We start from the raw sequence: 72,089 nt of genomic DNA on the forward strand, positions 1-72,089 counted from the left end.
ACCTAGACAACTCATCACCATAGCCATAACCATAGCCAAAACCATAATGATACATGTAAAATATAGATTGAAGCAATTCTCGTCAGTTGGCTGTATCCTGAGTGTGATTTATATAATGGATTTTGAGTAACATTTGCATCTACCTGTAGTTGAAGAATAGATACAGTGTATAACATCAATTAAGTTGGAGTTCAATTGGAAGGAAGTAACGAGGAATATTAAAGCAAGGGAGACTGGGAGATGAGGAATGCAGGAAGTTAGAAATTGAGAGATTACTCGCGAGATAGCCTTGCATTAATGAATCCTTTATATAATGTTGTCTTGAGAGAAAGTAGACGATTTTTTTAATATTGGAGATTAGTGCAAGTATTAGATATATTGGAAATAGAATTAATGAGAAAGTTATTTTTTATCAAGATCAATACATGGGGGGGGGGGGCACCATCAAAATAGGGCACTTTCTGGAATAAGATGCACCTACAAAGGGAAACATCAAAATGTAAATCTACCATATTAAGACATTGATAGACGTACGCGTAACGCATGTCACACACAGAAAAATGAGAAGAAAAGAAAGAATAATGTTTTTAAAAAAGAAGATAGAGGAAAAGGAGAGAGACAGAGAGAGGGAGAGAAAGAAAGAAAGAAAGAAAAAAGGAAGAACATGAAACTTTACTTTACACTTAGGCCTACATATTACATTTCCGACTGAGTTGGATCGACATGTGCTTAAGTAGTCTGCGGACAAAAGTACAACAATACGAAAACAGAAGTTATATGAAATTGTCTTTAAGAGAGAAAGAGAGGTTAAATTCTAAAATGAAATGAAAGGGGTTATGTGACTCTCAAGGAGGAAATTACAATTTCTATCGCTCATGACGACTATTTGGAATTTCCTAATTTTTTTAAAGTTCAAGAACTTCCTGGGGCTCCGCCCCATGCAAGACTCCCGGCAACAGCAAATTATTTACACAATTTCTTGCTGTCTGCTGCCTCGAGATCACTGGATCAAAGAAAGGTAACATATAGCAAGAATCCCTATTCAGTGAAGGATTTATCCCTTTTATTATTAAAGACTCCCGACAAAGACTCTCCCCCTGCAATATTGGAGAGAGTTTTATGTAGTTTAAGCTTCTAACAACCACGCCCGTGGACCTTTTATTATTTACACAAAGGTAAAAGTGTATAGCAAGAATCCCTATTCAGTGAAGGATTCACCTTTTTTATGCAGATGCTTCTTCTACCATTCTTGACCAAAAGTGCGTTTCAAACTCAATGATATGGGCATCATCCCATTGAATGTTGTGTCCAGTGTTACGGGTTTGTTTTGCTACTTGCTGCCTAATCTGAGGGCTCTGTTGTGCTCTTTAAAAAGAGGACACAATAGGGGCAGCGCAATTTAAATATCAAGGAATGTATTAGAATTTATTTCTAAAATGAAATGAAAGGGATATTTGACTTTCAAGAGCAATAAAAACTCTAATCCATCCCTTGAAATTTAAATTGCACTGCCCCCTTTCAGTGTGCTATTTTCAAAGAGCACAAAAAGGCTTCAAATTGAAGATTCCATCGTATAAAATTGTCTATAAGAGAGAAAGAGAGCCTTATTTCTGAAATGAAAGGGCTATTTGACTTTCAAGAGCGATAAAAACTCTAATCCATCCCTTGGAATTTAAATTGCACTGCCCCATTCAGTGTGCCATTTTCAAAGAGCACAAAAAGGCTTCAGATTGAAGATTCCATTTCATAAAATTGTCTATAAGAGAGAAAAAGAGTTTATTTCGAGAGAAAAAATGAAATGAAAGGGCTATTTGACAAGAGCCCTTTCATTTCATTTTAGAAATAACCTCTCTTCCTCTCTTATAGACAATTTTCTCTCTTGAAAGTCAATAACCCTTTCATTTCATTTTAGAAATAACCTCTTTTTTCTCCTAAAGACAATTTCTCTCTTGAAAAGGCTCTGCCAGGCCCCTCAAGCTCTGCCATGTTGTATGGATCCATTAGAAAGCAAAATAAGCCCACTCAATAATTAATATATATTAAAACGCCATAGCGATTCATCCAAATAAGAAATCCACGTAAGAGGCATTTTGAAAGTTTTAAGAAAATTCCTTCAAATTCCAGGATATTGGATGTTATTTTTCAGGAAACTCTATTAAAACGAGTGGAAGCACTGGCGGTTCTGTTTTTTTTTAAACTGTAACAATTCTCCTTGGATCAGATATAGACCCAAAACAAGCCTCATTATCTTCAGTATACAAGTGTCATTTCGGACCTTACAGCTTTCATAGAAATCGCTTCTGGACCGTCAAAGAAAAAGTTTGAGAACCCCTGGTCTACGCATTATACACATCAGGACCAACTTGACAACTTGACAAAAATTTGAGGGGGGTTCGACCCCCCCCCCCCCCCCTGCGTACGCGCCTGCATGTGCATCCCTTCCTCCTTATTCCCTTATCCATCGTTACCGTCACTACCATTTTAGTAGGGCCGGCCCCTCCTTTTAACGACTCCCAAGCCATCAAGAATGACCCCATAATAATCCATTATTTATGGATTACCATTCTGCCGTTCTTTGGAGGGGCCGGGCGCGGCCTTTTCAGAAGTGTTTCTACACTAACCTTTTCATGCACTCCGGCTTAACATAAACAAGCACTGGGCTAAGATTTTTTTGAAAAGAAGCATAATTTAGACTCAGTTTCGCATAACCTAAAAATAAGAATACGGCCAGTCACCCCTCCCCCCTTCCCTCAATGCATCCGCCTTTACGCACCCCCCTTCCCCTTGTCTTTCCCTTATTCGTCGTTACTGTCACTAATTTTTAGTGCCGTTTCGTTGTCTTTCTTTCTCCCCGGCTCCTCTCTTCTTTTTCTTTCCTCTTTTTTGAACTCTCTCTCTTTTCTTTACTTTTTTGTTCTCTTTCTTTTATCTTCTTCTTTCCCCCCCCCCATTTTTTCCCCCTCTTTTTCCTTCTCAATTTTTTTGCGCCGCCAATAGGGGGGGGGGGGGCCGCGGCCGTTTCGGCCCACCCCTGGATCCGCCACTGTGTAAACGTTGTTTATCCCTTTACTCTTCTCCAGCTGACTGAGCTTTTTATTGTCAATTATATTGTGACGGGCTCAGGGTGTGCCCATTTATCAAGCCACTTTGGCTTTTACAAATGCACCTTTTTCCATCCTATACTTTTAGTAGATTTAATCATGTCTTCTTTTTCTTTTCTTTTTTCAAATGTTATATATATATATATATATATATATATATATATATATATATATATATATATATATATTTCAATGTATTTTTCTTTGGCTATGTTTTACAACATATATATTTCAATGTATTTTTCTTTGCCTATGTTTTACAACATATATATTTCAATGTATTTTTCTTTGCCTATGTTTTACAACAATGTATAATGTCATTTTTACTGTGATTGGAATCAATAAAGTTCAATTCAATAAATGGAAATAGTCCAAGCCAAATAAATCGGTTTACTAATATATTCAAATTTAAGGAAGTTTCTTTCCCGGGAACCCATAGTGACGATTTACTCCATTACCCTATCATTAATGATTGAACTACAACACTTGGAATCCAGTCTGCATAAAATGTGTATTGCTATGTCGGGCAAGCCTCGGGTGAGCTTTAATGTTTTCAAGAACAAACTTTGTTTAAAAAGTCGGCAAAGCATTTGAATTATGTTAGTAAAACTGTTAATTTTGCCCCATAAATTATCGACCAGAATATCTAGAATTTAGCCAATCTGGGTCCTGTCTTAGAAACGGTTGCGATTAACCGCAACTTATGTACGATTGTTATCAATCGCAACTACGTACTTAAGAGATGGAAGACTGTAAACTTGCGACAGATTGAGGGACTCGAGATTGTTTCGGATCAATCGCAACTTTTGATGAGACGGGGCCCAGATCATTACATTAAATTAATTATAACTCAAAAAGAGATCAGCTAGACCTGGGGGTGTTTCACAAAGATCCTAAGTAGAACTTAACACTAAGTTGGACTTTAAAATTATGGACAGCCATTGGAGCCTTAAAATGAAATACATTCAAAAGCAGAAATTCAAGTATTTTAGACTTTTTATAAATTCCACATCCAGAACATGAAATCTCCTTAATGATAGAAAATATGAATGATTTGAATCAACATTTTATGCCTTTCAAAATAACTTTTACAAAATATTTTCAAAGATGCTAATGGCTTTCCATAATTTTTAAGTCCAACTTAGAGATAAGTTCAACTTAGGATCTTTGTGAAACACCCCCCAGAACAAGTATGAAGTGAAATAACACGGTTGACGTAAACTTATCTAATTAACTCCACCATACTTGATAAAGATTGGGAAAGCACAGTAACAAATATCCCTGGACATGCCAAACACATGCACTTGCTCTTTTGTATAGGACTAACACCAAGTATAAGATTTAGAGAAGCATATAATTACATCATGTTTTATTCTTCACTTGCTGTGAAAATTGATTATAATACTTTCAATTAATGTTCTGCTCGATCGCAATTTAGTTTCGCGAAGCCCAATATCAAGTATAGGTCATAAGCAAAACTTCGAAAAAATGAAGAAAAAATTAAATAAGATTTCAGTGTCCTTTTAGTATGCTACAAATACGCAAATTGAGTTTATATTTAGCATGCATCAATAAAAAATGTCCAATATAGTGTAATCCAAGAGAAATTAGGCTCAAATGTCAACGTTGAGCTTATTGAATATCGCTGTAACTATACGCTACATTACTAAACAAAATACTTATCATATTGAAGAAAAAGGTAAATCATAAATTTACGTCCAGGTCTGTAAAGGATATAACCAGGCGCGGATCCACGGGCCGATTCTACCGGCCCGGGCCCCCCCCCCCCCTAGCCTCCCAAACCGGTAAAAATTAGGATAGTAACGTAAATTTTACCTTTAAAAAAAACAAAGAAAAACGCCCCCCCCCCCCCCGACCTGCCAGTGACACAAATGCGGCATCAAAATATTTGTGCTTCTCTGACCGTAATTAAATGCCTAAAACCCCTGAGCTTCCTGGGGCTCCGCCCCCTGAACCCCCACACCAATTTACGCTCGTTACCCTCTACCTGATCGTAAATACTTTAGCCCCCCCCCCCCCCCACTTTGATAAATGTTCCGCGGGACCTGTGTATATAATATATACGCATACAACACTGATCTTTATGATGTCTTTAACGTGTTCTTCTCCCCTTGCAAACGAGAAAGAAACAAGGTCATTAAAAGGGATTAAGCGACAAATAATGATTGTGATTCTGATGCGAATATTTGGTTGAATAAGCACTGCTATTCACCAGAATCTTCTTTGTAAAAACAACTTTTACAAATCTCAGCCATGCTTACTGAGTTGAGACGTTCCATTCAATTTAAAATACTCATTAAAGAATACACTTCTCCTAATCTGAAAGTGATCTTACAACACAGTGGCAGAATTGCATGGCTGAGATTTGTAAAATTCGTTTTTACAAAGAAGATTCTGGTGAAAAGCATTGCTTATACCATGGACCTATTACGTAATAGGTCCATGCTTATACAAAAAAATCCTTGCATCAATTTGAATCACAATGATCATTTTGTCGCATGATCCTTTTATTAAATAACCTTGTTTTCTTTTTTATTTGCAGGGGGAGAAGAAGCTATGTCACGTTAAGAAATCATAAAGATCAGTTGTATTATGCGTATATACATAATTATGATAACAGAACAAAATGTTGATTATCAGAATGTCATTTGGGAATACCTCTATACAAATACCCGATCTAAATGTGCCGATACCACATTGTCTTTAGCCCGTATCAGTATTAGTACGAGCCAATATAAAGTTATTGTTCTTTATTCAGTTTAGTATAATGCTTTTCCTCAAAAATAGTTTCGCTATTTTTTAGGGTTCAGACGCTAAGAAATGGTTTCAAAGTTACATTACACAAACCCTGAACCATTGCATAATGATGGTGGTTCTCTCTCTCTCTCTCTCTCTCTCGCTATTTATTTTAATCATGCATTATCAACTACATATAAAGCAGCAACAAAAAACTTTGGGTTATCTGGGATAGGTGAAAGTGAGAGTTAAAAAGAAAGTCATGCTAAAACGGCGCTTCACCTCCCCACCCCCCCCCCTCGAAAAAAAGGAGAAGAAATTAGTGGTTTTCTTCTCCAGCACCCCCCCCCCCTCCCCCGCTTTAATATTCACCGGCAGGCTGAGTCGGCGCAAACATGTTCCCAAAAAACTGGACCCCTAAACAAATATATGAACTCTTATCCACCCCCCCCCCCACCCCCCGCTCATTCACCGTTCGCCGGCTGGCTGATTCGCCGCTAATATTTTCTCAAGATTTGGGCCCCCCCCCCCTCTTGCCGCCGGCTGGATCCGCCCCTGGATATAACCATATGTCTAGACCACATAACGTCAGAAATATGTATTCGACTTGGCTCCTGTGTCAAACTCTCCGATTTCAAGACGTAGTGCTGAATAAGAGTTTTCATACACAAATAATTATAACTATATATTCTTTGATAAATATAATGTGTGTTGATCAGAAGTAGAAAGAACATTGATATTTTTAGAAATCGAGAGCAATTCATGGACAGAAAATCACAAACCACAAAATATACACAATCCATTGTAATCAAGTCATTGCTGTGACCTGTGATTTATTTCATTTTTGCGTTCATTTTGTCAATAATTTATAAGAAGCGACTTTTTCCATATATCTAACGTAGTTCATACCCTTTTGTCAATGCCTAGACACAAAATAACAGCTCAAATACAAAAAGCATACGGTAAAATAAATATCACTTTCTTGAAGTGACATACTATTATCATTAATATATATTTGTTATACTGTTTGTATTAGCAATGCGATTTTGATTTCCTAATGATAATTGTACGAAATATGGCATATTTCAATTTCAATTTTCAATTTCATTTATTTCCACAGATTCATAAAAGACAATATAATTTACGATCAAATATAAAAGCATTAAAACAACAGATTAGCCTGCAGAGGCGGTGATAAAAAAAACACAGAGGTTTATCGGGGATCATCCCCTACTTAAAATTAAAATATTAGAATACAATTATTTAAAAAAAATCAAACAATAAACACATACAAAAACATATATAAATATCATTAGCAATTCTATGTGTGAGGTGAGTAGTATCATTTCATTATTTGGAGCAAAAGCCTTCATTTTTCGAATGAAAGATATATCAATAACGAGTTATACAACAACTTTGTTAAAGCACCTATCTAAAATGCAGTGAGATCTGAAAATAAAATAAAATTTAAAACTAACTAAACTGCTCCATGATAAAATCAAATTCATGATATTTTGTTGACTTAAGTATGGGAAATATATTCATAAACCTTTTAAGAGACTCGATCAATGCCAATATGAACGTAGCATTTCAAATTTCCTTGTCATGCTGACTTGGACAAAACAACTGTCTCAGCTCATAAATATGTCAGACGTGTCTGTTGTATTGTTTGAGAAGCATTACCGCCAGTGGCGTTAGTTGGGTGGTATGTCGGGAGTGTGACCCTTCTCCTCATACAGTCTTTGGCAAACAAAGGGCAAATAGAGAGAGAGAGGTGAAAGAGAGAGAGAGAGAGAGAGAGGGGGAGGGGTGAGATGGAGGGAGAAAGGGCAGAGAGCAAAAGAGAGAGAAAGGGGGCTAGCAAAAAAAAATGATGATATTGTTTATTACATCCAAGATTCTTCATGCCCCAAACCATCAAATTAAATTGATCTACAGAGGCCTATAGAGTGCCAGTGCCCCCTCCACATGCGGGGATGGGATGCTACCATTTTACATGTACGTATGTTGCATATTAGAAGAGAGGATATTACAGTCAAATGTACTTATTGTGTCATTGTTTAAACATCTTAACAAAACAGTCTAGTCAGTGTGTTCCTAACTTATACATGTTATTAAATATGGCTTCCAAATTACAACCTTAATGACCTTACCTATCATAATTACATACAGATCAGAAATACGTATTCGTTTCATCATGCACTATCAATTATAATTTGATCCTTGTCTCTGCCATTTCTTTATAGTAGTCTACTGTGGCATCTATTGCTTTGATTGTATCAGGTGTCATCTCTGATCGAGGAATCTTGGGTTTGGATGCTCGGAATGCGGAACTCTCCAAGGCATTCTTGTGGGTGACACCTACAATATCATCGGCTTTGGTCCCAGACATAGGGAATAGACACCGCCATTTCTTAACGATGTCTGGAGCACCTTCCCACTGGAGATACTTGGCGTCCCAAGGCATTCCGCATGCTTCAAAGTACTTGGGAAGCATCTCTGCAGGATTGGACAAGAGTTCGTCCACATCTATGACCACAGGGTTAGGATCCAAGTTCTCCTTGACGTGTTTCCAGAGGTCATACTGGCACTTGTAGGTGTAGCCAGGCATCATGAAGGGGACATCGGTGGTCATGTCAAAGGTATCAGGATCGATAGGCTTCTGTCCAGGGGTTGGCATCTGAGCCATCTGAGCCATGAGCAGGTTCCTCCATGATGGGAACATCCGTTCAGGATCGCGGAGCAGGAACGTGTGTTTGAAACCGGTCTCCTTCTTAGGTAGGAGATCCAGGTAACCCGTGATGCCATACGCCATGTCCTTGATGAAGATGGGTTTTTCAGATGGATCATCAAGCTGTCGCGTTACGCCATCGCGTCTACAAATTAAGAGAAAACATTACGAGAAATCTTCAGGAAATGTTAACATTACTATTACATGCATTCATATCCAGGTATTGCCTTAATTATAGAAGTTGTATGATGTTTGCCTGTTAAAAAGATCCAAAGAAAAGCAGAAGAAGAAGAAGAAGAAGAAGAAGAAGAAGAAGACGAAGAAGAAGAAGAAGAAGAAGACGAGAAGAAGAAGAAGAAGAAGAAGAAGAAGAAGAAGAAGAAGAAGGAGGAGAAGAAGAAGAAGAAGAAGAGTGGATTTTTAATTTCCATTTTTCTGTACCTAGCTGCTAGGAAAGCAATTCTATGCTTGGAGATATTTCATTCAGGGGACCCAAATGCTCTTACGTCATATCTGAGGGACTCGGTGATCGGATCAATGGGGCAGCAGGAAATAGACACTAGCGCATTGGTAGCTCCGTTGACATTCCAGGTCATGTGCCACTGTTCACCTTCAGGTAGAGTTGTTTGTTACAGGCTTATACATTTGACTGATAGTTTCATTCCGGGTAAAGGTGAGCGGTTGTTAATGGAGAAATAAATAAACATCAATTCCATTGTGGATGTTAAAGATACTATGTCCCTTTTGCAGCCAACATCAAATTCTGTAGAACTTTGCAGGAATTATGAATACGTCCTTTATGCCCTATCTGTGAAATTAAATTTAAACGTTAGCAGTGTCCTAATATTCAAATTATGCAAGGAAACCCGTTTACTTGCTTGACTTCACTGTCAGACAGTACAGACACTATTGAGTGACTAACTGGCCTTTTTTCTTTTTTAGTAATAACATACATAAAATGAGCTGTAAAGGGTACATGAGCATTTGTCTACATCAATAACCCACTTCTTGTGATGGCCAAGATTAAACTGATTGAATATTTGCGCAGCATAAAACGTACGACCATTCGGTTCAATGGTGTGAAAATCAAGACTATTACTTACTGGCTCTATAGCTCTTAAGTCGATTCAACAACTAATAGTCGTTATTTTCCCACTTAATTTAAGGGAAGTTCTAAATTAGTGCCGTTGAAATTTAACCTTTTCATTTTTGGGGGCCTGCAAATGGAACATCGTACCTTTAAAGGAGGTGCAAACTGACGAATACAGGGAGCGTCTCCTTTTGGACAAATGCACGTAAACGAGTGGACTTGATTAACGGTAGTCAGCGACTTAATCTCTACATGGTCATCGTTTCGAGAGACAGACCGAATAACTTCTCCTGACGATGGACGCTTCGGTTTTGAGTATGTTGCACGCCCGTGATCGCAGCTGCGATCACGTCCGTATTATACCCGATTGATCCCAGGCCATGGGAAAGACACATAGTTTCGTCAGTTTACACCCCTTTAAGATATTTTGATATCCAGAGTCTTCTTGTAAAATTACGTTTTAGCCAATGACCAGACCACCCTAATTGAATACAAAATGATGAATGAATTATATTTTTGTGATAGTAATACATGTATGTACAGCGCCATGAGCGTCAGAGCCTGGCGGATACCGGCGCTATATAAATATCCATATTATTATTATTATTAAATGAGTAAATGTACAGTTATCGACTTACATAAAAAGTGACCCATCAATCTTTTCTGGCGTGAAGAGATGTTCCATGGGAGTACCTTTCAACATGGCACCCATTTGAGTGAAGAATGCTTCTAGTTTGAAGTCATCATAACTCCTTGGAAGAGGTACACCCATATTTTTCAGCATAAAGTCTTGAAAGAAGGCTAGACAGTAAGGCTCGAACCATACCTGTAATCAAAGAATTGTTATGTTTAATTATTAGTTTGACTTGTTTGAATTTCAGTGGCGTAGCCAGCCACGAGAAGCAGGGTGTGCACTCCCCTCCTATGCATGGAATGACGAGAGGAAAAAAGGAGAGAAAGAGAAAAAAAGGAAGCCGGAAACGTAACATACCAAAAAGATTATACCACCCTCTTCCACGATATTCAGTTTCTCACATGGACCTTTCATTTTCGGCACGCCAGCTCAATGGTGAAATTCCAAAAGTAGAATTGTTGAAGGGTTGCTTATGATTAATGAGCAATACATCCTAGTACAACATTTAGACAACACTGTATCCACCTCATTACGATGGGATTGATTCCATCACCCTTTCTTTAAAATAACTGGAGTTATTGTCGTCCTCTAGAGTATGAATACCACAATATACTGACCTCTGTATTATCGACAAAACTGAAACACTTGGCGATTGCAGTCGATATCGAACGTGGTACGCACCACATGATGACCCGAAGGGTTTTGTATCCGACATCCTGTGATCAGAAAAGAAGAGAGAAAGAATAATGGTAAGATAGGGGATGTACCAGTGGTGGATCCAGGATTTTCCAACAGGGGGGGGGGGGGTGGCTGAAATTAAAATCACGCCGACCGATATTTCGCTCAGTGGGGTTTTAAAAAAAAAATATTTAAAAAAAACTCAACACCACCCGTTGAGCAAAAGGAAAAAGGTAAATTTGTGGTTATCATCTTTTAAACAAACTTTTATTGGGGCCAATAAATAATTTAATAATATTTTTAGGCCATGGGGTGCCTGCCCCCCCCCCCCCCCCCCCCCCCGTGGATCCGCGCCTGGGTTGTACAACACATATATCTCATCTGGCGGCAGTTGCTCCGCCGACAATCTCCTTGAATATCCGAATTTCTAACTGCACATCGGCCGTGGCCTAATCTTACCCTAAACCTTATCCTATTATCTTTGACGAAATAAAGTCCAGAAAGGGCGTAGCCAGGATTTTTAAGGGGAATTGTTTTTTGGCCCAATTCGTGAGAAAATATTTAGCGGCGAATCAGCCAGCGGTTGAATAAGCGGGGAGGGGGAGGGGGAGGGGGGGGGGGGGGGGGGGGGGGTAAGGGGCGTTATTTTTAATATTTTTTTTTGCCCAATTCGTGAGAAAATATTTAGTGGCGAATCAGCAAGCCGACGAATAAGCTGGGGGGGGGGGGGTAAGCACTAAATTGTTTCTTTTTTTCAACCCAAACACCCCCCCCCCCCACACACACACACACACACACACACCCACTCACAGTGGCGTAGACAGGTTCGTACACCTGGGGGGGATGACTCAGGGGCGGATCTAGCTTTTTGCTAAGGGGGGGGGGTTGACCAATAATGACGATGCGGAGCATCGTCCACGGGCCGCGAAGCGGCGAGCCGATTTTTTTTTTGGGGTGTTTATTTGAATCCCGTAAGTGATGTTTTCCTGGCATCTATTAACACAATGGAGACCATAAAAAGCAGTGCATGATAACGTCTTTTTAAATCAAGTAACAGTTAAATACACAGTTATATCCAGAGTTATCATGTGTTTGGTTAAGTTACCAGATGAGTTGAATATCTTCTCACAATATTTGCACTTGAAAGGGTTTCTCTCCAGCGTGCGTTCTTTTTTCTTTCTTTTTTTCTTTCTTTTTCTTCTTTTTTTCCCCTTTTTTTTTGGTTAGTTTTTTGGGCCGCCCAAGGGGGGGGGGGGGGGTTTAAACCCCCTAAACCCCCCCCCGTAGATCCGCGCCTGTTTAATCTTGTGGTTATCTTGTGGTTTTCAAACCCAAGATAACCTCAAAATACTTGTAAGATTTTCTTTTTTTTACCGTCTGAATTGGCTTTCACCGTGTGAATGCGGCTAATAACAATAGACACAATTACAATAATGATGAGGATTATTATTATCATCATCATAATTATTATTATTATTAATATTATAATTGTTATCATTATTATTATTACTATTATTATCATCATTATGACTTATTAAGTAAGCAAATATCATTCCCCAAAACCTGGGGGGGATGATTGTACATGCCATCCCCCCCCCCACCTTGTGAGGTGGGGGGGATGCATCCCCCTCATCCCCCCCGTTGTCTACGCCCCTGCCCACTCACTACGCCAATGGTCCGGAGCATTATGTTAGAGCACCTACGTGACACAAGATGATGGGCTCGAACGTGTATAATATGCCATGACAGAGGCAATATCTAGGACCTAATGGGACCTAATAAAAGAGTTGAGATTGATTAATTACAAGTCCTCCAAATAATCGCAAACTGAGAGTTCAGTTGAGAACGCTTTGGAAAGTTTGAATCAATCGTAACTATTTGTACAACGGGGTCCTGATATCAAAATGTGAAAAAGTTCATGTGCTTGGTAATGCAAACGATAAAATCCTCAGGGCAAACCGACCCCATTATCAAAACTTATCAAAACACCATGTTTAAGGACCTCTTTAAACTAATGTAACAATGACTTGCCAAAAGGTTATCTGTTTATCATTATCAGAATATAATTGCATTAAATGTTAATAATTATGATGCGGTTACGCGAACTTTTGCCAACTACATGCAAGTAAATGGTACAAAGTACAAACAAAGTGTTAACTAAACATTGACGTTATGAACAGGCATACTAGCGTATTATGTATTTAAAGGAGGGGGTAGGGAAAGAGGGGCGGGCGGGGGGGGGGGCGGCAATTCACTCACCCTGACACACTTGCGACCATGAACATCTTATTTAAATATAGCCATATTTTACGTGTTTATATAATCATTTTAAGTACAACATATTCTTCTCAAAAAGCTCAGAAGTTTTACCCCTTCTGATGTAAAGGGCTGGATAAACCACTGAACATGTATGTATAAGAAAGCATGTCTGTATGGTTAAGGAAAGGAGACAAATAAAACTCATTGGCCCGTATTCTGAAGTCGTGTCTAACTCCTGTTTAACTAAACAGTTGTAAGCCTGTCTAAGTCCCGTCTAGTCTGTTAGGACGGGGCAAACAAGCGATCGATAAGTGATACCCCATGGTTGTTGGCAGTTGGTTATACTGTAGCTTCATTTTGATGGAGCATATACTGAGACGTGCGCGACTGGCCCTTTCGGTTCTACAACACATATATCAGCTGGAGCAAAGAACATCAATTACGAACATAATGAGGGGCATTCGAGTTATATCAGTCGGGTACGAAACATATATGAATTTCCTTTTCATGGTTGATGTTAATTTGCCAATCTGAAAATGTTGTCGTTGTGTTTGATGACCTTATAAACATCAAGAACGAAAACCATTTAAATTTAGTACGCTGAATAGCAACATGGTATTGTCTAATAGAGACAATATCTAAGTTGCATATTGTGCAAATTCAACTGCTTTTCACCTCTTAGATTTGTTTAAACTTTTAGTATGTTGTTTAGGATTATTCCTAAGTTGTTTTTTGCAACTTGTTTTGGGTAAATTGCTTATTTGATTCGACTAACCACTCAATGCTGAGCTTAGCTAAAGCTGTATAATAGCTAGCTAGTACGTGTAATGCGATGCAATTAATTACTGTAAAAAAAAGTTGGGCAGACGTTACTGAGCAAATCAAAGTTGGCCAAATTTTGTCCAATAATTGGGTGATTTTCTCCCAACCATTTATTGCATGAAGTTACCTCATGAAGGGTAAAATATAGGTTGGGTAGGTGTTACTTAGCAGTTAGATCGATGTTGGGCAAACGTCGCCAAGCAATTGTGTTATTCCCGCCCCCCTCCCTGGATCCGCCACTGCCATGTAGTAACCGATGAAATAATTTTGTGATTTTATTGGGCAATTCAAAGTTGGGCCATTTTGGACCAAACTTTGGGTTATTTTCTCCCAACCATTTACTACATGACTGTTTTTACCCAATTAAATATTAAAAATAAGTTGGGCAGATATTACTGGGCAAACGTAGGTCGGGCAACAATTATACAACAATAGGGTTATATTCTTGTCGAGTGGATATGTCACAGGATTGTGGATCACAACTTTCGCGGTTCTAATCCCCGCCGTGGCACTAATGTCCTTTTATATATAATATATATAATATTTTATCCAACTTATTTGCCCAACTAGTGTCTAATATCCTTCACCTTATGGTGAGAATTGGGTGAATTTTTGTTGGTTAAAAATTGGGCATTTTCACTTCATTCAATACTGGGTAAATCATGCAAAATCTTAATTTTCCCAATAGTTGTTTGGACATCACTGCCCTCATGTTAGGTACAAATTTGGGAATTTTTTGCCCAACATTTTTTAGAGTATACATTGTCGGGTGACAATCAATCCTTGTAATAAACTCATTGGTATGAAAACAGATAAATAGAATGATAAAAGTTGAAATAAATCGGATTAATGATGAGAGAGTTGAATAAAGAGACGATTGGTACTACAAAATAGCACAGAAAACAGACATGCTAAAGCTTCTCGACTTACACTTATCGTAGTAAATCGCATGAGTGAACAGAAAGCCGAAATCAGTGAATTCACGGTCGGAGGAACTTGATTAGAAATGTTGCGATACACAATTTTACCATTTAGCTTGACCATATAGCTTGACCATAATATTTAGATAATAATAATTATAATAATAGGTATTTCTATAGCGCCGTCTATCTAGATAATTCTATTCCGAGGCGAATTTATTATTACCCCGGCTTTAGCCTAGCTGACGTTTATACAGCGCTCCAGCATTTCAAGGAATTAATTCCTGCCAGGTACCCATTTTGTTGCAACGGTTGGATTGTCCTGTAATTCAGCTTAATTTCAAACATCACTATTCTAGAACTCTGCATGTGTATGGAGTTCGATAGTCAAATAAACCGGAACTTCATGACCCGAAAGCGAAGTAACGGTCTGTGGAAAAAGACTATTTTATATTCAGGGTTTCCTGGTTGCCTTGGTTACATCCGGGAGTCCAGAGTCCAAAATTATGGAAGCTATAGGCGCAGTGATTATAAAAAAAAGTGCTGTGATCGAGTTGCTAAAGTACGGAGCCCCTAAGGGGACATAAAACGATGTGAGAAATTATTTTTTATCTCGTGGCCACGACTTAGTATCTCGAGGCCACGACTTAGTATCTCGAGGCCACGACTTAGTATCTCGAGGCCACGACTTAGTATCTCGAGGCCACGACTTAGTATCTCGTGGCCACGACTTAGTATCTCGTGGCCACGACTTAGTATCTCGTGGCCACGACTTAGTATCTCGAGGCCACGACTTAGTATCTCGTGGCCACGACTTAGTATCTCGAGGCCACGACTTAGTATCTCGTGGCCACGACTTATCACGAGGGTTCGGAGGCCCTGTACATTGAGTGAGTATGACAAACTGTCTTCATACGTTACATAGCCGAGAATGGATGAACCACAACGAGAACGAAATACTGTGATTAAACTATGTTTCGAAATGGGACTCTTGTATAAAGATATAGTTAAGATTCTTGCCACAGAGTGCGGACTTTTGATTTCTATCCGTCATTTGAAACGGGTGCTTTGAAACTACCTAGCTGCCAGGGCTCAAATTAATTGTTTGTCTACGGGGGCTCTCCCCCTCCCCCCATTTAATTCAGTATAATGCTTTTCCTCAAAAATAGTTTTGCTATTTTTTTAGGGTTGAGACGCTAAGAAATGGTTTCAAATGTACATAACACGAACCCTGAACCATTGCAAAATGATGGTGGTTCTCTCTCTCTCTCTCTCTCTCTCTCTCTATTTTAATCATGCATTATCAACTACATATAAAGCAGCAACCAAAAACTTAGGGTTATCTGAGATAGGTGAAGAGTTAAAAAGAAAGTCATGCTAAAACGGCGCTTCGCCCCCTGAAAAAAATAAAATAGATTAGTAGTCCTCCTCTCCAGCATCCCCCTCCCCCCGCTTTAATTTAATATCACATTTTCACTTGGCAGCCCAAGGGGGCTGGGGGGGGGGGGGGGTGGGAGGAGGGGGTTAAACCCCCTAACCCCCCGTAGATCTGCCCATGTTACCATATCATTCCACGACATTTTGGTCTTCCTCTTCTCCTCAAAAGGGACTTTTAGATTTGCGTGGACGTGGACGTGTTACGTCCTTTTAAGGCACTGGCAGTCACAGTCATGTGACGTCCTTTTAAGCACTGGCAGTGCCTTAAAAGGAGGTCACACGTTGCAGTCCACGTTCTCATCGTGCAAATCTAAAAGTCCCTAATATTGATTTACTGGTCGAGGTTCATTATTTGCTGACAACGAAAAACTTCTCCAGGCCATGACCATGTTTCTGCCCTTGCGCGATCGCCTCCAGCTCCAGCAGACATGGCGCAGTCACAACGGTACATAAATCAGAAGACTGTTGATTAATAATAACAAATTGTTTACGATTATTCAAATAATTTTCAAACCAATTCAAGGAAATACCTCTAATACCATAAAATGAAAGTTTTTGTAACAAATATGAATGATTGACACTATCGAAAGCCTTAGAAAGATCAAGAAAGATACCAATTGAAACCAGTTTGCTTTCTATGGCACGGGATACATAATTCATGAATTCTATTAAAGCCATTGAGGTTGAATATTTCTGCCTGAATCCAAATTGTTTTGAGAAAAAAATATTATTTTTATCAATATAGTCAACGAGTCTTCTGTAGACAAGTTTTTCTAAAATTTTGGAAAATACTGGCAAGATAAATATTGGTCGATAGTTGTCTTAACACTCTTTACCCTTACTTTTATTTATAGGAACTACTTTGGCAATCTTTACTTGATCCGGTATTGTTCCAGAGATAAATGATTCGTTAAAAAGACAGCACAAATGCTTTGTATACAAAAATATGGTCTTTTTAACAAATGTTGGATCTATATTATCGTATCCCGCACTTTTACCCACTTTCAATTCTTTAGCACAATTAATTATTTCTGATTCAGTTACAGGTTTAAGAAATAAAGAATTAACATAATTGCCTGTGAGATAATGTTTAAAATTTGTGCTCAGCAAAGGTATCGACTGATTCCCAATAGAACTGCCGATTGTACTGAAATATTCATTAAATTCCTTTGACATTTCAAGTTTATTAGGTTATCTTTAATTCTTTATGTTATCTTTAATAATATAGTCAGGACTATTGTTTTGCTTTTTTTGCTTTATGATTTCATTCAAGTATTTCCAAGTCTTTTTATATCATTTTTTATAGTATGGAATTTCTTATAAAAATATTCTTGCTTTGCATGCCTAATGTCGTTGTTCAAAGAATTTCTAAAGTGTTTATGATTGCTCTCACGGTAAGGAGATGGATTCAGAATGAATTTCTTATATAACCTGTTTTCTTTTTACACCTCTTTCTCAAATCATTAGTTAACCAAGGTCTAATGCAACTACTCCTTTTTACATAGACTTTCTTCAGAGGAAAGCATTCATTATACAGTTTCATGAAGGATTGTAGAAACATATCGTATTTTACATTAATATTAGGTTCATCATAAAAGTCATTAAAATCTATTGCATGAAAATTTGCACTGAACATTTTTATACCAAGTTCAGATATCTTCCTACGGTAAAAAGATTCCCGTGACTCGTGTACAGGTTCATTCCAAAAAATCGTGACAAAGATTGGCAGGTGGTCGGTTATATCAGTCAAAAGGATTTTCTTATGTCTGTAACCTATGAAGCTTGTTATGTAAGATGTAGTCTAAGAGGACTAAAGTTTAATAGAGAGATGTCAGCTGGTCCTGTGGTCGCCTCATTTGTCTTCCTATAGTATACTCCGAGATCGAAACCCATTTAGTCGCTCTAGTTTTGGATAGCGACGCTTTGGCTTCGATAGCCCCTCCCATATACCCACACATACACACACAATATAAATTATAACTTGTAATTAGAAGGTATTCAGGGGTGGGTGGGAATGGGGGAGAGGGATATTTCCCTGCGAACATCGCAGGGAAATATCCCTCTCCCCCATTCCCACCCACCCCTGAATACCTCGCAGGGAAATATCCCTCTCCCCCATTCCCACCCACCCCTGAATACCTTCTAATTACATAATATGTATACAAACATCGCAGGGAAATATCCCTCTCCCCCATTCCCACCCACCCCTGAATACCTTCTAATTACAAGTTATAATTTATGCGGAACTGGTTTCTGAAAGAAGTACGAAATACATGTGCGCTCTACAATACAGGCACTAGACTAGTGTAGTACATGGGGCCACGCCCACTCTCCCTGCCTACCATATACATGTACCAATATACTCCAATTATTTTCCTCCTCTCAAATCGTAGATGATTATTTTATTGTCACTGAATGATTCTATGGTCTTACCTTGATTATAGTTATCTCGTCGACTATTCCCGAAAATAGAAGCACCCTCACCTTGTCGTAGTTTTTCCACCGTTTCTCCCCGCGTTTCTCACACAGGTTCGCAAGCATAGAGGATTACGACTGGAACGTTTTGGTACAGCCAGAGAGGTCAGTTGTTATAGCTGCCTACCGAAGTTGCACCATCCATATAACCAGAAGGTCCACGGTAGCACGCATGTCTGCGCAAACGGAGTGTAAATATGACCTTTTGACACTTATTCAGCAAAGCCTCGCCTTTACCAAACTATTAGAGAAATATCGTGCGAAGAGCGTATAGACTAGAAAACGACATCGTACAATTATCTTCGTCGTATAAAAAACGTGTCAATGTTGATGAAGGAAAGGCTCGTGGCCTGCAATAGAGTTTGAGGGAAGTCCTTTATTGATTATTGAGTCGCAATTCTTGCAAACAGAAATAGAGAGAGAGAGAGAGAGAGAGAGAGAGAGAGAAAGAGACAGAGAGAGAGAAAGAGAGAACACGACCTAGTAGGTCCATGGTGAGAGAAAAGGAAAATGGGGAGGGAGAAGCCTATCGAGACTAAAGCCCTCACGACGGGGTTGGAAGAAACAGGCCTGAATATAGAGACTAACCACCTTCAGCTTCATACATGGATATCTAATCGGGGTGGACAGATGGGCGGTCACCGCAAAAGCCATCAGAAAGAAGCAAAAATTCATTTCTTTTAAAATGAATTATTTGATATATTTTGCTATTGCAAAAATAATAAAGGAATTAAATACTAACTAGGCAAACTAAGACATAACATATAAGAATATAAAAGAATAAGGCAATAACTTTGTGAAACCTTCGTATACAGTATAGTATTTTATTATTTTTTAATGATCCAGTACATGTATATGATATTCCAAACACCGTCATAAAAACATTTGATATAATAACATTAATAAACATTGATTGCATTTATTCGCATAGTGCACAATTCTCATATCCTTGACAGATATTGATATTAATTCAACATGAAAGGTTGCATCGTTCATTGTAAATAGCACGAGTATTTAGTGACGCGAAGTATTTTTCGGACTCTAATGATTTCGACAAAGATATAGGGCTACTGAATTAGGGTTGCAATTGGTTTTAATAATAATAATAGCTAGTACTTATATAACGCTTTTAAGGACTACAGGCCCTCTCAAAGCGCTTTACAGATATATATCATTATCCCGGTCATCAGATTCAGGCTTACCCGCACACAATATATGCACATTCTCCACTCCCTGGGGAGCATTCCAACCAGGCGCCATTTTTACAAGCGCACACTTGCTAATCTAAGCATTACACTATGAACATGACTGACAAAGAAAGCGGACAAAATATACAGTTCCTCAGGTAGACAAAAGAACATCCCTTCACTGCTATTATGTAAAAAGGTGAATATGCATGTGACACCTGTTCTGCACATTTCTACATAATAGCAGTGAAGGGATGTTCCTTTGTCTACCTGAGGAACTGTATATTTTGTCCGCTTTCTTTGTCAGTCATGTTCATATTGTTAGCTTTCACATCCTACCTACCGGGTAACCATTCAACACCTCCAGATTATTTCGAGATTTTCTCAGGACTATTAGATTCGCCTATAATGAAAGCGTCTATAATATTCAATAGAATTGTCTATACCTTGGTGGTGGTTCTGTTCTGTCATCAAAAACGATTTTCTACATGAAGAATGTAGACGGTACTATATCTTTATATTATTTATTTGTAACAAAAATTAGACAGGCACTTAATGTCGGCAAGAAAACTTAAACAAACACACATTTTGATTACGTTCGTGGGTTAAAAAAATCAAGATTACAAAGACTTTGTAAGACTTCAACTGAAAGGCAATTTCAGTTACACAAACGCTATAGAAATCATGTTCGCTTACGCAATAATTTTAGTCACATTTTCGAAATGTCAATAGACGGCACACAAGGCTATCAACACTACTTGATGGTGATTTAAAACAAATTACCAAGGGAAACAATAATTATACATCGGGTATCGCATGGATAAGCAAATCTTCATAAAACTAACAGGGAAATCCAACTTTAGCATACAACTGCTCAAAAAGAAAGCAGGAAAAATCATAAAAGCAAATTGGTGAAAGTTTGAATCGAATCAGAGAAAAGGTAAGAAAGTAATGACATCATGTTTTGAAAGTTGTAATCACTATATATGGGCACTTCGAGCCAAGTTGACTGAATCGGCAATGTCACTATGACGAAATGCCGGACTACTTTCTTAATCGTTTCAAAACAAAAAATGATTAAAGTGTAATTTTTTTCAAAATGTATGATTCAGGAAGGTCTTTTCTTTTTAGAGGACCTATACTATTATGCTATTGCTGCCCATAATATAGTTTGATTCGTGCCCCAAGTGAGAAGGAACTGAGGAGACAAGAGAAAATAATGATAATTGTGTATGCCGGCCGGACAAACGGGAGAAATATCCCGTTACTACGTCTCAATCCATTGACCAAATTACCAATTTGATATTCGCATGGATTTAGTGATCTTATATATTTCAAAACATTCATACTTCCCTTATTATTGACCTGATTTATTTCAAACTCTCGTCATTCTATATCTCTTATTTTTTGCTACCATACCAATGACGTCAATACAAGGGTTGAATTACCCTTCAAACCAGCGTAGGATTAAAATAAATATTGGGGTGTACACGTAATTCAGATAAAGGTAGGTAGACCAAAGTCTAAGTTTCCCCTTTATAACCATGGTGAGGCAACTAATTCAGTAGACTCCAGGCCCATTGTGTGTAATGATACATCTTGATAACTAACACAAACAACTATGAATCGGCTTGCATGGTGATGTAGGTATACAGTAGGCTTACCTGTACATTCTAATCAATTACACCGGAAGGAGAGACCCGAGGGTCACCGATATTTGATTTTCAATTTAGTAAAACTCGAGTTACACATTATTTTATTTCATTTCTTTTCATTATAATAATATTTGCATGTATAGTTCAAATGTTCAAAGTGTAGATGACGTCAAATACAGTCAGTGCATGATATTATGCTATGTATTATTTTGTTAGAAAATAAAATTTCTTTGACACTGTACATAATGTTATTAACAAAATATCTCAAGAAACAACACAAGTTTCTTCCCAAATAACCAAAAATATGTCAAGAGGATTTCATATCGTTTTTCAAATTCTGTACACTCAGTATAAAACCGCTATCACAGTCGATCATGATTATATATCACAATCTATATATATATATATATACCACACGATTCTAGGCTTCTAGGTCAAAAATGGCAGGCATGAAATTCACTACTGACTGCTGGGCAGCATAGCTAAAACTATTGACCGGGCGCGTATTTTTTTTATTTAAACGCTAGTGAGGGGGAATTTCTCGATTAATTCCAATGAAACCGCTCGCGGAGAGCATAGACTGTATTTTAAACCTTTATGTACGTACTGTACTGATATTAGAGACTTTTAGATTCGCACAAAGACAATGGGGATTGCTACGATCGGCGTCCTTTTTAATGCACTGCCTTGAATGGACGTCACACGTATCAGCCCACGCAAATATAAAAGCCCCTAATGATAATGGGGTGATGCCCACATTGGCCCGAATTCACAAAGCCTTTACAAACCTGGTTTGTAAAAACGCGTCGAAACGCGTCATAATTATGACGCACGAAAACCAAGGTTTGTCGACAAACCTCCTTTGTAAATTCGGGCCATTGAGTTTGAAACGCACTTCTGGTCAAGAATGGTAGAAGAATGCATCTGCATAAAAAGGATAAAATCCTTCGCTGAATAGGGATTCTTGCTATACATTAATTGTTACCTTTCTTCGCTCCAGTGATCTCGAGGCAGCAGACAGCAAGACGTGTGAATAATAAAAGTCCAAGGGAGTGGTTGTTAGAAGCTTAAACTACAAAAAACGCACACTCTCTCCAATTTTATACAACAAAAGGTTGTCTTGGGAACCACTTCTATCTTTACGGATAGGGTGCAGGGGGGAGAGCCTTTGCCGGGAGTCTTTAATAATAAAAAGGATAAATCCTTCACGGAATAGGAATTCTTGCTATACATTGATACCTTTCTTCGCTCCAGTGATCTCGAGGCAGCAGACAGCAAGAAATAAATAATTTGACTTTGCCGGGAGTCTTGGGGAGAAGCCCCAGGAAGTTCTTGAATAAAAAAAAAATCGGAAATTCAAAATAGTCGTTACGAGCGATATAAATTATAATTTCCCCCTTGAAAGTCACATAGCCCCTTTCATTTCATTCTAGAAATAACTTCTCTTTCTCTCCTAAAGAAAATTTTATATAACTTCTGTTTTCGTATTGTTGTACTTTCGTCCGCAGACTTCTTAGGCACATATTATGTCAAGCCAACTCAGTCGGAAATGTAATATGTAGGCCTAAGTGTAAATTTAAGTTTCATGTTCTTCCCCGGTTCTTCCTTTTTTTTTCTTTCTTTCTTTCTCTCTCTCCCTCTCTCTCTGTCTCTCTCCTTTTCCTCTATCCTCTATCTTCTTCTCTTTTACATTATTGTCTCTTTTCTTCTCCTTTTTTTGTGTGTGACATGCGTTACGCGTTGGTGTGACATGCGTTACGCGTTGGTGTGACATCGCACATAAATGCCAGTTGTAGATTCCCTGTCTAATTACAAGTATTGATCTCGATTTAAGATTTTTTTTTTAAAGTTCCTCATTAATTCTATTTCCGTTTTTCTAATACTTACACACTAATCTCCAATTTAAAAAAAATCGTCTACTTCCTCTCAAGACAACATTATATAAAGGATTCATTAATGCAAGGCTCTCTCGTGAGTAATCTCTCAATTTCAATAACTTCCTGCATTCCTCATCTCTCAGTTTCTCTTGCTTTAATATTTCTCGTTACTTCCTTCCAATTGCTCCAACTTGATTTCTACACATCTCCATATATTCTAGTTTATGCACTATATCTATTCTTCAACTACAGGTAGATGCAAATATTACTCAAAATCCATTATATAAATCACACTCAGGATACAGCCAATGGACTAGAATTGCTTCAATCTATATTTTACATCATTAATATATGGTTTTACAATGGCTATTGTGATGAGATGTCTAGGTAATATGTTGATGTGTTTGTTAAAATGTATTACCATGGTGCACCTTCTTGGTTTAAAAAAGATATATTTGTATGAACTGTACATGTATTAACGTAAGTTCATGCCTTTACATACCACAGTAGAAATATTATATATTTTATATTTGATGCAGAATAATATTAATATTTGAAGATTAGAAACACGAACAGATTCCATAACCATTCAAGACAGTGTTTCAAGAAAAACTTAAGCAAACTTTGTCCTCGATGTAAATTCACACTATATAGCACTAGTCTAGACTCTTCGCGAGCGGTTCCATTGGAATTAATCGAGAAATTCCCCTCGCTAGCGTGTAAATAAAAAATACGCGACTGGGCATAGGTCTTCTAGCGAGTACACTTAAGGAAGCAATATAGATGCGCCAGTGGATACGCGCATTTCTTTTAAATTCGTAAATTACATTTTGAACGGGATATAAAATAAAAAGACATGTTGATTGCTGTATTTTCGGGTTACGGTTAAAACAGTGCAATTTCTAGATCACATTGGGCTATAGCTGTTTTAACCGAAACCCGAACATTCAAAGCAGTCAATATTTGTATGAACCTATTTACATAGTGACAAGCATTAATTTTGCGAACATTCTAGAAGAGGTGATTTGAAAACAGTAGCAGTGGGAACGACCGCCCCCGTTGTCGCAAAAGAAATAGAATAACAGAAGAAGAGAGAGAGAGAGAGAGGGGGGAGGGGGAGAGAGAGAGAGAGAGAGAGAGAGAGAGAGTAGAGCGAAAGAGGGAGGGAGAGAGAGAGAAGTAGCGCGCTTTAGGCATGCAGCTTCGACTTCTATCAGATCGAAGCCTAGAATCTTCATGAAGCGGTTTATAATAGAATTTTTGTTAATAAACGGTTTAAAAACTGTCATATCGTTTTTGCATCCCACAACCCATTGTGAGGTTCCTTGAAACTTTATGGTATAGAATTACAACTCTATAAGTATCAGTGTCCAGGGACTCGTTTCACAAAGCTTTTTTTCAATGACAAATGCAAAAATCAGTGACAAATCGGCTGATAACCAATCAGAAGCAAGGATTTCAGTAGCTTATAACAAAAACGATCACTTGTCACTGATGACAAGTTTTGTGAAACGCCCCCAGGGCATATTGTTATTTAAATCAAAGATCAGGCAAGCTTTCCTGTAGGCTAGACACTGCTCAATGTTTGAGAAAAGACACAAAAATAAAAGGCATCTTATCAAACTGGTGCAAAACAATTATGCATGCCACAAAAGAGATTTTTGGGGGCCGTCTCTCCTGCTGATACTTATTTATGCAAATGCTCTTCATTACCTTATAATAGTATAAATATAACATATAGGTCATTTTTATATATTTTCAGTTCACCTTACTCTGGTAAATTGATCGGCTTTTTAATGCTACACTAGCAGCTATATTTCATTTTCTATTTGCCTTTGCACGCTAATTTGTGATTTCTTTGCCGTGTTGCAATTTGGGCTCGTTTCAAAAACACCACTGTCCGCGTTAACACTGCTCTGAGAGCTGTAATAGTCTATCGCTATCGCTGTCTTTCTTTTGTCTTCTTTACCTCCGGCAGAAACAACAGAGCAACTAGTCTTGTCCAACTTGCTCAATTTCTTTGGTTCTTTCACGGGAATTTCTTTAATTTGGTCACAACTTGTATCCTCTTCTTCATCATCCACGTCTTGTTTTATTCCAGCATACTTGCCGTGGATTCCATCGATAATATGGTTCAATTCTAAGGAACAGTTATCCGTCGAGACTGAATTCTGCTTGGCGCGATCCCCTATTACCTCCACAGCGCCCTCTGCTGTCACGCAGTTCTGACTCTCCTCGTCAAGTTGCGTTACCTCCTTCACGACTGTCTTGTATCCAGTCTCGGGTATGCCAATATCGGATGCGCGTCTACCGAAATAAGGTGGGCGTCCTTTCCCGTGTTTCCCTGGCAACAGCTTGTTTAACCGTTCCATTTCGATAGCTGCTGATAATCTGTTACCGCTTGGTTCGACGTTGACTTTGGGCAAGATAGCAGATGGTGGTACTGGAACGGCCGCCGCACATATCTCATAGTTACCTGGTACAAGACATGAACTCGTCTGGTCGTCTTTCTTCAGCTTGCTGTCACTTGCTGTGATTCAACAAGAGAAAGAAAAATGAAGATATTATAACCATTACCAAAAGGAGATTGTCATTTCGCCTTACATCACAAGAGAGGCATGTAACCTACTAAGAGACATGTACGGTGCTGCGACCTCAAGACAACTATATACCAAGTATACACAAACACTTTATTTGATGAGTGTTTGTAAAGGCTCGTTCGGAAATGACGCGGTCCCGACGCGGTCCCGACGCGGTGAACCGCCGCAAACAAAATAATGGCAACTTACGCGTAACAAAGGTCCTGCGCGTATTGAATGAGCTCTGTATAAAGGTCAATTACACAGCCTAAAACACCATTTTTAAAAAGCAATGATTTTTTTTCTTCTTCTGCCTTTTACATTAGTGGAAAAACATATTTTAAAAAATCCATCGGTGTTTTGCTATTCTGACTTTTTCCGGTCAGTAGTGCTTTAGCTAGGAAGCGAGGAGAATCATGTGACCCAAAACCGGAATAAAATCAATGCTCAATTTCTAAACAGATTCCGTTTTTGTTCAAGCGACTCTACTCGCTTCCGTGCGATCGCATGAAGAGCACGGACACTGTCATGTGTCACATGCTTTTGATAATCGGATCACAGGGAGATCGTATAGTTTGTGGTCGGCTTAAAGGGACTAGGTACACTACTGACTAGGTAACATTGTTTAGATGAGAGAAAATGGTGCGATGGTAATGATTTCAATGCTAGATGTACAATTGAAGATAATCTGAAAGTTTGAGTGAAAACAGACCATTATTAATGATAAAAATTGGGGAAATCTGATCTGATCGATTCATTCTTTCTCCCAAGTATATTATTGCAATTTAATTACGTTTTAGTTGAAAGTAAATTGTCACAACGCAATGAATTGGCTCTATAAAACATTCCAGACATGTTGAAAGTTTTTTTAAAGCCTGTCTTATGTCTTATTTTCATGGGGAAATGGTGGGAAGAATTAACGGTTAGAGGATTTCGCACAGTGACGCCTTCAAAGAAAACAATTAATATCTTTGTGGTTTGAGAATTTGTTCAGGATTTTTTGTATATTACAGGGTTAGTACGATAGAAGGAATATAATAAGTAACATTTTATCCAACAATAAAATTACGTAGTTTTCTCATCAACCTTCAACAATGTTACCGAGTCACTTTAATATAAGAAATGATACTTACATAGGCCTAATTGTATCGGTCTGGAGCTACTAGGAGGACTTTTGTCAGTCATTATGTAAGTCATACACCCAGGGAAGAATGAAGTCAGCATCTGAAACGATAAACAAAACATAATAATAATATAATAATAATGATAAAGCGGTGCTTATAAAGTGCTTCCCACCGAAGTATCTAGGCGTATGTCTCTAAATGACATACATGTTAGATATTGTCACTACCCATTGCAGGACAAATCTGGCTTACGCCCCTGCCCCCCCCCCCCTCCCCCTCGATCAAAACATTGACACAACCGTCTTGTAAAGATTACGCTTCCTATACCAACAGTGTCCCCCCCCCCCCCCCCCCAGCCATATATGGGTCCTTTTCCATGCCAATTTCAGTATGCGTCATTGGTGTTATTGTCGTTGTTGTTCTTGTTGTTCTTTTCTTCTTCATGTTCTTTTTTCGGACTCTTTTTGTTCCTGAATATTGACATATACCCAAGAGCTTTTGTACTTCTTGCTACCATGTCTTTTAAATTCAAATTTGTTTACGCCATTGGAGCATCGAGTTGAAAATCAGGCGTCCAGTTACGAAGTCACGTGACCTTTTGTAAACGCATGTCGGCCCTCAAAGTGAAGAGCTTACGAACTTTAAGTACAAGAATTGATATTGTATTTTCTTGTTTTCTTCGTAAATTAGTCATGATTCATGGTGTATTTTCATCTGTTTCATCCAAATGTTGTTCTAGACGAAACCCTTAAATGTGACATTCATGTGGATTTCATAAATTAAATGTTTGAGTTGATTCATTTGTAAAACCCTACTGGTCCCATCTTAAAGGGAAGTTCACCCTGATATTAATTTACTTTCGATATAAGCAGAAAAATGAGAGCAACATGTCAGTGAAAAGTTGAGCAAAATCCGATTAAAATACTAAAGTTATGATTTTTTAAATTTGCGATCTATCAAACAAAATTTGGCAACTCTGTCACATATCTTGCGAGCTTCCCTCCCATTTGCTTTGTACTAGAATATATTCAGAAATGTTCCCTAACGAAAAGTGAAATCATACATGCACCCCAAATATATGTAGGCCCTATTGCATATATATTGTTATACAACCCCTGTATGACACACATCTTTAATCCTTTCATATTCTAATACTATGCAAGTCCTCATCAGAAGACAGGCTGGGTTAATATTCAGAGTGTTATTCAAAATAACTGCAAGATTCATTGATATTTCATTTTAGACAAATTTTCCAAAGATACGCTGGTACCCTTTACTTTGCTGTCACGGTAATAAACTTTTCTATTTTTTATAACAGCCTTGAATACAATATTGATATTAAGTCACTAAATCGGATAATAAATCAATCAAAGGCTGTTGTTATGGTGGCTGTTTTCATCTTGTAAACTTGTCAAGATTCGGCGGCGTAGCTTAGGGGGCAGGGTTACGAGTGGAAAAGAATACAGACCGTAGTGTTGAAACACTTTAAAGCCCATCTGCACTAGTTCGGCCAGGAGGGATTAGACCTCCCTGCAAGTTCACTGACAGGTGGTTATCTCATCAAATCAGCTCCAATTAACATAAGGGAAAGGGGATCATGGGGGACCAACATGCACCGATTAGGCATTGATTGCTATATAAAGGGCGCAAGTAGTGCAGTGGGGCTTTAAACATTCTGATCGTTACCTTCTTGAGGCTCTTCCTGAACACTCTGCTGGTGACGGCATAGATGATTGGGTTGATCATGACACTACTCTTAGCGAAGAGAGAAGGTAGAGTAGTGGCCGTCAGCGAGAGCAGTTCAGATCCACCAAAGACAACAATCATTGACGTAATGGCATACGGTGACCAGGCCACCAGGAAAGCAATTGCGATGGCGATAAGGGTCTTCAATAACTTCTGTTCTCTGTGATGATAAATGACAGTAGAAACCCATTATAACAAAATCGGTCAAGTAATTGCGACAGGAAACAATTATCTAATTTATCTGTGGTTAAAATGCAGGTGAACACCATTTTAGCGAAAAGCGGGGGTAGTTTGAAGGGCAGAAAAAAACATATTCCGATAATATTTCTCTGAAATACGATTTCAGGACCCACTATAACTTATTTTTCTTTATTATAAGATTTCAGAGCAGGTCCATTTTATGCCACGATGGTCCAAACAGAAATGGGTAAATGCCTGACATTTATCAATGAAATCGTAAAAAACAATAATGGGGATCATTTGATGTTGTTCTTGTTGCTGCCGTTGTTGTTCCTTTTGTTGTTGTTGTGTGTGTGTTGTTGTTGTTGTTTTTTTTTGGGGGGGGCGGGAAGCTGAGTGGAAAAAAAAGAAGAAACAATTCATCCATGTGTAATACAGAAGTTTATGGCACTAACACAGAAAGTGCAATTTGGTGTCATAACTTATCGATTCGTGGGGTTGAAAAAACCATCCGCACTCTTTAAAAGCGCATCGGGTTCGAAATGAGGGCGCCATCTCGTGTTTCAAACCAACCATTGGTCTGAGTAAATCGAGGCTGTGTCATTATAGCCTTACATTCACGAAATATCTATTTTTGATCAAGGTAGAGTATTATTAGCTAATATACAAGTATTTATATTGTTTATGACGAAATAGACCAAGGTTATCAATCATAGTTAGATTTCACAGCGTAAATGTGATTGTATCACGTATCTTTTCTTTTTCCTTCTGACATACATTTTATGCAATGGTTTCTATTTGAAATAAATAAGCAAGATGAGTCGTGTTGGGTCATGAGAAGTATCCATTTAGACATTTCTCACCTTGAAAGAAAGGTTCTCACTATCACCACATTGGAATAAAATTGTGTTCACACTTGTTATTATAGAATATCTAGCCCTTTGATAAAACAATGTGCAGTTCGGAGCACCCGATAGTGTGAGATGCGCCGGGCTTTGTCCTAATGACCTTGAGAAACTTTCTCGACAGAGTCTATTTCGCTTTAGCGAGTGCACCTCGTCAGGCACGTAGCCAGAGTTCGATGTTTTTTGTTTTTTTTTTTTTTTTGGAGGGGGGGGGGGGGGGCACATACATGTAATCGATCGAGGTAAAAAAAAAGGGGTCTAAAAAAGTTCAACCGATCTTGGAAATTTTAGGGGCACGTGCCCCCACCCCCCCCCCCCCCCGTGACTACGTGCCTGCACCTCGTCCCACGCACTAGATCTGTGCATCATTTCGAATGGACATGTCATAATATTAAAGAGTTCACCTTCTTCTTCTATTCCTCTCATGTGTCTTGATGCTGTTGGACGTAGCCCATCGTGGCATTCTCCTCGTCGTGAGAAAGATACAGATGTAGCAGTACATCATGATCACGATACTGGATATGAACGTTAAGAACATCATCGCGAGTACGTAAGACATGATCTGAGGTTGATCACTATCCCATTTCACACTGCACCAAGCACCTGTTCCTTCATAGGTGAATTCACCCCAACCGGCTAGTGGAAACACGGCCCAGGCGAATGAGAACACCCACGGTATGGAGATCATCAAGAAGGCCTTGGGGTACGTCACCACGATGCCTGCATAGAGAGAGAGAGAGAGAGAGAGAGAGAGAGAGAGAGAGAGAGAGAGAGAGAGAGAGAGAGAGAGGAGAGAGAGAGAGAGAGAGAGAGGAATATTTAAACCGATGTACGCATAATAATACACAGGGATATATCGAGTATAAACATATAATTACAGCGTTTCATCCCCGTGATAAGCTCTCCGAGATCTTTTGAAATTGAGGTATTGTTCAGTGTTTAACAGTGAAATTTTTTTTTTTCTCTTTAACCTCAATCAGAGGAACTTTATTATTCAAATTGACATTCCTTTTTGTTTCTTTTCCTTCAAATAAACAAATTCAACTCATATACAATCATAAACAAATAAAATATTGCAACGTCCCATTAGTTTGTTCATGAGTACATCTGTTTTCGTTGTCTACAGCATCTCAATTAATTTCTGTACCATATTGTTATTTTCTCTTTTAATACTTTTACAGTTCAAATAAAATGTCAACTCATATTTAAGACTACGATATAGAGTTCTCGCATGTGTTCTATTAAATGATTGTAAATTCTTTATGTGGTTTCTATATATTACATACTCAGCAAAATTTATTATTAAATTTACTAAATGACAAATTGAGTTTTCAACTTCATAACCAAGTATTAAAATTTGTTCAGTCATCTGAATATTTAGACCACATAAATTGAAGATTACACCTGAAACAATTCTCCAAAACAATCTTACGTTTTCACACTCCAACATCATATGCTTAGTGGTTTCTAGCGTATTACATATCTCACATGTATTATAATCTAAGATCTTCCATTTGCATAAATTGTATCGTGATGGTAAAATCATATGCAAAAGTTTAAAGTTAAATTCTCTGATTTTATTATTCCGTACAACATGAAATTTAAACTGTAGAACAGATGACCAATTAAAATCCGCATGTAAGTGTAGTCGTTGTTGCCATGCGTTTAAAATATATGGTTTTTTCTTATTTTTTTGCACAATCAGTGAATATATTATTTTCGTATTAAGTTTTGACAAATCTATCATATCCCCTGTCGAAATCTCAATGGTCTGTAAATCAATTACTTCATCACGTTCTACATCTTGTGATTTACGCAACCATACCAAGGGGAAAGCCTTTTTCAACATAGCAAACTTAAAAGCAAATAACATTTTGGGTAACCCATATCTTTGGGCAGTTTCGTCAGAGTTTTTCCATCGACCGTCATTAAGAACATGGTGTACTCTTTTTATTCCTCCTCTCTCCCACACCTTAAAATGAAGCATTCGGTTCCTTATTTTAATATTACTATTATTCCATAGTATCGTTCTCATTATGTTATTCGTCCCCTCAATATTTACATATTTTAGTTCAGACCATGTACAAAGCAAATCAAAGTAAAAATATGGCAAATTTGCTGTTTTACATAATTTTTCCATGTCTTTCTTGTGACAGTTAAATTCTAAACTTAAGGGTATTCCCCCAACCTTGTCAATCCAATAGGAAAACAATGTTTTCCATGAGGTATTTTGACAGTTCAAATATTTCATTATCCATGAAAGACGCAATGCACTAACTCTAGCTTCCAGATCAATCATTCCCAACCCCCCACTTGTAACATCATTAATACAAATATTTCTTCTTATTTTTTCTGTTTTTGAGCGCCACAAAAAGGAGTATAATAACTTATTAATTCTTTTGATGGCATCCTTGGGTGCTGGAACAGCAGTAGCCACATATACTATTTGTGATGCAGCTAGCATCTTTATAACTGTGATTTTCCCGTAGTACGTCAGATGACGCATTTTCCACAAATCTAAAATTCTTTTAATCTTGTCAATTTTTTCTTCCCAATTTAGTGTTTCTACTTCTTTTATATTCATCCCTACATAAATCCCAAGAAATTTAAATGGATCGTTTGAAAAAGCCAATCCTTCAATTTCATTTGCATCACATCTTTGTGAAAGCTGCATTATTTTCGATTTATCCCAATTCACCAAAATACCAGCATATCTGCCAATTTTTTTTATTTCGTCCATTGCATGTCTCACTGACGCAAGTGAACTGAGTGTCATTACCGTGTCGTCTGCATATTGTGCAATTTTAATTTCTGTTTCAAGTCCTTCATGATTTTTATCTAGAACTTGTATACCTTTAATATCTTTATTTTGATTCACCTTTAACGCTAAGATTTCTGCAGTAATAATAAATAACAATGCTGATAGTGGGCATCCTTGCCTTACACCTTTCTCAATTGTGAAATTTTCTGAGAGCCATCCATAATTCATAACACTACCACATGCATTGTGATATAGTGTGCGAATCCATTTTATATATGTATCTTTGAACCCAAATATTTCCAACGTTTTAAAAAGAAAAGAATGATTAACATTGTCAAAAGCTTGTTTGAAATCGATAAACATAATAATACCCGGAACATGTTCTGACTCACAATAGTCTATTATATCTTGTATAAGACGTACGTTTTCAGTAGCTGACCTTCCTTTCATAAAACCCGACTGATCGACCGATACTATAGTATTTATTACACGCTTCAGTCTATGTGACAAGGCACGAGCAGCGATTTTGTAATCGACATTGAGTAATGATATTGGCCGCCAGTTGCCAAGGCGCGTCTTAGGACCTTTTTTATACATAAGAGTAAGAACAGATTGTTTTTGTGACCATGACAACTCCCCATTACAAAATCCCGTATTCAGACTTTCCAACACCAGGTCTTTTATCTCTGACCAGAAACATTTATAGAATTCCACTGTTAGGCCATCACTGCCTGGCGATTTATTATTATTCATGCCTTTTAATGAGTTCCAACATTCTGCTTCAGTAAGTAAACCTTCGCAGCTGTCTGCTTCTTCTTCGCACAATGAATGAATATCTATGTTTGTAAACACGTCGTGAGAGCTATATTGATGATCATCGATTGAATACAAATTCGTATAATAACTATGTATGTGCTTTAAAATATTATCTTTCTGAATTTTCCCATTAACTTCTAAAGAGTCTATTTCTTTTTTCTGGCCCCTTCTCTTTTCGAGTTGCAAGAAATATCTATTTGATTTTTCACCCTTTTCTAACCATTTCTCCCTTGAACGTACAAAAGCACCTCTACATTGATATGTATACCATTTGTCAATATTATTTTTTAGTTTCTTCATTCTATCGTTATCCTCTACAGATAGGTTACATTCATTTTCACATAGATCTCTTAATTCTTTTTCTAAATTAACAATGTAACATTTTTTCTTTTTATTCACATCTATTGCATATTTCATACTAAATTCCTTTATCTTTATTTTACAAAGTTCCCATTTTTGTTGCAAATCTAAGTGTCTATATTCAAGTTTTAGTTTTCGAATAACATCTGTGACATTTGTTCTATATGTCTCGTCCTCAAGCAGAGAGCAGTTTAGTTTCCAAATACCTTTCCCACGCTTCTGTTCATGAACCTTAATCGTAAGTGAAACAGCATTGTGGTCACACTTTAATGCAGGTCTGATATCGGTTGAGTAAACCCTGTGCATAAAATCAGCTGGAACAAGCCAATAGTCTAATCTTGAAAACATCTTTAAAGAAACCTGTCTCCATGTAAACTGTCTTTTATCTGGATTTTGCTTTCTCCATACATCAATCAAATTGAACAAATGTTGAAAACATGAAAGATTACGCTTACGTATATTTATGTGTGAAATACCCCTAGTATCTAATTTTCGGTTTTGGACACAATTAAAATCACCACCTACAAGAAGCACATCATTATGGTTCTTGTACTTATTTGACCATATTTTTAAAGTTTTAAAAAACTTTTCTTTCAGCGTACTCTTTGTTGGTGCATATATATTAATACAAAAGTATGATTTACCATACAAGCAAAACTGTAATGCAAGAATTCTTCCGTCTCCTCGTGTGAAAGCTTTTACTGATATCAGTGAACTAAATAATCGGTTGTGTATTAGAATCACGACTCCTTTTGAATGATTTGTTCCATTATTGAAGTAACATGCTCCGTTCCACTCTGATTTTATTATTGATTCCAGATCTTTTGTTACAAATGATTCTTGTAAAAATGCGATATGACATTTTTGATCATTAATCCAGCGAAATATTTTGCCTCTTTTAGTCTTGTCTCTTATTCCTCTTACATTGAGGGACACAAAAAGTATTCTTGATACTTCATTCATCGTTTCTTGTTTGTTTTTTCAACAGTATTTCGTCATCTTTGTATTATGTAGCTTTGCTATTTTTTCTTACTTGAATTTCTTGGCTTTAACAGTGAAATAAAAGTTTTTACATTCTACAGCCATAACATTAGATTACTATTTAGCACATAAATAACGCAGAAAGTATTTCATTAAAACGTTTTTGGTATTTAAGTTCAGTCCTCACTAATTTTATCACATTCATTTGAACATTGATTTTTGAATTTACCGAAATGTGGTTTTGTGATGACAAGATATCGATCGACAGCGATCACAGCATGGGACATTAACGAGTTGAGACCAAGGAACGTCATGATGAATGCATATCTGCCAAAGAAAAAAAAGAAGGAGCGTTACAAAATGTAAACTGATCAGTTTATCTTGTGATAATAAAACCTATAATAGGCCATTCTAACAAAACGTGAACAAACGATTCTATCGTTTTGCATCCTCAAAAATGCCCTGAAGGTAATACTGTTTTGTTACCGCATTGATGGATTTAATCACTGTAACTTCAAACCACCATTACTATTAATTGAAGAGCACTTGATTCTTAATATAGATTCTTATAGTCCAAATACAAAAGATATAAATATAGTCATTGGATAAGCACAATAAGCAACATATAAAATGTATATAATTATGGTAAACTACTTTCAAGGGAAAAAGTAATATACTTTTTCGATATGGCATGTTTTTAAAAACGAAATGCAGTTGAATAAAATCATATTATCAAATGCTTTTCAACATTTTAACTGATTACTACACCTCTTTCTTTTTTAAAATGTAAAATCAATGTTTATGAATTACGTGTTCAAATCCTTTTTAAGGCCCTTTAAAGTGTTGGGAGCCCATAATTCGCCCAAAACTGGTGGCAAAATTTCACTTAAATTGTATCATAATATGAAAGAGGATGTCTTTTAAGACACAATTCTGCAAAGATTTCCCCAAAAAAAACTTTGATAAAAGAATACATAATTTAGGATTTCTGTTGTCCGCAGAAAACCTGAATTTTGTATTCTTTCCCATTATGAGAAATTTTGCCATCAATTTTGTTGGGCTCCCAACACTTAATAGGGGCTTTGACGTTATTATTGTTGTTCAATGTGTTAATATTCATTTGCTAAATACTTTTAATGTTGTAAATGTTTCCGCATTGTATAATTAATTAACAAGCTACCTCTGAAGACGGAAATATGAACAAAATATCTTGTGATATTACTTAATCTCGATAAAGAATGACCTGCAATGCTAAAATATAACCTCAATATGAAGCTACATTTATCTGGCGTCACATTAATGTGTATGTTAACAATACCATGTTATCTGCTAAATCCCTACCCACCCTTATCCCATTTTTCTAACAAGTGGCCTCCTTCTTCTACTTCGTTATGAATGAAGTGTTTCTTGGCTGCAAGAATCATCACCGCTTACCTATGTATGTACCCATCCTTGATTGGGCAAGGGAATACATTTTTAACACATCATAATACAGTCTCAAATAAATATTCATCTTTCTGACAACATTATTCTCCCTGGAATAATTCAAGGTAAGCTTGTTTATAATTACTTTCATCGTACATTAGAGCTTTAGGTCATTATGCCACAGAATTGGATATATCGGCTTGAATGCATGCGTGTGAGGCACATGGGATAGGTGAGAGAGGAACCTAGAGTCCCTCAGTCTGTTTTCTAAGGCATAGCATACTTTCCAACCATCAATAACACATTTAGAAAGAATTTAAACAATATTATTCCAGACTTCTTGTACCTGTTTAGATACCCTATTATTATGTAAGCTATTTTTTTAATATTCTTTTTATATTTACTTGTTTAGATTTTTCTCTTGAATATTTTGTAAATATTTCTCTCCTTTTTCTTGTTTTACTCCGATTCGCTTTGTCATTATTAAAGTTCTTTTTGGGGGATAAGTTGTCCTCATTCCTGTACCATACATGGGTGTCGATCCCGGGGGATGGGGGGATATTCCCCCCCCCCCCCAATATTTCAGGTGGGGGGGGGGGGGTGGCCTGTACAATCATCCCCCCAATAATTCACCATTACAACAAAAAATGAAGAGAAAAATTAATGATGAGAGCCCGATGAGAGTAGTTAATGGTTATTACTCGCAAGATGACCATCAATATACACATTTTTCTATCTCATTTTCATAATACATACATATAAAAATAGAAAACGAAGTAAATAAGACAACCGTATATGGGACAAGAATATCACATGACTTTTTGCCAGATCAATCTGAAGTGATTTTTAAAGCTATGACTATGTGGGGTTGATGATGCGTTTTTTTATATAATGCAAATAAAGTAATAAAATATTGTATCATTGAAGAGAAAGACGGTTTTGTCCAAATGGCAATATGTAGGAGACGAAACTTTCAGTTTGTTCCCTGATTCTGATTTTGTTATATTGATTTCATCCATTTCTTTGTTTATTTATATCTCTACATGTAAAACATTTGAAGAGCTTTTTTCCGAAAGGACCAAAATCTTTAGATAGCAAATGGAGATAATGATATAAGTTCCTCTATTTACCTTGAACAAAATTATTAACCTAAATTACGAGAGAAATTATGAGCACATGCATCTTTTAATAACAATTTTTCATAGACACCTGAACAAAATCGGGAAAACAAATATTTCTTTCTTAAGTTACACACATGGATCTAGTGCCTCTTGAAAAGAAAGCAACAAAAAAGTTTTCCTTCCCCCCCCCCAAGCCCCTGAACGAAATATCTGACGACGTAATTTTCCAATTTCCGGTGCCCAAATGTTTGTTTGCTCATCTGACCGTGATTAAATGCCTTAAAACCCCTGAGCTTCCGGGGGCTCTGGACCCCACCTAGGGCCCTAAGGCGAACGGTTGGATGCTCATCTGATGGTAATTTAATGCTTACAACCAGTGGCGTAGACAGGTTCGTACACCTGGGGGGATGACTGGGCTGCCAACGCTAGTGAGGGCGCGAAGCGACCGAGCGGGGGGAGGGTGTGGGAGGGGGGTGTCCCCCTTCCCACGGTAGGGAGCTTTTGCAATTTTGAACTTGAAATCGTGCAATCTGATGCATACTTAATGAGGTAAAATAACACACACAAGCGTGCACGCACACACACACATACTCACGCGCACATACTACGCCTTGAATGGACAGACATACATCGACAAGATCTACACACCGTGGCATACGCATACAGAATGGACTGACACATAGTATTGCATATAGAACCACACTACGTATTTATTTATCTCTGTGAATTTTGCTGTTACACCTCTTCAGAAAAAAAACCAATGTCAACTGTATACACGCAGGTATAGTCTTTGTTGTCTTGATAGGGGTATGTGGTTATGAATGAAAACAGCCTCTGTGGCCATTTGTGAATAGAACACATAAACAACAAACAAATAACGATTAAACTTTGAACAATATGTCTGTTCATTATAAAGCATAATGAATACGTACATACTATGCTTTTTTTTACCTCAAAGAAACAGGCATAGTATCCATAGATGGATATTGGCTGGCGGCTCATTAACATACAGATACAAAAAACATAAACAGTATCACTATGATCCATGGAGTAACAATACTGCTTTGTAAGTTTGTGAAGAAATCGGAACCATAACGGCATTGCATCGTTTCAAATTAGGGCATTATTTACTTCTATTTGATCTCAGTCTTATAATAGTAATAGTAATAATAATAATAATAATAATGATAATAATAATAATAATAATAATAATAATAATAATAATAATAATAATAATAATAATAATAATAATAATAATACAAATAAAAAATAATACTGATACAAATAATAATGCTAATACTAATAGGTTCCTTTTATCTCGCATTTCAAGACAGGGTAAATTCACACTGCGCTTTACATGAAACAAACTTCTTTAAACATTTCAAACTTATGTCTTCATGCATCAATCAACATACTTTAAATGAATACAAAACAAAGTGCATCTTAAATAAAACAAAAATAAATAAATAGTTAACAATACAGAAAAGATGTAGCTGCTGCAAGCTTAACAACAAACTAATGTATACCATAGTCCTGATATCAGTATTAGTGTAACAATAGTCATATAGTGGGAGCATGAAGTTTAACAATTCATGATTATACATAATTATATATGTTTGTTTGAATAATACTTGTTATAAAGATAGTAGTATGGTACTCTCTGTCACGAATTATTATGTATAATGTTGTATCACATTCATTTTCTATTCTGTTTTAGAATTGGCTTTCACCGTGTGAATGCGGCTAACAATAAACACAATTACAACAATGATGAGGATTATTATTATCATCATCATAATTATTATTATTATTAATATTATAATTGTTATCATTATTATTATTACTATTATTATCATCATTATGACTTATTAAGTAAGAAAATATCATTCCCCAAAACCTGGGGGGGGGGGATGAGTGTACATGCCATCCCCCCACCTTGTGAGGTGGGGGGATGCATCCCCCTCACCCCCCCCCCCCCCCGTTGTCTACGCCCCTGCTTACAACCTCTGAGCTTCTGTGGTCTCGGCCCCCAGGAGCTCACGCCAAGTGTCCGGCCAGTGTCACAAATAAGGTATCAAAATATGCTCATCTGACCGTAATTTATTGACCAAAACCCCTGAGCTTCCGGGGCTCCGCCCCCTAGACCCCACGCCAATTCGTGACCTGCCAGTGTCACAAATAAGGTATAAAATTATGCTCTTCTGACGATAATTTAATGTATACAACCTCTAAGCTACTGGGGGCTATGCCCCTGGACCCAACACCAATTTGTGTCCTGCCAGTGTCACAAATAAGGTATCAAAATATGCTCATCTGACCGTAATTTATTGCCCCAAACCCCTGAGCTTCCGGGGGCTCCGCCCCCTGAACCCCCGCCGAGAAACATGCAGTGGAGCCTGCATGTAAGAGTGGGTGATGGAGAGTTTTTTTTCTACCCCCCCCCCAAAAAAAAAAAAAAAAAAAAAAACGTTTTTGCCACTGTCGGTGACACCATTACGTACCAATATTTGGCTCGCATAATTTCAAATTTGGACCTACCCCCTCCTAAGAAATCCTGGATCCGCGCCTGCTTCTACCTCTTGGTTGCTTTGATCCATTGCCGAAAATATTTTGGCACCTATCATCCCCCCCCCCCAACCGCGGATACAAATCGACACCGTTGGTACCATATATTTAAATGTCTTTTATGTCTATAGGGAACCCTCCTTAAAACAGCGTTTTATGCTAACAACTCTGAGTAGGTCATCCCTCCGTCTTCCTCGTTTTAGTTTGTCTTTATATTATAATTGTAAATGTCTATATTTTGTTTTTAATTGACGGAAAATAAATACAATACAATGCAAATTAAAGAATATGTTCAAAACATTTAAAGACATCCGCATTCCATTAACTTTATTCCTTTTTGTTTTTACTGTACTATGTTTTGATGACAACTGACGAAAGGCGCAATTAAGAAATAAAAAGAATGTTTATTCAGAATGATCTTCGTCGTCATTACCACCACCACCACTATTATCATCATCATCACCATAGTCAATACTACCACCTACACCAACATCATCATTCTTCAACATACGGAATCTATCATTTATACATTTATAATTGAACAATTCAGTCGTAACACACTTGTTGTTGTTGTTGTTGTTGGGTTTATCGGCGCTAGCCATCGATTCCGATGTTTTCCGCCAGGCTGTGTGTGAGGGCGTCTTGCTCTCACTTCTGCTGCATGCTCTACGTTTCTGTGATTCTGATACTTGCCCAGTGGGTGAGATAAAGATTTATCTTGGCCTTTGTTATTGGCGAAGTGCAAGTACAGTACGTTTAAGGCCTTTTATAGGCAACTTTCTCAAAATATCAAATCGAATAAAAGACGTATCAAATATGGATAAAACATACACAATTTGGATATAATGTAATCCAATGACAATGACCATTATGAATCTAAAACATGTATTTTGATATTTGGGAGTGAGAGGGGGGGGGGGGGTCTGTAGGCATTAAATGTCAATCTAATAATTAATAACAGTTGAAACATGGAAAAAGACTGATGCCATAATAGAAAAAAAGGAACTTTAGATGAAATTCCGAGAAAAATATAATGTTATTTACAACATGTATCTATTATGGCGTCAGTCTTTTTCCATGTTTCAACTGTTATTCTGAAACTGGGACGCAGACAAAATAGTGAACAAAATGACTCCATCCCTAAGGGTTTGTCTTGGCTGTTTACCTTTACGAGCATGAACATAATTTTCCCGGAAATCAACCCAAATTCAATTCTCAATCAACTATTCATTGACTGAAACCTAAATATGCTTGATAAACATCAAATCTATGACGCGTGAATTATCCTTGATCGTCTAATGACGAATGCAATGAGAACTGTTGGTGATTTAATATGTTGTGAGAAATATTTTTCATTTTCGTAGAAATAATGTAACTACTCATTTTTTTACCTTTCAAATTTGATTCTAGAGTCTCCCCTAAAATAGATTCAGATATAAAATCCAAGCACATATTCTAGTTTATAAGCTTCGGGCAGCAAGTAACCGCTTTTTTATGTCTTTTTACATTGGGGAAGAAAACAAAACGATTTCTTTGGTGGAACAGATCAAAGAAAATGAATATCAAATTCTACAAGGGAAAACATGCTGACTTCAACCACTTTCGACATTAAAACCCGTTTTGGGGGTCTTCATTTACTGCAGTCTACAAGATCATCAGAATCCTAATATGATTTCAAAACAACACAGGAACACTAGCAGAAAGTTGATTGGATATAAATTATGAAACATATATTTTAGGGCCTTTTAACTACGTTAGGTTGGTCATAAAACTATGTAAAGAGGGCACCCTCCTTTTTCGATAATACCAGTAAAATATTGAACATTTTCCGAGTGAATAATTACATTAGAGGTGTTTTATTGCCTTCTATACTCGTCAATATGAGACGTAGAAGCTAGGAGCCTCATTTCACTTCTGGGCCCCGTCTTACAAAGAGTTGATATCAATTGTAACTTTTATTATAACAATGAGAGTTTTCAATCTTCAATGACCAGACTTAAAACAGAGTGAGGTTGATTTCTTATTTCAAAAAGTCTTTTTTGACTTTGAATTGTCTATTCTTGTTTCAGGTCGTTTGAAATTTAAATTCTCTAGATCCTAACAAATTCCATACGTTTCCATAAAAACCCATGACAAAAAAAAAAAAAAAAAAAAAAATCACAATTAGCTATGATTTTTGTTTATAGCTAGTGCTTTGTGTCCAGATGAAGGTAGTCGGTAGAGAGAAGGAAGGGGAATACACGAGGTAGAAATAAACTTGAAAACAGCAGAAAACACTCGGTATCATTGCACTTGTAGTTGATGATAAAGTGCATCCATTTCATGTAAAACACTTATGGCTAGACAAGTCAATTCATGACTTACAGTGAGATAAATTGCATCATTCATTGTGACGTCTACCGGATGGCTGCAAAAACAACGAATCCAAACATGCATACAAACATGCATAAATAACAGAAATTGTATTAAAGGAAAGAAGGAGAGAGAGAGAGAGAGAGAGAGAGAGAGGGGGGATAGAGCACTAGAGAGAGAGAGAAAGAGAGAGACAGAGAGACAGACAGACAGACAGACATACAGTCGGGCAGAGACAGGGAGAGACAGAGAGAGAGAGAGAGAGAGAGAGAGACAGCCAGACGGATAGAGAGAGAGAGAGAGAGAGAGAGAGAGAGAGACAGACATACAGTCGGGCAGAGACAGGGAGAGACAGAGAGAGAGAGAGAGAGAGAGAGACAGACAGCCAGATTGATAGAGAGAGAGAGAGAGAGAGAGAGAGAGATAAAAATGCATAAATAACAGAAATTGTATCAAAGGAAAGAAAGAGAGCGAGAGGAAGGGAGTGAGAGACAAATAATAATAATAAGTTGGTGGGTGTGGAAGCTGTACGAAAGTTCCGGGTCGTGATGAGAGAGAGAGAGAGAGAGAGAGAGAGGGAGAGAGATACAGCCAGACGTATAGAGAGAGAGAGAGAGAGAGAGAGAGAGAGAGAGAGATAAAAATGCATAAATAACAGAAATTGTATCAAAGGAAAAAAAGAGAGCGAGAGGATGGGAGTGAGTGAGAGACAAATAATAATAATAAGTTGGTGGGTGTGGAAGCTGTACGGGTGTTCCGGGTCGTGATGAGAGAGAGAGAGAAAAAGAGAGAGAGAGAGAGAGAAAGGGAGAGAGACACAGAGACAGAGACAAACAAAATCAGGAAGTTTGGACATCATTTTCCCAATCTCAGTACAGCCTGATTTTGAAATGGGGGGGGGGGGGGGGGGGGGGGGAGAAACTTAATTCCATTCTTAAATCCTCTGTTTTCATGGTGACATGTCGTTTGAACATCGCTGCAGACATTTGACCCTGTGTTGCACTAACATATTGGACCTAATTAAAGCGATTCCTCTGATAATGAAAATTGAAATATTTGAATGTCATGGGAGTGGTACTACTATGCGTTGGAATTATAAGATTTGTTTTGCTGATGTCGTTTGAACATCAATGCATACATTTGACCCTGTGTTGCACTTACATATTGGACTCCATTAAAGCGATTCCGCTGATAATAGAAATTGAAAAATTGATTTTGAATGTCATGGGAGTGTTACTACTACAAGTGACCGGGTTCAGCATAGCATGTTGTTTCTTTCGATATGGAATATAACATTAATATCATCAATACAAACAAAAGATACACTTTCATGTGAAGTATCAATTTGTGGAAATAAGAGCGAAACCATGGCAACGTACGTGTTTGCTAATGTTAAAGGCCAATTGATTTTGTCTCATATCTACGTTACCATTACATCAAATATTTTAGTACGAGGAGTGAGCCAAATCAACAGCCCGTTCGAATTTGACCAAGCAGAGACCGAAGTGACATTTCCGATGTTCATTATTGTTTTCATTATATGATACTTTATAAAGTAAGGGAAACATTTTTAGATAGCTTTAAGATAAGTCTTTTCACAAATTAATTTTCACCTCTTCCCAGAACCCAACCTTCTCTTTAATTACGGTTAAATCATGGACTACGATATATTTTCTGAAGGCTACCATGAAGCGTAAATTATTGTCAGCATTCAAATCATAATTTAATAAGCGCTCCAAATGCGAGCACTCGCACACACACTGGCGTATGCAACTGCTCCTTGCACATATTTATGAATATAAATAATACGTTTCGCAGAGACGTATCCTTATATACTACACGTTTAAGCTTAACACCTTTCATTTGATGCCTTAAACATGATTTCCTTCCCTATTTGGCTGTTATAATTAATTTCTTTCCGACTATATGCATGAATATTATAAGTTTGATCGCTCATCTAGGTCCTTTCCGGAGGCCGCCATCACGTTCAAGCTCTAGCTTAAAATGGCGGTCTCTTGCATTTTATATATTTTGGAATGATTGTCAACTACGTTTTGTTGTTGAAAGGTATGATTGATTTAATTGCTTTATATAATAATATGATTATAAATGTTCTTTGACTTATGTTAATAATATAGGCCTACATGTACTTAGTTTGTATATTACAAACAAACAATCAAACAATATAAACTGATTCAGCATTCATCATATCGAATGCTAACGCATCATGCCACTAATAAAAAGAGAATCCGAGAGTGAAACAACATTAAAGCACGTTTCGCTTAACAATGATTAGATTAAGTCACCTAAATCTTTCAATCCCGACTACGGAAAAAGTTCGTTGCCTAGCAACCGTTACATTTCACTTCATTTGTAACACAAGACCTTGCCTAGGACGAGTGAGCTATCCTTGGATGGAGTAAGATGACGAAATTGGATTACACTTTAAACAAGGTTGTTGCAACCGGTCTGCATATAAAGTCCACTCCATAAACATCACCCGGCATTCTACGGGTGCATACGTATAGGACTAAAAGTAAAAATAAGGATAAGAAAACACTTGAACAAGGAAATCAAGTCGGCTTTGGATTCACTCCGTGAGTAGGTCAAGTGTTGTGGATATTACCTCCCACATACTAACTGTGGACAATTTTGTTTTGGGTGATTGCTACCTTTAATGTAGGAGTACTGGTGATGCTTCTATACTTTCAATTGCTTAGTAACTGAAATTTCATGCTTAATACGGCATTCATGCAAAATGTTTCGATCTTTATTCTTGACTCGTTCTCAATTTTATGCACAAGAATTAATTTGACTGTATCAGCAAAGTTTCTCGTTCTTTTCAAAGGAAACGAAGTATTTTTTCTCTCAAAATCTTTATATACTAGCCTCAATTCCCTTTGGTAACCATTTACATTTCACATTCGTAATTGACTCAAAAGGAGTTTGTACTTTGTCTGTAAAGTACGTCACCTTTTTGATAAAGCTTCTATTTCAGAGTGAAACATTTGCATTAAAGTTGGTATGATGGAAAACACGAAAGTCGTGGAAAGATCATTAATTGTTTTCCTTGATATATACATGATTATACATTCTTATATTTCCTTTGAAGGGTCCTATTTAGATACTACCTCTCATGCATTATTAACTGCCATAACAACTCTGTTTATTAATAAGCCGACACTAAAATGTAAGTTTATATATTTGCACCCATGAAAAACTGAACGTTCATGTAGCTAATAGAAAGTATGCTCATGTCAATCTTTTGAATCGGATTTTAGATTTATAGTTTTATTTATTACAATTTATTATAATTTACATGGTGGTTAACATACGTAGCTAAAATGGATTGGGGGGGGGGGGGGTAAAGTCAACTTGGTGAATTAACGAATGAGACCCCCTGCCAGTTAGGCCCAAACTCTTGTGATTATAAACCCACGCCATTGCCATTTATATTGTGGAAATAAGAATGGTAACATATTATACTCACGATATACAACCCACGTGGGCGAAGAGCCAACGGTGTGCATATATGGATGCCGTCACAAAAGGAATCCCCACGACTGTTACGAGCCAATCACTGATGGTAAGTGAGAGAAGGAACATGTTGGTAGGAGTTCGTAAGTGGCGATCCCAGGCGAAAAGAAAGAGTACGACACTGTTACCGATTATGGATATGATGAAAACCAGGGTCAGAAAAGAGCCGGCCAACAGGTGGGCATAACCAGGCCACGCATCCCCATCGGTGTTTTCTTCATTTGTCCCATCCGTTACGATTGATGTAAAGTTTTCCATCTGAAATACAAAAATGTAGAAACAATAGTAATGATTTACCATTACTCCAGGAAGATCTCAAAATAACAATAAATCATTCATTGGTTTAAAAAAAAAATTGCTCGTATTATGATATTGGGTATGATTAAATAATATTTACATAAACATGATGACTATATAGTTCGCTTTAATGTCACCGGGGTATTTGAGAATGTATACCGCCTTGTCTGAAAAGCAGCTGTTATCTGTTCGTACACGATTAGATAGACATTCAAACTCCAACCAATTAATGAAATAGCAGGCACATGTAAAACACATTCGGTTACCAGGAAAGCATCTTCACACAACTAATATTCCTTGAAAGTACTCTGTACTTCTTCCTCCTACTGATTAAACCTTGAGAGTCTATCAAGTCTTCGACTCAACGCTAGATTGTAAAACCCAAAACAAATCATGCTTTAACAATCGTCTAAGTAAATGATTTATGAGGTCAATGCCACCATGGTTATTAAGGTATGGTAACGTATCCTATTGGAGTCGATCAGTGACCGTTAAGCCAATCCTTCGGGGGTCGAAAGTAATTAGCTGCAATTTTGGTGAACTGAAAGTGGCGCCATCGAGACGTACATTTATATAGTTTACATCGAACTCCTATGAAGCCATATTATACGCCATCAACACAAGTTAATTGTTTCAGTCTCTTTGCATTTCTCGTTATAAGATTTTCTCTGGTTTTGCTCTCTTTCTTTCTCAAACACATATATACCCCCGCACACCCTCACTCAATCTCTTTCTATTTATTTGTATATCTGTGTATAATCATCTCTACTTCCCCATCTCTGTGTAACTCTCTCCCCCCCTCTCTCTCTCTCTCTCTCTCTATCTCTCTCTCCTCTATCTCTCTCTCTCTCTCTCTCTCCCCCACCTTTCTCTACCATATATTTCCCACCTCCCTCTCCCTTTGTCCCTACAATCATCATATCACTCTCTCTCTCTCTCTCTCTCGCTCTCTCTCCCTCTCTCTCTCCCTCTCTCTCCCTCCATCTCCCTCCATCCCTATCTCTCTATAGTCTCATCAGGGTCAAAAACATAACAAACAAACAAACAACATTTAAAATATGCTATCTCTAAAAAAAAAAATCGAGTGATCACGAACGTCACTCCTCTGGAGAGTGAATATGTAGTGAAAATAGAGTGAACATTCACTCTTTTCTTCTTAGAGAGCACTCTAAAATCAATCGATTTTCACTCCTCAACAAGTGATCACGGACGTCACTCCCAAGAAAGTGAAAATAGAGTGACAATTCACTCTTTTTTTTTTAAAGAGAGTACCGTGCTTTCGAGCAGTTTGTTTAGCTTTATTGTAGAGTTGTCTGAAGACTCGAATGGTTGAAACACTTGACTGAATATGCGACGGCCTTCAATTAAGAAAGGTACGTGTAGGATAATGATTAAATCTTTCACATCCCACACAAGGGGGTTAATTTCCTCTTCTCAAGAGCACTGAGACAAACACTCTTGAATATTGCACTATATTACGATAAACATCATGTTTTGGCCATCCTCTCATCTTCGGTAGATATGAATACATAATATATGAACGAAAGACGGTGGATAAAATAACTCTTCGAAAAGTCTGCAAAGATTTTCTATTTCACTTCAAATTATCGTTCTTCCTTAGAAAAATGGATGAGTAATATGAATATTCAACTTTGCTGATCAGATGATACGATATGTTAAGTAGATATGAATACATATATGACGAAAGACGGGGGATAAAATATTTCTTCGCTTTGGAATCGAAACGTCTGCAAAGATTGTTTTTTCTATTTCACTTCAAAATTATCGTTCTTCCACAGAAAAATTAACGATTAATATTAATATTCAACTTCTGCTGACGATACGATATGTTATGTTCGTGTAGTACTCTTGAATTGCCACCGGTCGTTTAATTCCTAATGCTTCGTAATGTTTCAATAGACTAATTATTTGTTAGCATAATGAACACAAATATCCATATTATGTCCCTTTGACATGGAGCGATGCAGCTGTATACATTTTATAATGAATCACTGCCAAAGTGAAGGAAATGCTTCATGAATAATTGTTGTTTTCTCTTTTGTAAAGAGACTTTAACATGGGATCATGGAATGCCATAAGCTAATAAGCGAATACTGATCGAACATCCTTTATGACCACGTATCCTGTATTCATATACGTGTGTGCGGCTTTACAATTAACTGCCAAACACATGACCCTGTTCTGCTCATGCGCAGACTGCTTCTGTGAATTGGTTATCGAGTCACAATATTGATACATACTTTTTATAATAATGACTTCCATAATTGTTTCCTAAGACTCACCTGGTATAGAACCAAATAATTTGAAGCCAGCAATAAGTAGAAATGTTTAGTTTTTGTCAAAATTATGTTACAACACTAATGAGTATTTCTGAATTAAGAGAATAGTAACAGACCAGTTTAATATCATACTCCGATATAATGCAGACCTCCTACATTAAAGTTACTCGTTTCGGCCCGATATACCAAAACAAATTCTATTCATAGCATGTAAAACACAAGGGAGCAATGCAGAAGAGTGTGGGACTTATCATTATAATGTTAACATGTAAATTCAATTATTCCTATACCCGGGATGCAACATTAAAAACGAACACCGAGAATGAGGATTTTCTTTTAATTGTTGAACCTTTGGAAATACTATGAAACGAACTGTTGTAAGAGATCCGCAAAAAGTTTCCGAATTTAGAATTGTTTTAAAATGCGCTCTACTTGGGGGCTTGATAAACCACGAGATTGAGAGGCTCGTGTATATTCAAGGACAATGCTTGTTTGCGATTTGCTCACTCTTTTTCTTACTCTCTCTCTCTCTCTCTCTCTCTCTTTTTTCTCTCTCTCTCTCTCATTTGCGCCTTATTCAAGTGCAACTCGTTGATGTACATAGCGTGAGAAAAACACGAATAGTAAATGGCATTGGATCACCCCAGAAGTCATTTTTTTAAAGAGACATCTTCTCGCACTACAATACATTGTATTATATATCATACCAAACACATCCGCCCTTACCCACACGCACTCCCACACATACACGCACACGTACATCCGCACACACATACACGCACACACACACACACACACACACACACACACACACACACACACACACACGTACCCAAACACAGTCATGCTCACGCTCTCAGCCCCACTTCTTTGCTCATGCACCCACTAACTTACCTCCTCTATCTAAGTCCTTGCTTTTAGGTAATTATATGCGGCACACACAAAGTGAAATATCGCTGTAAACTGACGCCACAAGGCGATGAACTATCCATGAAGGGGCATTAAACATTGAAGACGGATCATATCGCACTCTGACAAATTATTCCCTAAGCGGGGAATCTCAGGCAATCTATAGAGACGAGTGATACCTAAATGGCTTCACGTGTCGGTGCATGTTTACAGTGTGGGCTCGATGAAGAAAAAACACACGATGCTTTATTAAAATCACCAAGGTAATCATGATAATGTTAAATTAAAGTATGGGAGGTCTCCAAAGTGTTGTGTTTACAGGCCTAATGACATATCTTAAGGGTACTCTCAATAATAGACCATTTTCGTAAAGTTATCAAATATAATGCACAAATCTTTGTTGAGTGCCTCATTACGAATACTGTGATTCGCATGCTACTAATAACTGTTTTTCAATAAACAGACATCAATCTTCACATTAGAGTGAAAATAATCACTCATTAATTGTTTATTTGACATGTTTTTTCATCTTGAACAGTAATTACATGCTAGAGGGAGAATCGAGTTGTTTCATTTTCGATTAAACACATACTCTTGAATGTTTTAAGGTGAAGTACAGGACTAGACAGACTCTGTGATAAGACATAAGTCAGAAATCCTAGTTCGATTCCCGTCAAAAGCTTTTTCTCTATTTTTGTTTAAGGATAAGGAGGGTGGCCTAAATGCGATTTACGCAACCACCGTTTCACAATTTCGTCTTACAATATATATTACAAGAGTTGGAAAAAACTTTTTCTTATGTCCCTTTTGGTGTAAGTAATGAGAGATATTAAAAGCTCATGCTTGGGTCCCCCCTACTTCGCCTCGGCAGTTTCATATCTCTCCCATATTTTTTACTTTATATCTTGTATTCAGTACAATAGTATCCGCTCTCCGTTTCCGGAACGCACATGAAACAAAACAGGAAAAAGAATCTTGATAAAACACCGTCCCGATAATTATTCTGACCCTTTCCCTATTCTTTTTTCGTACAGCAAAGCAGGGGCAACACTTTATGTTTTAGTTTTACATCTCCTCTCTCCCTCTTAGTTATGTCAGTACTGTACTGTTAATCTTTATTAAAAACATAGAAACATTGTAATACGTGTAATACATGTATATTGTTGTACCAAAAAATTAACAATTTATTAAGGGCAATTTTTGGCTGTAAAATAAGTTGTCCCTTCGTAAACTCGCATAAAATCAATATGGAAAATATATGGATTATATAGGGTTGTGTTTCAAGGCTCTGTGAGGGGGAAGTACTTAAGCTCTCTTTTGTGAGGTACACCTGCCCAACTTATCCTTCAATAATCAGGATCTTGATTAAAGGTTACAAAGTGACAAAAGTGAGCTACTAAGGAGTAGGGTAATGGATTTCTTACTCCTCTCTCTCTCTCTCTCTCTCTCTCTCTACATGTATATAAATATGTTTTAAGCTATTCATCTTGACCCCCAATTAATATTGGATTAGTTCTATCTACAAACATGCAGCTCTGGTAGACTCACTTGACCATAATTAAAATGCCATACGTGAAAAGTCATCAAGATGGAGATCAAATTTAGAGAGCAATAGATATGAGGTAAAATAACCTACTGGTTCAGTGAATTTGATAGCAGGTCACAGGAAAGTGCACGTATATCCTCATAATATCAGATGTGCATTTTGTTCGCTATCCGTAACAGTATTGATGACAGAAGTCGTAATGGTGATAGACTGATAGTAGTTTGAAAGAGGTACAATAATGCTGTAATTTCGGCCAAAGATGATAGAACGTGTTTAACTCCGAGAAATTTGTTATGTTTTTATTATTTTTCAAATCCTTATTTTGACATTGTTTTCTTTTCGTCCGGTTGAATTTCTTTTTGTATGAGAGCAAAGCCTCTCCACTCCAGCAAAGGTCAATATACTAGTGCTATACGATAGAATGGCCATGGTTGAGTAATAGAGCGCTCTAAACATTGTATAAGAGGTTGACCTCGGTTTGAAATCAAAACGAATATGCATTCGTTACGGGAGTGAGTGAGGCTGTATTATGATTGTATTGTATTGTATTGTATTGTTAGGGGGTCGGGTGCGTAGGAAGGGATCACTCCATTTCATATTGATATAATCTGATATACAATTTAAACTATCCATATAGATATTTCGGAAAATTCATTATCAAAAATTTCTACCCTCGTAGAAATCAATTTAAAGAAAATTCAAATTGTACAATTTGTGTTTCGTTACTTAGAGAAATTTGACTCTCTTTGGGTATAATAGGGTAGATGGAACAGAAACGTTCACCCTGAGTAAGTAGATGCTATGGTAAACGTTCAGTATCTCCTTGGGTAAAGCCCTTTGATTTGTTTGAGAAATCGTTGAAAAGATCTTAGATTGGTTCGGCTAAATAGAAATTGATTTTGCGCTCCTACTTCTCCACCTTCCACATTTTGACTCAAAATCTCTGGGGATATTTCCTTGCACTGTCTAACATCGAGGCTATACAATGGCAATATGTAATTTGTTTGATATAGCCATATGGATGTTCATCTATCTCCTTGATGGGTGGGGGAGAAGCAGCAATAATCGGAAGCACCGACGCTACTCAGATACGAGATCACTTACGTATAGAGGAGGAGGAGGAGGAATCTGTAAAAGAAAGGGCTTACCATTCCTGAAATTTGCTGATGGATTATTTTAGCACAATAATAAAAGGTGATCAGAATGTATCGGGGTGCACGTAAGGAAACTTGTGTAATAAAGGTAATTTGGATATGTCACTTGGATTAAAAAAAATGGGGACCTGGGCCCGTCGTGATTCGTCTTAATCCACCACTGTGAGGGGTGGTGTGGGGGGGGGGTGTATTGCGTCAATAAAGCTTTAGCGTGGGGTGCGATAATATTTATCAAGTTTTATGGCAGCTGCCTTTTCCCTTACCCAGCCTCTACCCCTTTGAATAGACGTTTTCAATTACAGTAATCCACCCTGTTTGTGATCAGTCTACTTCATATTCATTGTTAACCACTCACTGTTCCCCGCACACATTATCTTTGCACCTTATACCTTTATGCATGTGTTTCAATTCCGTTACATCAAACGTACTCTAGTTTATACCATGATTTGTTTTAGATTTCCTTTCAATTCTAGCTGCACTAGTTTGCCCAGGAGGGATTAGACCTCCCTGCATGGTCACTGACAGGTGGTTATCTCATCAAATCAGCTCTCAACTAACATAAGAAAAAGGGGACCATGGGGGACCAATGGCCACCAATGGCCACCAATGGCCACCGATTACTTTGCTATATAAAGGGCGCAAGTAGCTATAAGTAGTGCAGTGGGGCTTTACTGTCCCTGGAAGTCGACCGAAGACCTCGAATTTGTGTAACCGTTAGGTCACAACATTCTGGGTTTGCCCTTCATACTATATCTAATAAAGCCTTACGAAAGACATGTTTTTTTTAATCGTTATGTCATGACATTCTGTTTGTAATTCGTATTGAAGTAGTATGACAAATAACGCATTCCGAGAAAAGCGACGAGGCACGAGAAAAACTGGGTCGTAAATCGATTCAAAGCATGTTTGTAGGCTATAATTTTGATTTAAATAGATATTCAGCCACAATTGCCGTCTCATACTAAATAATTAATTTCAATTCGAAGGTAGAAGTGTCTTCTTTTCTGAAGGTGTTCTTTTTATAAAGTTCAGTCTTTTTTGTTTAAGTGTCTGTCTATAATTATGTTCGTTGACTATATAATTTTGTATTGATCTGATTTCATAGTCAATAAATAGAAATGTTTATTCAATTGGATGCAATAATTGCTGATACTTGTTTTTATTATTGATTTTTTTTCTTCACTGATGTAATTCTTAATGTCTTCGTTCATATTAAAATCGTTTTGAAGTATATCGGGTTGTCTGGACCCTATATAGCAACCAGTCTGGCGGTTACCATAGTAATATGATTGGCGCCTAATAATAGACAAATGAAAGTCATAAGAATAACATAATATAACTTTTGATGCACTGCCTCGGGGAGGGGGGGGGGGGGGTTGTCTGCATCATACTGAGAGAAAATCAGTGAAAATAAAATCGTAGCAGCGAAAAGATGATTCCAGAAGGACGAGGCGAGGCATTCATTTTTATTGTTGTTGTTGTTGTTGTTGTTGTGCAATATATTTTTCAGCGGATGAGCAAATTGAATCCAACGACCGGGGTAGTAATAATTACAGAGCGCTTAGTAACGAGTATAAAGCGCTGTATTAATATGACTATTATTATTATCATTATTATTCGTTAAATGCATAGCACAAACTTCTCTCAATGGCCATTAAAGAGATTTAGAGATTTAGAAGGTTTTTTTAGTGCACATGAAAAGATCCATAAAGACACTTAGTCCGTTATGGTTAATAGCATTTCGGGATTTAAACTTCTCACATGTCTTTTATTGAAAAACTCTTTTGAGTTTTTATTCTATTTAGACCCTCTTTAATATTACTGAAGTTTCCACTAGGTTCATATATTACACTAATTAAAAAGGAAGCTTTCATATATTACGATTGACAACACTTTAGATTGATTTTCCATCTTCAAACGCAGGATTATAGTCTCAACCTAGACGTATTTCTGTCTGATCGTTTTACATGGTAGAACTATAAGTGCTTCGGATTCTCGATTTCAATTACTCGCTTAATAACTCACGCTTCATGCGATGTTACTTCTTCTCAATTACTTTCCCATACCCATGTCTAACGCAAATGATGGTTTGAAGTTTTAAAGACAAATTTAATTATACGCTATCATCTATACTTATATTTTCTTTCATTTAGGCACGGGTGTTGCCTTTTAATGAATCTTATACAAATATATAAGTACACAGTTGACTTTATTGATTCATCAATGTTGTTTATTCGATATATTGCGAGGAAATATTCAGTCAAAGAATTATATATTCTTGTAATTTATTTACCAGTAAATTGTCCATAACCTTGTAATTGTGTGCATGCGTTTGTACCAAAATCAATTAACAAAATGCGGTCAATAAGATTCGTCCTCTTGGATATTTTCACATGATTGGACTTTTGGTCTCGATCAAGAGAGTGTGCGAAGCATTTAATCACTGGTTAAAAAACCGATGGGTCTTAAAGGCATCGTTTAACAATATTAAATCTGAGTTGTGTGGCCCTACGTGTTATCAGTGTCTGTGATATGGTGTAATATTGAAGCCCTAAAAGAAAAGAAAAAAGAAGAAAAAAAAATCTTTGAATAACCATACTCATTTTCCCCAATAGACTGTAGTGTTATAAAACCGGTTAGGAAAATGAATTTTAAATTCGATATCCAATCATAAATATCTTGATAATCAGACAAGCGATCGGCTTGAAAAATTTATGGAGTTACTGACTGACCTAAAGGTTTATAATTATCATTGCTAAATAGAGGATTTTGTTTCAGAATCTGAGATAAAGTTACCAAATCCCTTTATAGCACTAACTATAAGCTAAGCTTATAGCGTGAATAGATTATGATTAAATACAAATAAATTGATGACCTCTTCATTGCCTTCTGAATAGTGTCTTCAAGAAAATGATCTTGAAACATCCATTATAAAAGGCGTAGTTTCCCTCACCAATATGGCGAGTGTAAAGAAAGTAAATGGCAGAATGATCCTTGCTCCAAATATGAATGCCTTAATTATTATATCTTTTTTTATTAATCTGTTTTCTCAGCCTCATCCATCCCAACTACTTTGAAGTCAGACAGTCTAATCCTGCGTCGGACTGGGTCAATTCGTTTATCTTGACTATTAGTGTATTCTCAAATCACGTTCCTATAAATTGGGGATCCAAATGTCAAAAGATTAGAATTAAATCAATACGTAAGGGAAAATTTACTGACCATATTGATCGGGAATCCTTGAAGGATCGATAATTCTAACAAATTTCTGTTTTAGAATTGTATATGGCCTCCCGTCATAATATTTATACAGTGGAGAATGTGCATACATTGTGTCGGGTTAAGCCTGAATCCGATGACCGGGGTAATAATATATATATCTGTAAAGCGCTTAGACACATCGTTGTATCGATGTATTGGGCGCTATATAAAAGCGGAATATTATTATTATTATTATTATCACTCTATTCTTCCCTAATAAAGCGTGAAACTTCATCAATTGCTGTCTTGTCTTCAAAACTAATTTGATGGCTAAATTTGCACATTAAACCAGAATCTTGATATTCATGTGTATTGTATTGTATTCATTAAACTTCATTGATGTACATCAATATTCTGTTTATAAACATGTAAATCAATATTCTGTTTATAAACATGTAAATCAATTTACAATGCAATGTAACAAATCAATATTCTGTCTGTAAACATATATATCATATAACTCAGTTTACAATGTAATGTAAAAAGTCACTATTCTGTTTGTAGACAGTATATCATATAAATCAGGTCCATGTGTACATGAACGAATGTTGTTATACTTTGATCATAGAAATACAATCATTATACAAGTTTATCAAACTGAGAAGCCGTTAAGATTGGTAGAGAACAGCTTGAAACCGCTGATTAATTCGAGTTTAAATCTGCTCATGAAGTCAAAATCAGAATTGCCATTGTCACATCTGCCCTTCAAAACTGAAACCATTGTGGAATGACAGGAGCGTCACAATGAAATCTAGATTGAGCTTGATGAGAGCACTGTTAACATCAGCCTATATGGCTGTGAAACACGGACAATGAATGCAGAAATGGAAAAGCGAATCAATGCTTTTGAGAAGAATAATTGTATGAGAAGGCTTCTGCATATCCACTAGTCTTCACATACGTTCAACGAGAAACTGAGAGAGATAATACAGAGTTATATAGGGAAACATGATCACCTCATCGTAATTGTGAAAAGAAGGATTGGGCACGTAACTTGATGGAAGAATAGCTTATCAAATACCCTCTTGTTATAAGGAGGAACCGATGGGAGAATAAAGAGGGGCAAACCAACTAGGACATGGACTGATAACATCAGGCGCGTACGCATGGGGGAGGTTTGAGGTCGAACCCCCACCCCCCCCCCCAATTTATTTTTTAATTTTTTAATTTAAAAAAAAAAAACGGAACGAAATAGCGATCGGCCAAATTTTCAAATTTCGGGACAATTTTTTTTTGTTTTAATGTGCTCTCACCCCCCCCCCCCTCCGCTTATTCAGCGGCTGGTAGAGTTGATGCGAAATTTTCCGTGCGATTTTTACATTTTAACCCCCCCCCCCCCCCCCTTCGAAAAAATCCTGCGTACGCGCCTGGAAGCACGGGACGGGAATGTTATTTGAACAGCTAACGATTATCGAAGACCTTTGCTCAAGGTCTATTTTAGAGGTCTCGTAGTGGAGTGGTTTAAACACTTAACTTGAAGTTTAAAGGTCGTGGGTGGTTCAATCCCCGACACGGCACTAATGTTTTTAAAAGCATCAGTTTATGTTTGCCACTCCATACCCAGGAGAGAAATGGGGACATGGTAGGATGACGAAAGCCTTTGTGTTAGTAATTATTATAAGATGATGACGTGGATCCTAATCAAATGATCGGTTGAAAGCGTACACGTGACCAGGCATTTATTTTGCCTAACGCGTAATCGCGCGTAATTTGGGTAATGACCGGTCATTATCCAATGGTAATGACCGGTCATTATCGAAATCATGTTAGAAAACATCATTTTATGAAACAAATAAAACATAATCTTATAAAACAAATAATACACATCATTTTGTTCGAGCATTAGTAAAATTACCCACACTTGGTACCTTCAAAACAGTGTTAGACTGTTCCAAAGGTACCTCGTGTGGGTAATTCTTACTAATGCCCTCACTGATGTGTATTATTTGTATACTATATTCCCTCACGGTGACCATATATACTCCTCAGGGAGTGGAGATGGTGCTCATTGTGCGTGAATGAATCCGATGACTGGGGTAATAGTATCTGTAAAGCGCTTAGAGACGGTATTTTGTATTATATATAATATTATATAGCCATAATGCATGGCCGTACAGAGGATTTTTTTATGTTTGGGACCGGGGTAAAATGCAATGAATTATTGATAATTTATTGCATTCATTTTTTTATTTGTGGGAATTGTCCCCTACCCTAGCCCCCGCTGCGTACAGTCATGGTTCAGTGGCAAAGCAATGGCCTCGTAACTGTGAGGCCCCATGATCAAAACCGTGTCGATGCGCTATATTAGTGCCCTTTTGTGGGGCATTAATCATCATTACTGTCATGTATGACTTAAGGGCGTAGGTCCCCTAGTTGAAAGGCATAGTAGCATACACATGCGTTAGCAGTCACGCAAAACAAACAATGGCAAATTATTGTTAAATAAAATCTGAAAATGTATACTGTTATCTAGATCTATTAGGAATAAATCATTGTCAAAATAATTCCATAAATTGGGGTAAAACAAAAATATTCCAACTTTATGAGCAACAGTGTAGTGAAATGCCTTGCTTCCAATTTACGCCGGGATTCGACCTAACATCCTGTACCAATCCGGCCAACTCAGGTAAATAAGTTTATTTTGTTAGGATCTATATTGCAAACAACAGGGACCCGTTTCACAAAGGATTTTTTTCAATGACAAATGGAGAAAAAAAAATCAGTTATAAATCTGCTTATAACTAATCAGAAGCAAGGATTTCAGTAGCTTATAACAAAAACTGTAATTTGTCACTGATGACAAGTTTTGTGAAACGGGGCCCAAAAGCGCGTATATAATGCTGATAATTGTGGTTGATTATAAGATTATTCTTGTGAAGAGTTAATAGGCTACAGCTTACCTTAGACTTTTAATTGCATAATTTAGCGACACTGGACTCAATTAAAATTTGAACCTAATCGCCACTAATATTAGTGCATGCATGGACCAATAAAATACTCTTGAATCTCCAGAAAGGGATCGAATGCGGCGTATCAATCAGTTCAATTTACACTGTACTTATAGGATTTCATTGCCAACTAGAATTCATTATATCACAAAGCTAAGGATTACAAGTGTTACCGAGAAATCAGATGCCTTCTCTTGAGCCTGTCACCGAATGAGGCTTATTGAAAAGGCTTTTGATATATTCGTTTGTCATAAGAACCCGCTTATGGGGCGTTTAGAGAAACTGAGGAGGAAATATAAAGGAAAGGGAATGAAAAGACGAGATGAAATGAAATGAAGTTTCATTATTACACGAGACTAATAAGTTTTTTTGTTTTCGGTGTTGTGTACACCAAAAATGAGGTGAAATGACAGGAGGAAAGGTAAGAGAAAGAAGGAGTGATTGAGATTGAGAAGGTTGTGAGCCGATCACACGATGAACAGAACACACGCTTCGAAACGTGTCGATCGAGACATGCAGGTATATTCCTTTTCACGAAAGAATACTGTAGTACAGCAAATATTTCAGAACTACTGAAGAATACCAACTTCTCATTTTTTTGCTTCAACTTCTGTGATTTGCTCATCACCTTTAAATAATACAATTGGATCGGTTTTCTTTCGACCTTACATAACGAGCCAGTGCCAGACCATTTATCGTTGCTTTTCTTGGCTGATTGTGCTAGCAGAATATGTAAAAGGAAAAAGAGAATCAAGGACAGAAATCCATTTGTAAATGATGCTTATTTCCTTTCTTAACACACCTAGTTAGAAGAACTGAAGAAATTTATGTTAATCTTTATCAGCTGTACCTCGCCAAATGGATAAAATAATGCACACTACTGCTGGCTGCAAAATATTCATAGATTCAAATCTTGATAGGTTAATTTAATCTGATGACTACTGCGTTGTCAAAGTCCCATAGGCTTGATACAGGGACTACCCAGTTCCCGTAGGAAACGGGTTAACTTAACTGCTGCTTTTGTGACATTTACTGTTGCAAGAACGTTTCTATGGTAACAGAAGTACTACATATGGAAAAAGTAAAAAAGCTCCCTTGCAACTCCATCGATCGGATCTGGCAAGTTATGAAACGAATTGATTTCACGCTTCCTCGAGTATGAATCGTGTTATAAGGTTAAAAATCAAAGGCAGCATGTTTTCTGAAAAGGACGGCCTTTTCCCTTTATTATGATTTTTGAAAATATATTATTTACGTTTCTATTTGTAACCACCATATAAAGTACCTATCTACATAGCTAGAAGGGTAATACCGTTTTTCGATAAATTACAGAACTTTTATTTTATAACCTTTATGCTTTAAGTCTGAGTATTTTTGGGACACTCTGGTAATGTTTTATGTTATAAACTACATGTTGTGAATATTTTTTATCGGTCTGAAAATGTTGAGATTTGTTTTTGTGTATTAACTACACCCTGCTATGACATCACTCACATAGGCAAAGAAACCGTGGCACCAAAGATTTCAAAAATGCTACAAAAACGAAAGGCGTGGGCTAATTCGATAGTGTTGTATCGTTGCAGTTGCATTCTAAAAAAGAAACCCGATCCTGAGATTATTACATTTGTACATTATCATAGGTGTATACGGGCACAATGTCTCACTCATAAAGGGGGTGGGGGAGGGAGGCCTTTCGCCCGAATATCACCTTAAAAGGAGTTAGGAATGTCAGCAAATGAAGCGGGCGACCAAAGCAATCAACGCCTTCTTATAGTGATAACATTATTTCATAATCAAATTATTAGAATTTTCTACTACAAATTGCAACGAGGACATCTCGCTGCTCGAATACGAGGTAACGACTGACTGAATATCATGTGCCTGAATATTTCCAATAACTGGTGGGAGGAGGTGCTTCAGTCCCCCTTATTCCCATTACCATTCTAAATCTTTGTATTGAATGCTATTTTCATTGACAAGGTTGCATTGGAATCATGATTGATGTGCTCTGGTACACGTCAGCAGACATTTCTGTTTCCTGTAGCATCTTCTCCTATCCGCCATGCGTTCTTGTGAGCGGTCAGTGGTGCATTAGTGCATTACATCAATTTATCGGCTACTTAAAGATACCATGTCCCTTTTGCAACCAACATCAAATTCTGTAGAACTTTGCAGGAATTATGAGTATGCTATGTATGTCCTATCTGTGAAATTTAAACTTGAGCAGTGTCCTAATATTCAAATTATGCAAGGAAACCCGTTTACTTGCTAGACTTCACTGTCAGACACTATTGAGTGACGGACTGGCTTTTTTCATCCTTGGTAATAACATACATAATATGAGCTGTAAAGGGTACATGAGCATTTGTCTACATCAATAACCCACTTCTTGTAATAGCCAAAATTAAACTGACTGAATCTTTGCGCAGCATAAAATGTACGACTATTCCGTACAATGGTCTGAAAAATCAGACCATTACTTAATGTTTCTATAGCTCCTAAGTCGATTCGACAACTGATAGTCGTTATTTTCCCATTTAAAGACATTTTCAACCCCCCCTTTTTTTTAAAGGGAAGTTCTAAATTAGTATTGTCTTTCAAATGCCGTTGTAATTTAACCTTTTTCATTTTTTTGGCCTGTAAATGGGACATAGTACCTTTAATGGATGATGACCTATATTATAGGTGGAGAAACACTATAGCATTGTTTTCTTTATATTGATAAAATGAATTTCCCATTTCCCCCTAAGAGTCTTATATCCTCACACCATATTGATAGTTATGTTTTTGTTCGATGCACTAGTATAGAGATTTTTTCCAGTTAAATCATGACAAATTTGAATTTTGATAAACCATTTATATAAAAATCAATGATTATGAGTATACAATATTAAGAAAATAGTATTCTTCAAAGTTCATAAAATATTTATGAAATGCCATGCACGCAACATGATACAAATCATATGACCTGGGCAAAGGCATGAGAAATCAAGTTTTTGGGGGATAAAAAGGGAAATTAATGGGACAAAAATATATAAAGCAGTTGATAAATAGGCAATGACGTCACAAACTGATAACCAAATTGGCAATTTGTGTAGAGATTTTCTAAGTTCCATAGTTGTTCATAATTTTTTTAAATGTCATGACTTCCTTATTAGTTATCCTATTTTAATCTTTTTGTTGTTGCTCTGTTTCTCTTGTTTTTCTGCATCTATTAAAAGCACATTATTTTTAGAGTGGACTTACTGTAGCCTTTAATAACTGTATCGTGTCTGCCCAGAAATGAACAACTGAATTACACGGTTGTTAGACAATTCCTGAGGCTAGACAAACCTAATGAGATGTTCACTTCAGATTCTTAGTCGAGAAAACTCCATTTTAGCAAGGTTCTTCACTCCTTTCTCGCTATCGCTCCTGGCTGCCCCTTGAACTGACAGTGCGTCCGAGAAAAAACGAAACCGAGAATTATCGATGTTTTATCATAACTTAGACACATTTATAATCAATAAATGACACATATTTGGAAAGCTTAGATCCTCCTCTTTCATTTGAAACTCAACTTTCTAGAAATGTGATTTTCTCTTTGAAATTCAGATACCGTCCGCCAAATGACTTTTTGGTTTCTTCTCTTCAAAATTGATTTTAGTCACTCATGCGTGAAATATGTATCACATGAGTTGCATCAAATGAAAGAGGAGGATCTCAGCTTTCCAAATATGTGTCATTTATCGATTATAAATGTGACTAAGTTATGATAAAACATCGATAATTCTCGGTTTCGTTTTTTCTGGGACGCACTGTATATATTATGTACTGTAATTACGGTGAAAGTAGAGAAACAATAACGAAATAGATATGTATTCTTAGTGGAGAAACTCTCCATTTTAGCAGGTACTTCACTCCTTTTTCGATATCACTTCTGGCTGACAAGGAGGTTCTAAAACACCCTGTAATTATGGTAAAACAAATTTAATAATAATTATTTGAAGTGCTCACTACCCCCCCCCCCCCCTCCCTCTTGAGCAAAACAAAAATTGCATACGATACGGTACGCTGGTTCATTTTACACGTTTGGTGGAAGGTTTTTTTTATAAATCGGGAGATTGCGAGAGAGCGGGAGGAAGTGCGTGGTGGAGTGAGACTCCCTCCAAATGCGGGGTGGGGGGGGGGGGTAGACAGCCCTGTCTACATTTGCCATTCCATACACAGGAGAGATATGAGGTAACTGGTAGATTGACATGAGCCTATGTGATAGTAATGTTCAGATGGCCACTACATGGAGATCACATAGTGGAGATGGTGCACACAATGTGTGTGAATGAATCTGATGACATACCCTAAATTTCTTTTTCATTAAGTACAAAAATTGTACAAGGGAGTTTTTCGGTTTAGTTTTCTGCGTGAACATAACAATTTAAGAGCAGTCATGGGTTTTCACTTCAGCCATTGATTCAAATACCCTACTGACTCATCATATGATAAGGGGAATGACATAACAATTGCGTGAACATAATAATTTAAGAGCAGTCAGGGGCATTCACTTCAGCTATTAATTTCAAATACCCTACTGACTTATCTATCATATGATGGATGCACTGTGCGTTTTATCGTGCGTGTGCACGAGTCTGTAGTTGTGTATTATTTGTAAGTGTGACCGTGGGACTTAGAATGAAATTAAATTCATTATCAGATAATGTTTGGCCATCGTTGTGGCTCATTACTTTTATTAATGAATCATTGAACTGTCACTTATTGTTCTCACCACAAAGAGCAGTTTAATAAGCGTCACCTTACGTGTAAGGTGAATGGGGCCGCCAACAATAGCCTAATTTGCTAATGTAAAACACAATGAGAAACTTGCGATGTGATATTATGTGATGTGATAATCTTTAGTATATAATAGTTTAAAGAGGCATAGTGGACATTATAATTGGAAAAGTGGAGAAACCTCAATGGAATGGTTAAGTAATATTGGTTAATGAATGACCATTGTAAAGTCAATGTTTGGACTTTGCTGCTTCATACTTTGGATATAAGTATAAGTAACATAAGAGAGAGAGAGAGAGAGAGAGAGAGAGAGAGAGAGAGAGAGAGAGAGAGAAGAAAATTACTAGGATAGGTTTTGTAAGTAAACCTTTAGTTATCAAAAAATATGGACCCCATTTAACAAGGCTTTTCCAGTAAACTTTACCGGTTGTAAAATATGTAAAAACATATCAGATCTGTGTTCGTCCTGACAACCGATGAGCCTTCAAAGGATTCTTGTCATCTTGAGCTTGTAAACATAGGAAGACGTATGCTCAGATGTGGAAGTACTCCTTGCAGGGTTCTTAATACAACTTTCAAGAAGACAATATATTGGATATCGCCATCAAAGTATCATTTGTCATCTTCTACACCACTTTATGCCGAGCAACCACTGTCTTCACAAGGTCATTGTGACGTATGATGTTGTACCTCGGGGCGTTGCACTACATCAAGTTCATCTCCCTATTCACGGAGCGCGCGGTGATCGGGGGGGGGGGGGGGAGATTTTCTTCTAAGTCCCCCTACCCCGCCATAAAACATCTATATATGTAACTGTGACACAACTCTAAAAAAAATCAACTTAAGGGCAATTTTAATAACTTATTTTATAAATAATTTTCGGATAGTGTAATATGTCTTTTGTCTGTTCGCACAGTATTCAAAGGCTTTTGATAATTATTGACCTGCGTCGATTTTTTAAGGAAAAGTTTCCGATCACGTTATTGTAAATTAATATGGATATGATGAGAGTTAGAAAATAGTAAAGAAAATGGCCAAACAAAATACAAAATAATGATCAATTAGATAAGGGAATATAAACAAATAGAAACTTGTGACGAAAATTCAAGGAAACATTTTGCTGTCCATTTTCACATTCAGTATGTCTTAACCTTCATTTTGGATTTGCCCCACCCGTCCTCCGAGGCCGACCCGCTATTATGACTCGGTCACATCAACGAGACCGACAGCAGACCGACAGCAGACCGAACCCCAAAAATCACAGTACCCAGAATGGCTCCAAATTGTGGGTGTGGGTGTGGTTGTGGGTGTGGGTGTGGGATGGGTTTAATTTGGAGGTGTGAATGAGGTTTAACTTCTGTCTCTCTTTTACACGGGACTTTCGCTGTTTCATGCAAGGAACGTGTGTTTAAAGGCCGTCTGTACTAGTTTGGCTAGGAGGGATTAGACCATCCAGGGTGGTCACTGACAGGTGGCTATCTCATCAACTCAGCTCTTAATTAACATTAGAAAAAGAGAATCATGGAGGACCAATGGTTACCGATTAGGCATTGGTTCTATATAGGGGGAGCAAGTAGCTACAAGTAGTACCGTGGGGCTTTAATGCAACTAAACCTGAGGCTGCATGTGAGCGAGATCGATGCATGTTTATCATGCATCGATCTGAAGTTCTTCTATCCTATTCAGTGCGTAACTTCGTGCGGAATGAATGAAAAGAAAACATAATGATCATGAATGCACCACATATAAAATATTGACATCTCTATAGAGCATAGAGATTTGCTTGTATTCCCATAGCAATAGAATAGAAACATTTAGATATGTACATCTACGATGTCTCTAATAGCTTTGCAAATATATCATTACCCCCGAACCCCATCAGGCTTTTAGAATCACCAGGCTTGCTAGTCAACAATATGTGCACTATCTTCACTCCAGTGGGGAGCACTTGACCCCTTTCTTTGAGATGCTCACAATGCTATAGTGCACAACCAAGTACACGGAGTTACCTGGTGCCCATTTAACCTGGGTGCAGACAAGGCATTCTAGACAAAAATGTCTTGCTTCATTTGTAGGATATAGGTGCCATCAACAATTTGCAATACAGCTCGAATCGAGAAAATGCTCATTTTTATCAGGCAAATATCAGTGGTGTACTTCTAAGTAAAACAGAGTGACAAAATATTGGCACTTTAAACGGTAAATGACCTTGATCGTTCATTATAAATTAATGTCTCATTAAATTAGATCACGTTTTATCATCGGAGCCAGCTATCCTGGTAGATTGCCTGGTATTAGCAACATGAATGAACATCTATTTTGGTGTTACATGACTACCGATCGACCCTCATTTGAATGTCACTTTCAATGTCACTTTGGTGTTATCAAAGGAAATTGAGCTTTCGGTGAACTAAACAACACAAACATGAATGTCTAGTATGGCTCGAGTTTCATTAACTCATCCTCAGAGTATTCACCTCAATTTTCATGACCTTTCACAAGGACATTGGCTTCAGTAAACTTTCATGTGCCATTTCGCCGTCAAGTATAGTTGTCCTTCACTTATGAACTTATCTCATAAACTTCGCTACGACGTCTGGGCCTAAACGCTTCTTTATAATGTCAAATTAATTACTTCCTTCAACAATGATCCAAATTCTATTTCCCATCTCATTTGTTTTCGTTTTGAACTGGTATATATTAGAAGGGATCTGTGACTAGGACTCCGGGATAAGCACTCTTCATTGCCACTCAGACTCAGAGTAATTTGCTCTATCACTTCTGAAGATGTTTTCCCTTAGGTTAGCATCCAACCCTCCTGAGAATAACCAATACCACCGACTCTATAGGAGCGAAATAACAAAATTACGAAAGAACGAAACGCCGAAATAAAGATAAATGAGAATAGCAGGAAAATACACGTATCATATTTGTAGAAATAATCTGATAATCTTACAGTCCATCAGAACAAGCCTTTTGGGATCATATTTTGTAAAAAATAAATGAATAAAGAGCAAGCCGCCATTGATGCATCGCAACAAGGATTTTGTGTGATATTGTCAAAGCTTCAAGTAAATTGGTTCGCCTTTACACAAATTGTCTATCGCTCTTACTTCCGATTGAAGTAGATCATCCGGTATTTTCTTAACTTTCAACTAAAGTGGATCAACCCGTCTTTTCTAAATTTCGTGCTGAAATGGATCAACCCGTGTTTTATCGTTATCCATTTAGTGTCCTTGTAGACAACGGTTTGCATAACCATAACAGTTTCAAAAGGAAACATATCTTCTTTCTGAAGAAAAAAAATCCTCTGTATGGCCATGCATTATGGCTCAAGGCATGGGCACACGGAAGATTTTTTTATGTTGGGGACCGGGGGGGGGGGGAATTCAATGAATTATTGATAATTTATTGCATTTTCTTTGTTTTTTTATTTGTGAGAACTGCCCCCTACCCTAGCCCCCCGCTGCGTACAGTCATGGTTCAGTGGCAAAGCAATGGCCTCGTAACTGTGAGGCCCCATGATCGAAACCGTGTCGATGTGCCATAGTAGTGCCCTTTTGTGGGGCATTAATCCTCATTACTGTCATGTATGACTTAAGGGCGTAGGTCCCCTAGTTGATAAGCTTAGTAGCATACACATGCTCTAGCAGTCACGTAGAACATACACTGGCAAATTATTATTCAATAAAATCTGAGAATGTATACTATTATCTAGATCTATTAGGAATAAATCATTGTCAAAATAATTCCATAAATTAGGGTAAAAAAAATATATTCCAACGTTATGAGCGACAATGTATATCGTCTATCTTATTCTCTTTTCGCTTCCTCTTTTCCTTTACCCCCACTCAGTCTCCATCGCTCATCATATATAGCCCCGGTATATTTCATGATAGGGTTACGTTTTAATTTCTTCATCGTATTTCTTTCAATCCATCTGCCTGGCTGGCATATTTTATTACAAACCGTTGTTTCAACTGAAACCTATTCAGCTGCCCATATTTGTTTTTTGATATAACGACGTTGTTCAGATGAGAGAAAATGATGCTAAGGTAGTGACTTCAATGCTAAACGTACAAATTAAAGATAATCTGAAAGTTTGAATGAAAATAGACCATTATTAATGATACAAATTGGGAAAAACTGATCTGATCGATTCCTTAATTCTCCCAACTATATTATTGAAAACTACTGTAGTTGTGTACCAATGACTCATTAAGATCGATCCAACTCATTTCATTGTCTATCAGAAGACTTGATGGTGGGGATGTTTTTGACAAATCACCACACCTTCTACACAAATTATGACAGAAAATTTAAATATTTTTGTCTGTCCAAAGAGTATTTTTACCTTTTGATTGTGATGTTGTTGTTGTTGTTTTGTTTTGTTTTGTTTTGTTTTTGTTTTTTTTGGGGGAGGGGGGCTTGTCAGAATAGCTCTGGTGAGCTAATTGGCAATTGGTAATTGGCAATTGGCCGACAACCCCTCCACTCCTTTCCTTTCATAATGGTCTGGCGACGATTATGTGATGTTTGCATGACTTGTTGAGAATACATTTGTGCTAGGAATATTTTGAATTTTCCCCCAAAGAAAACAAAACATCACTGACAAATTTAAGCCAAAACGAAGGTCATGATCAACAAATTACCAAAAAATGAAAATGTTAACAGCTTCAATCTCTGCATTTCTTCATACTGTTTTGCATTGCCACTGAAAGCAATCAGATGCTATTCGGTGAACTTTAATCTAATCGCAACTAAATTATTGCATGCATCTGTTCATAATTTATTTATTTATATATTTATTATTTATTCATGATTTCTTTCAACAGGGTAGTTCCATTTGTCATCTCGCTACATAGTAAAGGTCATGGTGTAATCAATGATTCCAGTTGCTGCAAATGTCCGTGGTGAAATCATACTGGTCTTGAAATATTTAATTTAACTTCTGCCATGGTTATCACTATACTCTAATGGAAGCAACATGAATTTAATCAGACGACAACCTTTCGACACACACAACAAAATTACGACATTGTATCAAATACTGTATTCATGTGTGTAGAATCTACTGTAGTACTTTTTATGCAATAAGGCTGGATGAACAGCGAACATTTTCCAAGATCTGAATAAAATAATGAGTTTAACCATGAGATTCATTATGTTCAAGTTTGAACAAAGCGCGAACGTCCCTTACAGAAAATATGAGGAATATTGGTTTTGGTACAAATCATTTCTTTTTACCATGCTTGTTCCTCTATTAAACTTTAGGATAAATGTCATGAGAACGTTAAAACGCTTCTATTGAACATTTATTTACGTCACAAAAACGTTTTATATTCCCCGGTAAAGAGCAGAAAGTCGCTTTTCATACGACGTCAGGTCTAGAATGACATTTTCAAACGGAATGTACGTCATTACGCTTGTATGTATGGCTTCTCCAATAAACTACATATGTATGACTTAAATTGTATAATTAGTCACGAAATTCCATTCCCTGTTTCCTAACGCTCGTATATATCACCTCAAGGTCCTCAATGAATTAACTAGGTGTATAAGAAAAAGGGGAAACCCCAAAGTGATTTAATCGTTAACTCCAAGCCAACAAATCGCAGCAGTCGGTCCGATCAGGGTACATAGGTCGAGGGTCACCGTTCGGACGGACATCCCTTCGAATATGCAGTGTAAGCGTGGCCGTGTACACCTTGCACCCTCCCAACGCGAAAAAACAAAAACAACAACCAAAGATACGTTTTAAGTTTCAGATACAAGAATAATTCTCCAAACTAGAAGATCTAAAGACGAAAATTGGGACAAATGGAAACAGTGGCGTAGCATGAACTCAGTCATAGGGGGCACCAGTCTTTAGTTCTTCAATTATTTTTTTTAGGTGACAGCATCCTTGTAGTAGCTAAAAAGTTTCGTGTCAACCCAATCCAAAATTCATCAAAGAGGATTTGTTTTCCATCCCTCGCACACGTAGACATAGAGCCTCTTGCCTGAAAAAATATACTATCCAGATACTTAAATATTGTTAGCGAGCTAGCATAAATAAATGGCACTTTATTATGGCGCAATTGCTATCTTAAGACACTAGATGAAGTGTTAAATTATGTATATTTGGGACTATTGGATCACTTCGTTGCCAGGAATCATGCTGATTTATCAACTTTACGTGAAGTGTATTGAATGAGGGGGAAAAGGGTACTTCGTTATGTATACATTTACAATAAATAAGGTTATATTCGGGGGCCCCGCGATGATATTAGGGCAACGAGGTGAATATTGTCATATCATCAAATGTGGATATTCAGCCTGAAGCAATCCCGTATCCGAAAACACACTTTACTGTCTCGGAAAAGTTATTTCCTCGTCAAAATACCATAAGTGATATATTTGGGCATCTTGCGCTTTCTGATTCTTGTTTTTCATGAACTTGACATTCTTCCAAAATATATCAACAACTTAAATATAATCATTACCCTATTTTCTTCCAATTCCTTTAGTATTTATTGTCTTAGTTTATGTAAACCTTGGAGGAAAAAAAGATCTTATGTGTGTATGTGTGCTATTGATCACAATTTTGCTCTTTATACGTCAATATCATATTTGAGAATTGACACAGAGATTGACAACAAAAGGAGTTCAACTATCTACACATATAAGAAACCATATCACATGACTTTGTCCATACGTCGTCATTATTTAACCATACATGTGTCACATTACACAGTTCCCATTTATTCAGCTGAGAAAGAGGAGAAAGAAGGAACAGAAGCAAAGAAGAAAACATTTTTATTTGAAAATGTCGGTTTTTACATGGTTTTGCTTCGGATGCTTTTTAGTTGGAAAAGGAGAGGGAAAACAAAATCAAATATAGATATTGTAAATTCTGTTTTACATCTGTTATTTTCTTTTACATTAAGGTGCAGAAGAAGGGAATGAAAAAAAGTCATATATATATATATATATATATAAATATATTATGAGGAATTCGATTTTAAAAGTGTTATTCCTTTTACTGCTTCCTCGTATCCGGGAGGGAAAGAAGGAGGGGGGGGGGGATGAATTTGATTTTACATGTGTTATATTTATAAAGTTCCCTCACATTCATATGCGAATAGAAGGGAAACGAAGTGTGGGGGAAATGGAAATTATTTATTTCTTAAGCTCCCTCATATCCAGAAAAAAGAGGGGGAGAAATAAGTATGGCATTTCCGGCTTTGCATGGGTTATTTATACACGAATTCAGAGAGGAATAGAACGAAACTAAGGGGGAAAAAAGGATTACATCATTATTGTACATGTGTGCGTTTTTTCATACGACTTCCACCAATCCAGGTGGTATGGCTACGTTAATGACTATGTATCAGGAAGTATCCCAAAATATCCGTTTTGTATATAGGCAACGGTGAGCAAGAACCGCCGCATTCAACCACATGAATAGCAAGTATAGCGAAAAAGAACATACATTACGTAACTTTAACAGTTCCCCTGATTGAACCGCAGTTGCAGCCAATGGATAGATTTAAAGATAAAGTTGAGTTCTGGTCATGCGATTGCATTGTGAGAGAAACGTTGTGGAATCGATCAGAAAAGGTTGATCATCTAGCAAATAAGTATTGGTGTGTACTGCAAGGTTATGGAATCATCAAAATGATAAGAAATTTGGTTCAGTCTTGGTAAAGTTACAAGCACTGTACACAGAAAGATGTATACGGGACTCCTGTCCGGATAGATATAATAATTTAACAATTATTTAATAGTAGGTGGTTTCCTGGCAATATTAGTATCATCACGTATTAGTCAAAACATATTCTCTCACATGATTGGTAATAAGAGCTTCCATTTCATTTTTTGAGAGGGGGGCGTTTCCAAAACTGGTCTATACCTTTAAACAGAAGTATTAAATGGATGAATCTCTCCCTCTCTCTTTGTCTCTCTCTCTCTCTCTCTAGCTAGGTGACTATGATGATTATAGTGGCATTGCATCATCGAGTAACCTCCATGGGTATAATAATGAATCTATTTTAGAAAAAAATGTGTTTACATGTATGTAACGATGTTACTGATTTCCCTTTACCTTTTTTCCTTCTTTCTTGTTAGAGCTAGAGAATTTTTTTTTAAACTCGAAGGTTGCTGTCAATAAACCATTTTCATATGTAATCAATTGCAATGCATATATCTTCGATAAGTACATGTACCATAGTGCCATAGTCAGAATGCGAATTGCATACATTAAAGGTAATACAAAGTTTTGGTATAGGGTCATGAATTTGGTTCAAATGAAAATATTGGAAGCATATGCGATCCTATAATAGTCAACGTTCGTTGTCGCGGTTGAAATCGAGTCTATAACGTTATGAAATTATAAATAATAAACCCTTTATGCTGTATAGCTCCTCTCAAGGTCAAGATATTAATTAAGCCATAAAACACGTTTCTCGACTTAAATGGACCGATTGGCTATTTCCGTTTGGAAAATATATATCACAACTACATATTCTAATATTTTCATGGTCGCAGCTATTATTGTGTGGCCGTAAGCGCTATTTGAAATTTTTCAAAATTTACCGGGAGCACCGGTAAATGTTTATATTAAATTTTACTCAAAAGCAGAAGTGTTTTAGGGGCTACATTTTCTAGTGCTTATAATACATCTACAGGGGCATCCAATACATCAAAATTGTAAAGAATCACTATCCAGCCAATTTTCAAAATTTCCCAAAACTTTGTATTACCTTTAATTGTTGCTACAGGTAGGACACACATTACAGCTTGTCATACCAAGCAACACGGAATGTACGCAAGCCTAGGTATCAAGTAGGA

The 72,089-nt window shown here is 37.1% G+C and overlaps 2 protein-coding genes across 2 annotated transcripts; both read right to left on the reverse strand.

The window, feature by feature from the left end:
• Nucleotides 1–6,658: 6,658 nt before the first annotated feature.
• LOC115918100 lies at nucleotides 6,659–19,222 on the reverse strand. The gene is made up of 4 exons (XM_030983931.1): nucleotides 18,863–19,222; nucleotides 10,931–11,029; nucleotides 10,318–10,505; nucleotides 6,659–8,734 (listed from the first exon to the last, which is right to left on the reverse strand). The coding sequence occupies exons 1-4, from the start codon at nucleotides 18,968–18,970 to the stop codon at nucleotides 8,068–8,070; spliced, it is 1,062 nt and encodes a 353-aa protein (XP_030839791.1). The 5' UTR covers nucleotides 18,971–19,222; the 3' UTR covers nucleotides 6,659–8,067.
• A 5,917-nt stretch (nucleotides 19,223–25,139) lies between these two features.
• Nucleotides 25,140–46,329, reverse strand: LOC100888012 (rhodopsin). The gene is made up of 6 exons (XM_030984003.1): nucleotides 46,029–46,329; nucleotides 35,305–35,402; nucleotides 30,562–30,877; nucleotides 29,013–29,232; nucleotides 27,336–27,426; nucleotides 25,140–26,153 (listed from the first exon to the last, which is right to left on the reverse strand). The coding sequence occupies exons 1-6, from the start codon at nucleotides 46,142–46,144 to the stop codon at nucleotides 25,435–25,437; spliced, it is 1,560 nt and encodes a 519-aa protein (XP_030839863.1). The 5' UTR covers nucleotides 46,145–46,329; the 3' UTR covers nucleotides 25,140–25,434.
• Between the last annotated feature and the right edge of the window lie 25,760 nt (nucleotides 46,330–72,089).

This window comes from Strongylocentrotus purpuratus, unplaced genomic scaffold, assembly GCF_000002235.5.
Source record: "Strongylocentrotus purpuratus isolate Spur 01 unplaced genomic scaffold, Spur_5.0 spur5_contig_832, whole genome shotgun sequence".
Classification (NCBI taxonomy): domain Eukaryota; kingdom Metazoa; phylum Echinodermata; class Echinoidea; order Camarodonta; family Strongylocentrotidae; genus Strongylocentrotus; species Strongylocentrotus purpuratus.

Excerpts from the sequence above, each read along its gene's own strand:
- LOC100888012 (XM_030984003.1), bottom strand. The coding sequence starts at position 46,144 with ATGTTCCTTCTCTCACTTACCATCAGTGATTGGCTCGTAACAGTCGTG. Across the intron at positions 29,233-30,561 it reads GAGAGGAATAGAAGAAGAAG|AGAACAGAAGTTATTGAAGA; the intron begins GTGAACTCTTTA and ends TTATCATCACAG. Across the intron at positions 27,427-29,012 it reads TCAGGAAGAGCCTCAAGAAG|ATGCTGACTTCATTCTTCCC; the intron begins GTAACGATCAGA and ends TTATCGTTTCAG.
- LOC115918100 (XM_030983931.1), bottom strand. The coding sequence starts at position 18,970 with ATGCTTGCGAACCTGTGTGAGAAACGCGGGGAGAAACGGTGGAAAAAC. Across the intron at positions 10,506-10,930 it reads GTTTTGTCGATAATACAGAG|GTATGGTTCGAGCCTTACTG; the intron begins GTCAGTATATTG and ends CTTTGATTACAG. Across the intron at positions 8,735-10,317 it reads ATTGATGGGTCACTTTTTAT|ACGCGATGGCGTAACGCGAC; the intron begins GTAAGTCGATAA and ends CTTAATTTGTAG.